Below are 71,752 nucleotides of genomic sequence, written 5' to 3' on the forward strand. Positions count from 1 at the left end.
TACAGCATGCCATCAGGTGATAAGCTCTTTTCTGGTCATTTAACTGTGAAAATCTTGCTCTCAGAGATTCTAGTTTAATTGGTCTAAGGAGGAAGTAGGGTCCTAATTATATTTAAAGCTCAAAGAGTGATTGTAATACACATCCAGGTTTAAGAGCTACTAGCCTAAATGATGTCAAGCTTCCACCTTTAAACTCTTCAGGTGACTTGCTGTTCATTTAAATTCAGCACACATTTCTGTACAGCAGCCGAGTTCCAGGCACTGTGTGAAGCTTCAGATATACGAGTAAATCAGTCCTAGTTCCTACTTTCAAGGCACCCACAGTCTAGCAAGGGAGATAAAGCATACAGAATTAGTTTTATCTGGAGGCCCCACAAACAGAGAAACAGGGAATTGTTGTCTGTAATATACAAATAAAAGATGAAGAAGAAACAGGCGAGCCTGTATGTTTCTCTCCCATCGTTGTTACTCTGCCTCTCCCTTCCCCCCAGAAGGAACAGAAGATGGATTAAGTAGGAACACAATGAGCTACAGGGCAGACGCTTGGCAATCATATCTGAGTTCTGGGGTGAGTGCTCAGGGCTCTGGGAGGCTGAGGTGTGTAGTCGTCCAAACTGGATGATTTCTTAATGCAGGAATGCAAAACCTGCCCACAAGTGGCAAAGAGTGTGAGATGCGTATCAGCAGAAACTATCAAGAAATTCAAGCTGCTTTCGCTACCTCTTTTTCTGAATAGTGCCCAACCTCCAGGTTTGAGTGCCCTTCTTCCCAGATGGCCTCCCCTGATCCCCTCGCTGCTTTGTGTTCCTCACCCCATCCAGGCTTACCTGTCCCCAAATAACCTTGCACCAATGGTGGTTCTGACTCCTATGCTGCAGGTGTCAATGAACTGGGCTGGCTTCTGTATGGTGCTATGAATGGCCAAAAAACCCACTCAAAAACTCTGGTGGTGTAAAATAGGGAGTCTATTCCTCCAAAAGTCACTCCAAGATGGAGGAATTCAAGAATGGGATATTCTAATAAATGCAAAACCAGGTAACCCCTAGCTTAAATTAATCCACTGAAGAGTAAAGCAAATGGGTTTTGGCAGAAAGTAGCATATGCCGCAAGCATTCCCCTTTACTTCACTTCTGGGCCTTCGCAAGTATGGTCAGTATGGTCTCGTGAGGTCCTCTCCCATAAGCGAAAGAGAGCTTGCTTCCAGGCAGAGTTGGACAAAGAGGAAAGGGGCTGCTTGTTAAGATGCTGAATTTCCGCATTGGAAAACTTTTCTGAGGATATGCGGTGAGGTTTGGGGGCAGGACTATTTGAACAATGAATAGGGTGTTGGCTACTTTTAATGAGCCTTTCAGGCAGCCTCTAAAAAGCACTTCGTGACCTGTGTTTAGCTTCCTTCCAGCTCTGTGCAAGCAGAGGAGCAGGGACAGCTTGCACGGCAATGAGCACGAACAAACATGAGCTGGGATTTGCCTTGAATCTCATTCTGTGACGTCAAGTATTTCCTATATCTCAGCCCTCACAGTCTCTCCGGGGGGCAAATGTTATACCCGTTTTTTGTTGTTCTTGTCCAGCTCTTTGCCACCCCATGGACTGCAGCACGCCAGGCTTCCCTGTCCTTTACTATCTCCCAAGAGTTTGCTCAAACTCACGTCCATTGAGTCGATGATGCCATCCAACCATCTCATCCTCTGTCATCCCCTTTTCCTCCTGCTCTCAATCTTTCCCAGCATCAGGGTCTTTTCCAATGAGTCAGCTCTTTGCATCAGGTGGCCAAAGTATTGGAGTTTCAGCTTCAGCATCAATTCTTCCAGTGAATATTCAGGACTGGTTTCCTTTAGGATTGACCCGTTTGATCTCCTTGCTGACCAAGGGACTCTCAAGAGTCTTTTGCAGCACTCAGAGTTTACAAATAAGGAAACTGAGGCTTAAAACAACTGAAAGATTTGCCCAATATCCCACAAAAGACAAGCAGTTCAAACCCAGGTTTCCTAACTTTTAGTCTGATGTTCATAGTATAATATCATGATCTCTATTCCATTCAGACACAGTAAGAGCTGGTAAAATCCCCAAGTATTTATTCAAGAAAGAAAATGATCTCAAAGAAACAGATTTGGTGGAATGGAATGGTGGCTAGCTCAAGGCAATGTCATGAGTCGCCAGCAGAGGGCAGAAGCCTGCCATTCTAGATGCTTACATCCTTGAAAGCCCATGGGCACCTGGGAATGAGTGAAGTAAGAATTTTTCACTGAGAGGGCACCCAAAGAAAGAGCAGAAAAGTGCCAGTGTGGACTGCTGTAATTTCAGATGGCATCTGGGAGCCAGGGACACTGAAAGAAAATCCCTCCCCACTCTGGTCCCCTGCACCCAGAAGGAAAGAGGCCTGCAGCAGCAAAAGACACTGGAACACGAGCAGGATTCTAACGAGAACAATCCAAGGTTTGGGTCTGAGTCTCGCTAGGGTCACTTTGCTTCTGGATGCCTGCCTATGCACCCATGAAAAGAAGATGACAACTGCCTCGTAGGAGTCTTAGGACAATCAGCTAAAGCGTTAAGAAAACTGTTAAATGTGCCGACAGGTTAGTGGAGGTGGGTTTGAAGGAAGGTTGCTCCCTCTAGTCTCTGACTAGCACGTGAGCTGTTGACAAGGAGGCCAGGTTGACACCTGTGGTGGGAGGTGGGTGAGGGACGCGGGGCTGGCATGAGGTGGTAGGCAGAGGAGGGGATGCCACTGCCCCCATTTTCTGGTTTACGTCACTCTGACCTCAGGACACTGCTCTCCAGTTGGCATGCTTCACATGGGCTGCCTGTCCCTGGGGTCCTGTGTCCTCAGAGGAGAGCCCCGAACCTCCCAGGTAGCAGCTGGGTTCAATGACGTGGCCCAACTCCCTCAGCCCCACGGGTGCTGGGCAGAGTCCCCTTCCAGCCAGACATCTCAGAACTGAAATGCCACTGGTAAGGCTGAGTACAGCAGACCAAGGGCCCCATAGCTGCTCACCCCCAACCCAGCACTTGTCACAGTAACAGCACTTTACAGTTCTTCCCAGGAGCACAACCTCCTGTCTCATTCGTGATTTTGTTCATCAGCCCAACAGTCCTGAGAAGACAATAGGACAGATACGGTTTAATTTCCATTTTTCAAGATAAAAGAGATTCTCAGCCAGCTTAATGATTTGCCCAAAGTAATGCAGTGGTTAAACAAAACCCAGAAAATCCCAAACTCAGAATCTGGTCTTATGGCCCTAAAGATACCACCTTGTGCCAATGATTCAAACCAGAGATCTTCCATCTCTCTCCGTCTGCTCTCCCTCTTTTAAACTCCTGGGATTCCCAGATGGCTCGGTGGTAAAGAATCCGCCTGCCAATGCAGGAGACACAGTACGATCCCTGAGTCGGGAGTATCCTCTAGAGAAGGAAACTGGCAACCCCTCCAGCATTTTTGCCTGGGAAATCCCACAAACAGAGGAGCCTGGAAGGCTACGGTCCATGGAGTTGCAAAGGAGTCTGACACAACTTAGTAACTGAGCAACAAAAACAACATAGACATAAAGATTGTCATTCTCAACTTGTCAAGCTAGGCAAAGACCTCTTGTTTTATTTGATTTAATTTTCTCATCATCCCCAATTTGTGTTCCTATTCAACACCTCTAAACCCATTTGATTGATTGGTTCTTTCATTGATTGATTGAGTCATTCATTCTTTCATTTGTAGGCTTGAGTCAGAAACATTCCTAATACTGTATTTATGATGTTATTAAAACAAGCATTTTTTGTTAGTATTGTTCACAACTCATGGACTCTAACTTTTTTTTTTTTACATTCCTAGACATTTCCCATTTTTATGTATATGCTTTACTCATTCCCTGCTTCTGCCATCCCTAATTGTATTACCTGCTACTTGTGCCTACTTAATTTGCTTTATTTTTACTGGCTTCTAATTTTTTTTGTACTATTCTCAACTTTATCACCTCGGAGGTATTTCTCTGCTCGTTTTATATTATTTGCTTATTTGCTATACATGCTTATGAGTCCTGCATCCACACTGGTGATGGTGATGTCCACAGTCAGCCACGTTAGTCAGTCCTCACCATCACCTAAAGTCCGCGTGAACTCCTTACAAGGCTGACAGTAAATCACTTAACTCTTGCTCTGATCTTGATCCTTTTATAAGTTTCACGTACCCCGTAATAGTTGAATGCTGGAACAGCGGTGTTCAGTAGATCTTTCCACGATAATGGAAATGTTTTATACTGCTGTGCTGTCCAATACGGTAGCCACTAGCAATGTGTGGCTATTTAAGCAGCTGCAATGTGGCTTCTGTGATTGAGGAGCTAAAAGTTAATTTTAATTAATTTAAATTAAAATGTAAATAGCCTCATGTGACTACCTAGTGGAATACACAGACCTATCGCATTACTACTCAAAATGTGGTCCCCAGACCAGAAGCATTGCCATCTGGAAGCTGGGAGCTTGTTAGAAATGCGGAATCTCAGGCGTACCGAGGTCTGCTGAATTAGCTCTGCATTTTAACAAGATTCCCCATATGATTTCTAGGCACATGCAATTTTCTGCCCTTCCTCCAGAACTATTGAGATATAATTGACATATAATTGTCTAAGTTTTTAAGATATACAATGGTGTTGATTTGATATACTTGTATATTGAGAATGACCACCAGAGTGCTAACACCTGCATCATGTCACATAATTACCATCTCTTTTTTGTGGTGAGAACATTCGAGTTCTACCCTCTTGGCAACTTTCAAGTGTATAATACAGTATTCTTAACCATAATCACCATACTATATATTAGATTCGCAGAACCATTTCATATTATTACCAGAAGTTTGTATTCTTCAAGCAACATTTCCCTGTTTCCCTCACCCCCAGCCCTGGGAACCACCACTGTAGTCTATTTCCATGAGTTCAGCTTTTTAGATTCCACATATAAGTGATAAACAGTATTTGTCTTTCTCCGTCTGACTTGTTAGTCACTTAGCATAATGCCCCCAAGTCCTATCCATATTGTCACAAATGACAGGATGTCCCTCTTTCTCATGGCCAAGTAGCATTCATAGATATGTATTTCACATACAAATGATTAGAGGAGATGTGAGATTATATCTGTATCACGTCTTCTCTATCCATTCATCTGTTGATAGACACTTAGATGGTTTTCAGTTTGGGCTATTTCGAATAAAATACTGAAAGGAACATGAGAATGCAGATTTCTTTTTGAAAGCCTATTTCCATTTCCTTTGGATATATACCTAGAAGTGGGGTTGTTGGGACCATATGGTAGTTCAATTTTTAATTTTTTTGAGGAACTTCTATAGTGGCTGCACCAATTAACAAGCTTACCAATAGTACAAAATGATATCTCTTTCTTTACATCTTTGCCAATACTTGCTATCTTTTGCCTTTTGGAGGATAGTCATTCTAACAAGAGTGAGGTAATGTCTTACTGTTGTTTTGATATGAATTTCCTTGATGATTGGGGCTTCCCTCATAGCTCAGTCAGTAAAGAGTCTGCCTGCAATGCAGGAGACCCAGGTTCAATCCCTGGGTTGGGAAGATCCCCTGGAGAAGGAAATGGCAACCCACTCCAGTATTCTTACCTGGGGAAATCCCATGGACAAATGAACCTGGCAGGCTACCATGGGGTTGCAAAAGTCGGACATGACTTGGTGTCTAAACTAACCTTTCCTTGATGACTAGTGATGTTGAATGCCTTTTCACCTGTTGGCCATTTATGTGTCTTCTCTAGAAAGACGTCTTTTTTAAAAAAAGAAAAAAAAAAAGAGTGGCTCTTCTGTTTGTTTTTGCCATTGAGTTGTATGAACTCTTTACACTTTGGGATTCTGCTGCTGCTGCTGCTGCTAAGTCACATCAGTCATGTCCAGCCCCTTATCAAATATATGATTTGCAAATATTTTCTCCCATTCTATAGGTTTAAATTTTTTTAATTTTTTTCTTCTCTTTAAAGGTGTGATGCTTTTTTGTAAGACTGATACTCAAATACCCCATCGTTTGTTTTGGCTATTCTGAAGAAAACAGTATGCTTTTCATATATTTTCTATTTTAATATAATTTTTGGTGATGTAGAAGAAAGATATTTGTGATAGCTTTATCGAGCAAACTTGCTGAGCTGTCTAATTAGTTCTAATAATATAGTGGATTTTCAATGTGATTGGTCATCATTCTCTCTCTTTCCTTCCTATAGCTCTTTTTTATTCTTCTGATAAATGCTTTGGCTAAGTCTCTAGTACTCAGCTGAACCATAATAGTTATAATAACCACCCTTGGTTGTGGGGATGAATCTAACTTTCTTCATGTAACATCTATAACCTGGGTCTCCTGCATTGCAGGTAGATTCTTTACCATCTGACCCACCAGGGAAGCCCCAGATACTTAATATACAGTCTTCATCAAGTTGAGAAAATATACATTTATTCTAACTTAGTGAGAGACTTAAAAAAATTCAGAAGTGTTTATTTGATATAAATGCTTTTCAAATTAAAAGTTCAAATATTTTAAAAAACATTTATTGAGATAATCATGGGAATTTTCTTCTTCAGCACATTAATGGTAAAAATTACATTAATAGTTTTTTCTCACACCATACTTTCCCATGTTCTAAAAATAAACCTTACTTTGGAAATAACTTTATAAATATATTGTGGATAAAGTTAGCTAATATTTTATTTAGAATTTTGTATCCATATTCCAACATGAAATAGCTGTATATAGTTTTTTGTTTGTTTTTAACATCTTTATCTCACTTTGCTATGAAGGTTAGACCTATGTTATAGCAAAGGAGAAACTGACTTCTATTTTCTGGAACAATTTGTATATATCAGTATTATCTCATTCTTACAAGTGGATAGAGCTTATCTATAAAATCACTGGAGCCTAGGGCTTTTCAGGAATAGGGGACATCTTTGATTATATTGTAATTCTTAACTAACCCTTGACAATTCAGTTTGCTATTTAATGTTGCAATTTTAGAATTTCATATTTTTCCAAAATTGTATCAATTTTACTGTCTCCAAATTATAATTCTTCATGACATTGTTAATCCAAAATTTTTCATGTTCATGCTTCTTTCGATATTAATTGCATACTTACATCTTCTCTTCCTTTCCTTCACTAATTTTGTTACATATTATTGTATATTTTATAACCTTTTAAAGAAACCAGCTTGTTTTATGTCTTGTTGTTTCTTCACTCTTTGCTTATCATATTTCTGACATTATATGTATGTTTTCTTTCCCTCTCCTCCTCCTTCTTCTAGGTTTATTTTGGAGCTTTTTTCTAGTTTCCTGCATTGAAAAATTAGCTCTAAGAATGTTTCAAAAAGGGTTTGGATATAAACTATCTTAATAATTATATACTTGATATGATTTTAATTGCATCTTTTAAACTTGCATTTGAATGATATATTCATTGGATATAAAGCTCTAGGTTTGAAGTCTTTTTCCATCAACATTTAAAATATTACTTCATTGTTTTCTTATATCCATTTTCGTTATTGTGGCTTCATGTTATTCTGATTCTTTTTCCTTTTTACTTCATCTATTTTCTGTTTATAAATACTTTGAGAATTTTCCTTGTTGTTAATATTCTTAAATTTCATTATAATATTTCTAGGTGTGACTTCCTTTTTCATCTATCTTGTTTAGATACACTGAATCCTTTCAACAGAAGCTTTTTATTTATACAAAATCCTCAGTTATTATACTTTCAAATTTATCCTCTCCCCTTAATTCATTTTCCCATTCTGACTTCAAAGCCTGTGATACTAACCACTACAGTGTCCTCCCTCTCTGAAAATTAAGCCAACATTTTGTTGCTCCTGTCTGTTTAGGCACGGCTTCCCTCCCCGACACCATGAAAGGCAGTGGTAGGGGCTTGTTTTGCCTCAGTATTCTTATTGCATCTGTGCTCACTGTGTGTTGAACGAATGAATGAATTTAGAGAATAGAGGAGTGGCAGTGGCCGCAGGATTGGAGTAGGAGCTGCTGTGGGGCCAGGGCAGCAACCAAGCTTCGTGACACTGTGCCCACACCCGGCTGTATCACCTCTACAGGGTGGCAGCCCCTTTAGCAGACCCCTCCCTCTGGGAGGAAATACCTGCAGCACCCAGCACAGCCCAGTCACTCTCTAAGATGACCTGGGATAAGAGTCAGCATATCTTCAAGCAGCTCTCCACTCGGCCCAAAGCTCCTTTCTGACAGCCATGGGGATGCCGATGGGTTGCTGGTCTGAGTCCTTCCTGTCCAGCTGTGGGATCTATGGCAAACTGCCCTCCTCTTTGATCCTCAGTTTTCTGTTTCATAATTTGGGGATAATGTCACTATCCTATCCAGCTTCCAGGGGAATAAAGAGCAGCAAAATAGATGTTTAAGTGTCTGTGAACAGGGTGCTGCTGTCCTCAAGGACATGGCATAGTGCACGTAAAAATCTCTGACTCTGGAGCCTGTGTTTTGAAGGGAGCGCCCACATGGTGCTACATAGTGCTTGATATAATCTTGCTTCCTTGGAGAGGAGCAAGACTCCCCACAGTTCTGTGGCTTTCCAGATCATTTGAAACTTCTGAGAGCTAGAGCCAACTCCAGGTGGATGATTCCAATCACTCTTCACCCTTCCCTTCCACACCTTCACTCATACCCCTAACCCTAACTCCATCCCCTCACCATCCTGCTCTGGTTTCATTGAGTTTCCATTCTGGCCTTCCCTGCTTGTAAGAGGGTCCCACGTTCTGAGCATTTTCTTTCCCCTCTGCCCAGAAGAACTGCCTTTGCTATGTATATACCTTACGACCTGCTCTCAGGTAGGCCTAAGCTGAGGAATTCAATCTAAGAGTTCCTTGGATGACATGGGTTTACTCCTCATAAATTATATATATTTTATTTCCATAGGAGACCCAAAGTCTTAACACAAAAGGTAGAAATACCAGGTCTCTCGGCAGCCTGGTAGCAGGAAGAGAGGAGAGGGTTGTCAGCCCTTCAACTAACCCAGTTAGGCAATAATGTGGACTCTTGAGAATATGCCCTTGGTTTCCCAGGCACAGACATCTTTCTGAATGAGATTCTTTCTTTTGGACCAAGGCTATCAGCTCTCTAGAACCATGCCCTTACTTTCAACTTCTCTTAGTGGCCAACGTCAGAAAATTTTTTCCTTTTTTTTGGCTACACTGGGTCTTCACTGCTGCACGCAGGCTTTCTGTAGTTGTGAAATTCAGGCTTCTCATTACAGAGGTTTCTCTTGGTGCAGAACACTGGCCGTAGGTGTGGACTTCAGTAGTTGTGGCACATGGATTCAGTTGCTCCAAGGCATGTAGGATCTTCCCGGACCAGGGATAGAATCCATGTCCCCTGCATTGGCAGGAGGATTCTTAACCATTGGACCACCAGGAAAGTCCTCTTCAGTTTTAGTTTTTAAGTAGATCTGATGCCCTTTTAGTATTCCTGCTTTTCTAATCTTTTTTCATAAATGTCTTCCTCTTCTATAGCTTTAAGAGGTTTCAAGCATGAGATAAGAAATTGGGTTTGATTTTCTTGGGCACCATCCAACCCTGAATTCAATGATTCTTTGAAATTTGCAACATGGTTAACACTAAATCGGCACCACTGAGGACCACTAGTGATTAAACCACAGTGATGTGGATGGTAACCATCTACTTGATGAGAAGAAACAAGCCTCACCAGTAAGTTATTTATCTGGTGTTAAGAGATGGGAATACCAGACCACCTGACCTGCCTCTTGAGAAACCTATATGCAGGTCAAGAAGCAACAGTTAGAACTGGACATGGAACAACAGACTGGTTCCAAATAGGAAAAGGAGTACGTCAAGGCTGTATACTGTCACCCTGCTTGTTTAACTTATATGCAGAGTACATCATGAGAAATGTTGGGTTGGAAGAAGCACAAGCTGGAATCAAGATTGCCAGAAGAAATATCAATAACCTCAGATATGCAGATGACACCACCCTATGGCAGAAAGTGAAGAGAAACTAAAAAGCCTCTTGATGAAAGTGAAAGAGGAGAGTGAAAAAGTTGGAGTTAAATGTTAAAGCTCAACATTCAGAAAACGAAGATCATGGCATCTGGTCCCATCACTTCATAGGAAATAGATGGGGAAACAGTGGAAACAGTGTCAGACTTTATTTTTTGGGCTCCAAAATCACTGCAGATGGTGACTGTAGCCATGAAATTAAAAGATGCTTACTCCTTGGAAGGAAAGTTATGACCAACCTAGATAGTATATTCAAAAGCAAAGACATTACTTTGCCAACAAAGGTCTGTCTAGTCAAGGCTATGATTTTTCTAGTAGTCATGTATGGATGTGAGAGTTGGACTGTGAAGAAGGCTGAGCGCTGAAGAATTGATGCTTTTGAACTGTGGTGTTGGAGAAGACTCTTGAGAGTCCCTTGGATTGCAAGGAGATCCAACCAGTCCATTCTAAAGGAGATCGGTCCTGGGTGTTCTTTGGAAGGAATGATGCTAAAGCTGAAACTCCAGTACTTTGGCCAACTCATGCGAAGACCAGACTCATTGAAAAAGACCCTGATGCTGGGAGAGATTGGGGGCAGGAGGATAAGGGGACGACAGAGGATGAGATGGCTGCATGGCATCACCGACTAGATGGACATGAGTTTGAATGGACTCCGGGAGTTGGTAATGGACAGGGAGGCCTGGCGTGCTGCAATTCATGGGGTCGCAAAGAGTCGGACATGACTGAGTGACTGAACTGAACTGAACTGAAGATTATTGAGTTTCTCTGACATTATCTAGGTTGAATATTCAAACTGACTACATTCCTAGTGTGCCATGGAAATTCTTAGTAATGATAACCATAGATAACACACAATAAACCAGGCAATGTCCCAAGTACATTACATTCATTAACTTATTTATTTCTCGTAATAATACTTTGAGATAATTAATACTTTCATCCCTACATGACAGAAGGGAAAACAGGCCAAGTAAGGTTAAGTCATTTGCCCAAAATTGAAGTTGGTAAATGATAGACTTGGGATTCAAACTCAGCTTAGCAGAATGGCTTCTTTCCCACTATGCATAGTTCCTCCTGAAGCTCAGAAGAGGTTATTGTGCACCCCCTGTATATAATTATGCTCTTATATTTCCTCATATGAGACTACTGGAACCCTTTTCTTTGCCTCTTGTCATTTTGTGTATGGGTTTTAGCTTTTGCACACCAGGAAAAGTTGGAAGAATTAGGAGGCCTTCGAAGGAGGTAAGAACTGCAAGTGCAAATTATGAAGCTGCAATAAGAAGTAAGCAATGTTTGAATCAAAGTGAGAAAGGTTAGAGAGGGGAGCGAAGGAGGAAATGAGGGGTCTTATGGAGAGTCTGGAATCATAATCACATGTCATACAAAATGAAATGAATAAATAGGAACATTCAAAATCATAAGGATGTCAAATTCATCTGTGGAATTTTAATCAAAGTCCAACAGGGTGTTTTGTTTCATTTGGAACTAGACAATCTGATCCCAAAAGTGATTTGGAAGAGGAAAGAGCCAAGAATAATGGAGAAGCAATTTTGAAAAAGTACAGGGTAAAACTTGCCCTACCAGATATCAAGACTTATTATCAAAATATTTAGTAATGAAGACACTATTGTTTGGGCAAAAAGATACACCAGTGGAGCAGAAGAGAGAGCCCCGCCACTGGCTTACCCATACTTGGAGACAATACAAGGCAGAAATGTCACAAATCAGTGTACATCTATTTAATCAATGAGTCTAAGGAGCAACTGTTACCCATATGGAAAATACAGAATTAGATTTCCACCCTAGATCAACTCCAGGTAGATTAAGGAACTAAAAACAAAAAGCACAAGTTTAAAATACAAGATGAAAGTATAGAAAAATTCTTCATGACTTTAAGATAAAGATTTCTTTCAGAAACATACACATACAAATAGAAACCATAAAAAAAAAAAAGGATAATCTTGGCTGCTACAGTAAAATTAACTTCTATATAACAAAAGGCCACTATAACAAAGGGAAAAACAAACCATAGTCTGGGAGAAGATATTAACGGTGACTATAACATGTAGAGAAATCTCGAAGATTAATTAGAAAAAGATAAACAACACATGGAGGGAAATGGGCAAAGAATATAAACTATCGATTTGCAGACAGGAACTCTGGAAGGTTAATAAAAATACAGAAAGATGCTTGCTCTCACTATTAATCAAAGAAATACCAATTAAAATAGTAATGTAATACCATACACACCCACCAGATCAGCAAAAATTTATGTTAGCCAATGCCAGGTGCTGGCAAAGATGCTAAGTTATGGAGCCTCATTCACTGCCAGTGGGATTGTAAACTGATACAAGTACGCTGGAAAGCAATTTGGCAGTGACTAGTAAAGTTGTATGTGGTCACGTCCAGAAATTCCACTTCTAGGCGTATTGTCTTGTATGTGTGCACAAGGAGATATGCATTAAGATGTTCGCTGCAGCATGCCCATCAAGAGGATGGATGACAAAATTGTATTATAGTTATACAATGGAATACAATACAGTGTGTGTCAGCATAGATAAAAATCTCATAATTGCAGTGCTAGGGGAGACATACACATTGCAGAAGATTATGATAATATATATGTTCACACACATACATATATTAAAAGCTGGCTCAGCATAATAACAGTTTATAATGTTTATGTATACATAAAAATGCAATAAATATAGTAAAAAATATAAAAACATGCAGGAAGATGATTTAACACTGAATTCAAAATGGTGCTTCAGCCTGGGAAATGTGGGAGGAGAATGGGGTGGGGAAGAGTACGGAGGGAAACTCAGTTGTGTTTCTAATATTTACTTTCTTTGAAGTAAAAAGACCTGAAGCAAATAAGACAATATGCTAATATTTGCTAAAGCTGATGTGGCCATCATTAATGCTGTCTACCAAATATTTCTGGCTCTCTGCCTTCCAGGCCCACAGTCAGATTGCATTTTCCATTCACTTTGAAGTTAGGGGTGGCCTGGAGCCTTTGGCCAATGAACTGGAGTGGAAGTGACTTGCATTTCTGGTCTCATGAGCCTGCACACGAAAGTGTTGCCCAACATGGTAGGCTAGGGGAGAAGCCTCAGGCCCTAAGCAGACATGATATCTCCAGGTAACCTGTGAAGGACAGGTAGATGAGTGAGAAATGAACTTTTGTTCCTTTCAGTCACTGAGATTTGGGGATGTTTGCTATCACAGCACAACAAACTCTGTCCTGACTGATATAGCTGGGAAGTATGTCCACAGGGGTTCACTGTATTAGTCTCTGATTTTATCTACATGTTGAAATATTACAAAGACATTTTAAAAACAGCTTTAAAATTGGACTGGATTAATCACATTTCTCAGTTCATGATGTTATCTTTATTGGTCTGCATAGGTCTCCTCTCTTATTTTATCGATGCTTGTTTTCTTAGTGTCTCAGACTGTGGATGGAAGCAATGCTGAATGACAGGAGATCTAGATCCCTTGATAGGGGGAATGAATGATGGGCTTGCCTCCGTAGCCTGAGTCCAGAGTTCCTGCAGCTCTGTTTGGTAGCCTAGAGCATCTCTCATCAGCTTGTGGGAGTCAGAAATTCAATTAGAAAGTCTCAGCTCTTCTCCAGCGAAATGTAAATAAGAATTATGCTGAATGCAATGGTCCCAACTGTTGCTGACTCTTTGTCTGGTTTTAGAAAAATCATTTCACCCTTTGTTCCTAATTCTCTGATGTGTCAGAAAACGCTAACCTTGCCCCCAGGGAGTCCTTCCCCTACCCGCTCAGAGCCCAACGCCTGCCCTCCATCCCCACCAATCAGCAACTTTTTCCCCAGACGCAGGTCATCTCTGCAAGAAAGGCTAAGAGAACTTTCCCACACTTTGTGGCTCCCAGGTTGCTTTTCAGGGCTGCCTCCAAAACCCTCAGGGAGTGACAACCCCAGGCAGAGGTGGGGGCAGGGGACAGAATGCTGGCAGAAGGAAGAGAAACTTGTGCCTCTGGACAATTCTGCCCTGTACCATGCAGCGAAACCCAAGTGGTGCCTGGAAGTCACCGTGAAATGCGATGCCTTTGAGAAGTTCCGTGGAAAGAATGACATCATGACCAACCACTCCCCCCACCCCACCTTTTTTCCAGTGGGAGTGAGAAATAAATAGACTGACACATTTTCCAGTCAGGGAGCGATTCTGGAGAGCAAGTTTACCTTGGCACAGGAGCTCAGGTGGGGCTGTGAGAAACCTTATCTGTGCTTGCCCTGTAAACAAGGAGCCTTCCAGCTCCCCGGAGCCTTGGCCACTGGGCAGGTGACTGCGGCAGGCAGGTGAGCAAGGTGAGCCATGGGCTGGCTGGAGTCAGTGCAGAGTCAGCTTGGCCCCGAGCAGGCCATGTTAAGTAAATATTGCCTAGATTTGACTGACGGACTCATTTACTGACTGTCGGTTGGTTGCCAAGAGAAATGCCATCAACTCCACCAGATTCAAAGGTAAAACTGATGTCCTTTAATTTGATGTTTTTCCACCTGTAATGTGCATATGGTTCCCCAGGGGGATCTCATTAAAATGCAGCTCCTGATGCAGCAGGTAAGGGCAGGGCTCAGAAATTGCATGTCTAACAAGCTGCTAGGTGATGCTGATAGTGCTGGCCTGTGGACCACATGGTGAGCTAGCAATGCCTGAATGTTTCAATGACTGTACATTTTACAGTTGAAATAGTTACCATTTAAGGAGCTCTGTCTGACTCTGTGACAAGTGTTTGCTAGGTGTTTTCTGTCCTCAGGCTTTTTTAATCTTCTTACCAGTTCTACAAGGTGGGCATTGTTATCCCTACTCCTTCCTTGGCAGGCAAGGAAGTTGAGGTCTAAGAGAGGTTAATTCCTGCTATGTAAGTGTCATTTCCAAGAGCTTTCATTGCTGCCTTCCCTCCCCTTTGCAGCCATCTGAAATAACCCAAAGACAAAGGATAACAAACACCCCATGGAAGGGCCGGGCGTTGTCTGCTTGTGGTGATCGGCCCTCTTGACAACCAGAGAATGAGTAATACCTTTTGTTCAGAGTCAACAGGGCCAAGTACGGGAATTCAGGAATCCTGGAATGAATGTTTGGCCCATAATCCCTGGTCTCAGTAGACAGTTGCTCAGAAAGGTGGACCTGTCTGGATTTCAGATCCCTCTGGTATTGATGTGTTCGCCCCTAGGACATGCGGTTGGAGATTCTTAATACCAGGAGGAGACGCTTTGATGTGTCAGCTTGGAAAGAATGCCTCTTAAGGGCCATTCAGGACTGCAGGAGGGGAAAAAAAAAATGCCCCAGCTTGTGGAAACACCAGAGTGAAGGCAATTATAACTGATTGACCCACCTGGAGATATTTAAATACCTCGAAGAACTGTGATGTGCCCTTGTAAAACCTAGACAGCTTCCTGGTAGGCACTTGCATCACGTCTGCATCTCAAGAAGCACGGCAGTCTGACTCGTCCCCACCACACACAGGCAAAGTAGGAAAAACATGAAACTCTCTCCCAGACCCTTGGAAGACCTATATTCTGTGACCATTCAGGAAACCGGACTGCTGTAGGACTCCATTAGTATCTGAACCTCACCCACGGTAGTTCTAAGAGGCAACCGCGATTTGTAGTGCAGGGTGGAGAAGGCCAGGTTCAGGCCCTCTGGGAGGCTATTATAACTCCATCACAGAAGAAAATACTCCAAGAAACAAGTCCCAAGACAAACTGAAGCCCTCCAAACTATGAGCAAAGCTAGTGGAGGTGATGGAATTCCAGTTGAGCTGTTTCAAATCCTGAAAGATGATGCTGTGAAAGTGCTATACAATCTGCCAGCAAATTTGGAAAACTTAGCAGTGGCCACAGGACTGGAAAAGGTCAGTTTTCATTCCAATCCCAAAGAAAGGCAATGCCAAAGAATGCTCAAACTACCGCACAGTTGCACTCATCTCACCACCTACCAAAGTAATGCTCAAAATTCTCCAAAGCCAGGCTTCAACAATACATGAACCATGAGCTTCCAGATGTTCAAGCTGGATTTAGAAAAGGCAGAGGAACCAGAGATCAAATTGCCAACATCTGCTGGATCATGGAGAAAGCAAGAGAGTTCTAGAAAAACATCTACTTCTGCTTTATTGACTAAGCCAAAGCCTTTGACTGTGTGGATCACAACAAACTGAGGAAAATTCTTAAAGAGATGGGAATACCAGACCACCTGACCTGCCTCCTGAGAAATCTGTATGCAGGTCAAGAAGCAACAGTTAGAATTGGACATGGAACAACAGACTGGCTTCAAATTGGGAAAGGAATATGTCAAGGCTGTATATTGTTACCCTGCTTATTTAACTTCTATGCAGAGTACATCATGAGAAACGCTGGGCTGGAAGAAGCACAAGCTGGAATCAAGATTGCCGAGAGAAATATCAATAACCTCAGATATGCAGATGACACCACCCTTATGGCAGAAAGCAAAGAAGAACTAAAAAGCCTCTTGATAAAAGTGAAAGAGGAGAGTGAAAAAGTTAGCTTAAAACTCAACATTCAAAAAACTAAGATCATGACATCTAGTTCCATCACTTCATGGCAAATAGATGGGAAACAATGGAAACAGTGAGAAACATAATCTTTTTGGGCTCCAAAATCACTGCAGATGGTGACTGCAGCCATGAAATTAAAAGATGCTTACTCCTTGGAAGAAGTTATGACCAACCTAGACAGCATATTAAAAAGCAGAGACATTACTTGGCTGACAAAGGTCCATCTAGTCAAAGCTACGACTTTTCCAGTAGTCATGTATGGATGTGAGAGTTGGACTATAAAAAATGCTGAGTGTCAAAGAATTGATGCTTTTGAATTGTGGTGTTGGAGAAGACTCTTGAGAGTCCCTTGGACTCCAAGGAGATCAAACCAGTCCATCATAAAGGAAATAAGTCCTGAATATTCATTGGAAGGACTGATGCTGAAGCTGAAGCTCCAATACATTGGCCATCTGATGTAAAGAACTGACTCATTGGAAAAGACCCTGATGTTGGGAAAGACTGAAGGCAGGAGGAGAAAGGGACAACAGAGGATGAGATGGTTGGATGGCATCACGGACTTGATGGACATGAGTTTGAGCAAGCTCTGGGAGTTGGTGATGGACAGGGAAGATGGCATGCTGCAGTTCATGGGGTCTCAAGGAGTCGGACATGACTGGGAGACTGAACTGAAAAATTCATACTTAATTTGGCTATTTACATATTACATCATCCCAGAAAGAAATATTTGAAGGAGTTTTCAGAAACCATATAAAATAGAACAAAATAGGGAAAAAAAAAGCAGTGGAACTATGAGAGGAAGGGAAAATAAAAGATGAAAGAGGATTAAGTCTAATGTGGTCAATAACTTAACAGATGTTTTAAGGTCCCATGCACAGGACTTAAGTATCTTAAATCCAGCTGTGACATCCTAACCTACAAAGCAAAAAAGAAAAATACCAACAGTATTTACTATACCTACGCTGTAAAAATGAAGCAGTGACTGCTCCTGGTGTTGAGGCTCCCCCATGGGGCTTCAGGATGGAGAATCAAGACACAGCAGAATGTCATAGACAGTGTCCTCAACACCAGCTCTATGGGGAATCCCACAGGCTGTTTCCTGGGGATGTTTCCTCTACTGCGGCCAGTGTGGGCTGATGGCTGTGCCAGTGCTTAATCCATTGAGAGCAACTGTGAAAGATTCCAGAGTGACCCCTTCAGAGCTGGCTTAGGCTTAGTCCCAGGATAAAAATCAGAGGCAAAGAACTGCTCTGGGAATCTGACAGTGTGCTTTCTAAGCACTCCCCAGGCCTGACTCTCTGGGAAAATGAATTCTGTCTCTCCTCCAGGTCTCCTGCCCACCTCACTCAATGCATGTGAGTCCTTAGCACTCCCGGCATATCTGCAGACAATGAAGGCGATGGAGCCCTTCCCTGAACTGGGAGTGGTCTGCCCCCATGGCTCGCTGGGCACGGAGCAGTCTCTTTTCCTAGCAAGCGCAGGCCGAGGAGCCGAGGGCCAGGGCTGGTCCTGAGTTCATGCTGTCAGGACTGAGGAAAGTCAGCTCCTTTCTCTGGGCCTTAGCTCTGCTGCCAGCAAAACGGAGAAGGTGGGCTGGCATCTAATCTGTCCCTTCCCAGAGGATTCCCCCAGCCGCTGTTCTATGTTATGCACAGCAGATTGAAGAGCAGTCAGAAAGCAGGGCTGCTAGCTTTGGGGTCTGTGGTGGAAATGGAAACGTGCCACCTGGATCGCCTTCAGGAAAGGACCTGCTGCCAGCTGCTGCAAGTGGGGTGAGCAGACTCTCGCCAGCTGCTGACTCCTTCAAGGTCAGCCCCAAGCCTCCTCTCCCAAGATCAGGCCCTCCTCAGGACAACTCACACTGCAGATGCAGGAGGAAAAAGGCCCAGGTAAGTTTTGTCCCAGTGTAGGACACTCTAAGGGCTTCCCTGATGTCTCAGCAGGTAAAGAATCCGCCTGCAATGCACAAGAAGCAAGAGATGCTGATTCGATCCCTGGGTAAAAAAGATCCTCTGGAGGACGGCATGGCAACCCGCTCCAGATTTCTTGTCTGGAGAATCCCATGGACAGAGGAGCCTGGAAGACTGCAGTCCATGAGGTCACAAAGAGTCGGACGGGACTGAAGTGACTAAGCGCAGCACAGCACAGGATACTCTAACAGGTAATATTTGCCCCAAAGCTCCCCATAGGCTTGGCTGAGATTTGTTGAGGCTGCATCAATGTTAGACTTCTTTCTCAGCCCAAGTCGACTTCTTCCCCCTCCTTTCATCAGTGTTGGTCCCAAGCCCTCTCTCCACAGCTGTCTCTGAAGAACCTAATCAGAAACACGTTCAAAGCACTCACAGCATAGAGACTTGCCAGGCACTTGACCTTCAGAACAGAAGCCTTAGTCACCAAGGACCAGAGGGAGAGAAATAGCTAGCGTTGATGGTATGACAGCACTTGCAGCCACAGCTGCATCTCAACAGACAGTTATCACATGGACACCCCACCCATCTAAAAACCAACATGACTCTCTTCCCCCCAAGACCAGCCCCTTCTGGGCTTTGTTTTTCCAGCAGATGGTAACAGTTTTCCAGTCATGCAACTCAAGGACTCCAAGACTCTTCCAATTCCCTCTGCCTTCTGCTCCTACCTCCAAACAATCACTGAGTTCTAAAGCCTTCATCTTTGCATGGCCTCTCACCTTGTCATCTGCATCTCCCATGGACACAACCTCCCTCTTAGGCCATCACACCAGATCTCCTTCTGACCTCCCTTCCTCCAACTTGCCCCTCCTTTCTTACTGTTGGATGGTTATCCCCATGTGGGCTCCTGTCAAGAAGACAGCCCCGGCTGCTCCCCATCATCGCTCTACAGAAGGGAGAGAACATTAGAGAGAGCGGAGTCACACCGATCCTTCACACCTGTTTCCCCTGAAGTCACTGGGAGGTATTTGTTGCTGCTTGTGACAAAGACTCAGACACAAACAAAGGTGGTTAAACAACATGAATTGGATAAGAAGTTTCTGTTTCTATCTGGACTGAGGTCAGCGTTATTTCCCTACCTTAGACCCAGAAAACAGAGCACTTGTTCAACAGCCGAGGCACCCCTGGCACGTAAGTGTATGTGCCTGTGTGGACATGTGGAGGTCCCAAGAACAAAAGAAGAGCTGGGTGACTTGCTGGCATTCAATACCAGGGTATTTCTTAATGTTCTTTGTTGAATAAATAGCTTTCATCTGCCCATGTCCCTGTGTGCCAAAGGGCAGGCTGGCTGTGAAGGTGGGAAGCCATTTGCCTGCCAATGAAGGCCAGTGGAACCTCCCTGGGCTTTGATGGAAATACAGCAGTTCATATACCATGCGCTTCTAGCTAAGGCACTGGCAAGTGTGAGACCAGCGAAAATATTCCATGAAATGTGCTGGGAAGAAGGAGAAATGGGTTATCAACAATTATATTTGGCATCATTCTCTTCTAAGACAACTGCCTTGGCCTTTCTGGCTCAGGAAATAAGAAAAGGGTTGCTGCCTTTACTATGTTTTCCTGTTAACAAGCAACAGAATGAAATAATTGATGCAGGTTTTACTTTCCCTTCTTTTTCCTGTTCATCTTTAAGCAGATCCAGTAGAGGCTGATTTACACCACACCACCAAGGAAGCTGAGTGTCAGCCCCTGCATGCATGCTCAGTTGCTTCAGTCGTGTCCGATGCTTTGCAACCCCATGGACCTGTCAGGCTCCTCTATCCACTGGATTCTCCAGGCAAGAACACTGGAGTGGGTTGCCATGCCCTCTTCCAGGGGGTCTTTCTGACCCAGGGATTGAACCCACATCTCCTGTTTCCCCTGCACACCAGGTGGATTCTTTATCACTGAGCCATCAGGGAAGTCCATGTCTGCCATTACTGTACCCTTATGTGTGAGGAGCTGATGACGGCGAATATCAGGCCTATTTTACAGAGGGGCAAACTGAGGCCAGACTAGTGAAGAGACCTATTTGTTCTCTTATTAAGAATGTCAGACAACATCATATCTGGTGTGTAATTCATTAGTCTTTATGTTTTCTGCTTTTTAAATGAGGAAATTGGTAATTACTGTGGGAGATTAGGGTCCCGCAGATGGAGGCAATAATGTGAGAAAAACCCTGGGGAGTAGGTGTGGAGGGGACCCCTCTAGTGAGGAAAGGGATGTGAAGTGGATCAGGGCTTTCACGGCTGGGCTCTCCACCTACTCCTAAATAAAAAAAGCACACGTGGCTAGGGGTAGGGAACCCCACTCCCACACCCTCCCCCACCCTCCAGAAGGACTCAAACACACCTCATGCTCCAGCTGCCCTCAATAGTAACATCAAGGGCATTAAATTTAGAAAATAGCCTCCGAAGGATCTCTTTCCCCCTTTCTGGTTTTCCTTTCCTCAGAGAAGGCCAGGGTAACAAGCAACAAGACGGCCAGGTGCTTATTCAGAGGGCAAACGGAGATGCAAGGCAAGACTCCTGCAGGAGTTCAGGCGTCACACCTCAGGACTGGGGTCATGGAGGCCAGCTGCCCACTGTACCCAGTAGCTGGTGAGCAGCGCTGTTCCCTGCTTTGCCTGAGCTCACGTGCCACACTGTCTGCTGGCTAGGCTTAGAAACCTTCACAGAAGCCTCTGCCCCCACCACCCCCCCTACCCCGGGGTCTCAGCAAGCAGGTGAAAGGGCACTTGTTTTTCTCATCATCCCGATCTGTCATCGGCTTTGCTCAGGCTGGTGCAGGATTTCAGCAGTGACGTCAGGGCCACCTCTATCCTGGTGCACACCTGAGCTGCTTGGCCTGGCCTGGGCCTGACCAGAGGCACTGGGTGCCTGGGGTCCACTTGGAGAAATTCCCTTCGGTCTGAAGTTCCATCCCTTCCTAGTAAAAAGGAAGGAGGAAAATGATCTGCCCAGACATTTTGTTGACCCCTCCTCGCTGGTGTTAATCTGCTACTATGCTGTCGGCAGGTTAGAGCTGGGGACTAGGATTCGCATCAGATCCTTCCAGAAGGGCTGTGGCCGACTATGGAAATCATTTTCCATATGTGCCTGTGGTTGCACCCGCCCAGACTTTCTGAGGGGTGCACTTCCTTCTCTGTTCCCAGCCTTCAACCAGCAACCATCATCCAGCATTCGAGCCCACAGAGATCTTCCTTCTCCCTCACTCAGCCTGCCTGAAATGACACTATTAGATGGAGACCCTGGAGGTACTTCGAGCATGTCATTCTCACAATAGTGTGAATTTGTTTGGCAGATCAAGTTTGCTTGCCTGGAAGCTGCCTGAGATTAGGAGGTGAAGGGCAGACATTTCAATGGAAAATAAAAAGATGGTTTTGGAGTTTGGAGGCTGTTATGAAGGAGGGAGCATGGGTTTCTTAAGATCAGTGGGTGTCCGAGGTGGGTCATAAAAAGGTGAGAAACAGGAGGAGATGTAAGGGGAAGTCTCAGAAGACCCAATTTCACATAAACTCAATCTGACCTACTTAACACTTCTACATAGGCCCCACCCAGCTGGAGGAGAAATGCTGATATTAACTCAAATAACAGAGAGGCGAGGAAAACAGGACTGGTTTGGCTAGTAGAAGTGACAGACTGTTTTTCCGCCAGAAATTCCGGGCACAGTCCACTCTGCAGAGCACACGGCCCTTTCCTAACAAATAAGCATCCGATTAGCATGCAGACTTGGGGTCCCAGGGGCCTCCAATGCCCCTTCCCAAGATCTCAATTCTTTGGCTCATTCCTGGTTCCCAGCACATGCTGCCACTTTCTCACCCCTCGTCTTTGCTTATGCCACTCTTTTGCTAGGATTTCCCTTCTCTGACTTTTCCCCATCCTGGAAATGGCAATCCACTCCAGTACTCTTGCCTGGAAAATCCCATGGACAGAGGAGCCTGGTAGGCTACAGTCTATGGGGTCGCAAAGAGTCGGACACAACTGAGCGACTTCACTTCTGAGGCCAGCTCAGTTCAGTTCAGTTCAGTCGCTCAGTCGTGTCTGACTCAGTAGCATCCTTTCCCTTTAGCTTCTCCAGATAACATTCAGTCGATCATTCAACCACTATTTCTTGAGTGCCTACTATGTGCCAGGTACCTTTCCAGGTGGTGAAGGTACAGCAGGAAATGAAACAGACTCAGTCCTTACCCTTATAGAGCTTATGTTCTGGTGGTCAGCACCCATCTTCCCAAGACAAGAGCAATCACAACAACCCCCCATGCTCACATCTCTATCACCCTGTCAGATGGTTCTAGAAGGTGCTGGCCTCGCCCCATCTCCCCAGGGACAGACACCATGCCAAGCACCAGAGGCAGCCCCTGATTTCTTTATATAAGGAACTCAGGGACAGAAAATCTGGTAGGAAGGGTAGAGGCTAGGGATCTTATATGCAAACTGTACTTGCGTAGCTCATGTGCTGTTTTTATTCAGTTGTATCATTGTTTAGAGGATCACTAAAGCAATTTAGAATTGATGCTTTTGAAATGTGCTGGAGAAGACTCTTGAGAGTCCCTTGGACTGCAAGGAAACCAATCCTGAATATTCATTGGAAAGACTGAAGCTGAATCTGAAGCCCCAATACTTTGGCCACTTGATGCAAAGAACTGACTCATTGGAAAAGACCCTGATGCTGGGAAAGATTGAAGGCAGGAAGAGAAGGGGGTGACAGAGGATGAGATGGTTGGATGACATCACCAATTCAATGGACACAAGTTTGAGCAAGCTGCAGGAGTTGGTGATGGACAGGGAAGCCTGGTGTGCTGCAGTCCATGCGGTTGCAAAGAGTCAGACACGACTGAGTGACTGAACTGAACTGAAAGCAATTTAGTGATTTGTCTTAGAGCTGTGTTGGCCTGTCAGATCCCTTGTTATCACGTAGTTTGTGTGTCTATTTGGGATGGTTTTCAAGGGTGATGGAGGTGGGAGAGAACTGAAGATCTCCGGAAGTAATTCCTTAGAACTCCACCATCTGGCACATAAGTAAGTGCTCATTCCCTCCTAATTCTACCTGTTGGTAGAGTTGTTGAAAGGTCAGGAAGGTGTAATATGGACCCAGCTATCTGATCCCGAGACTGGGCACCATGTGGGTGTGAAGCACAGCAGGGACTCCAGCGTTCTGGTGTTAGCTCGGATTACTGAGTTGGCAGGGGCCTTCCGAAGGAGCTGCTCCTTGTGCATAATTCACTGCTTGTTCCTCCAAGGAGGAGCAGTGGGTGTGAAATCAACAGGGACGCCGCTGCCCCTGGAGGAAGCTAGCTGACATCCTGTATATTCGAAAAGAAAACTGAAAGCGCTTTTCTTCACAAGAAACCATTGTAAGTGTTTTCCTCTTTTTTTCCTAACCCCTCAGGTACCGCGGAGTTTCTGGGGTCCAGAGTTGTGGGTGAAACAGTGAGGGGGGGGGTGGAGTGTAGGGTGGTATGAAGGGAATCTGGGTTGTTCTGTGGTGCGTGCTCTTTGTCTGATTTGAGGGAGGTATCAGCCTACCGGAGCCCACCCCGAGGAGCCCTCAGCTATATGATCTGTGATCTGCGTCCTGGTGATAGTAACCTCTTTTCTGGCTGTTAAAATGCATTCCTGTGTAGATGGGGAAAGAGAGAAAGCAAGCTAGGGCCAGAGCCGGGACAGGAATGTGACTATTTCCTTAATTGGACATAAGAGCCATGAACTGGTTCCAATTTCAGTGTTTTCTTTTAAGAGCCTGGACCCTAAAGATTCCATAGAGTTTTCTTTCTCTGAAAAATCCCTTTGGTTCGTTCAAAGGCCCCTTGATAGAAATAAAGAATAAGCCAGGGTTGAATGTCTTTGATATTTAGGAAGGCAAGAGTTCACGGGCTGCCAGACCCCAGGCTTCTCTGGTTGGAGGGTGGGGGCGGTGAGAGCAATCTGGGCAGAACAATGAAGGCTCCTCTCACAATGGCACACGGCAAGAGCATCCACGGGCTTTATACTGGGCTGCAGAGCTCTGAGGGGAGGATGCAAAGCACTTCCCTCTTGAGCATTTATAGAAGCAGTTTCTCTCGGCCTTATTAGCACCCTGAGAGCCAAAAAGAGACACTATTGCCTGCTTTATTGCTTTAAGAGCCTGAGACCGAGAGTTCACACAACGTGCTGAGGACTTACAGCAAAGTCAGAGGAAGGCTAGAGGGTGCTGTCTGCTGGGTTAGGGGTTGCTCTGCATGGTGGGCTGCTAAGTCCCTAGTGGGTGAGGTGGGAAAGTGTGTCCGCACTCTCAGGCCTGCTCATTCATCGTGTGCCCAGAACCCAGCTGAATGCTTGCTGGGAGGCACTAAAAACTCCAGGGGATGTTGAGGCGAGCTGCTGTGCTGCTGGGGCCGCAGCAATGCCCACCAGGCAGAGCTTCTCCGCTTGCCTCTGATGTCTGCCCTCCCCCACCGCCCCCAAAGCTGGAAATTTCAGTCAAGGGGCTCCAGGGGAAAATGGGGCAGTCTGTGGTTGAACTAAGTGAGAAAATGAAGCGTATGCAATCATGTCTGCTGAACACCCCTTTCCTCCGCCCGCCCCACACCTTAAAAACAAGCTGCGCGTCTGCTCAGGGCTTTCCAACTCACCAAGTGTTTTCATAACATTATCTCATTTCATCCTCACATCAACCCACACACATTCTTGCCTTTCAGATTTCTTATACACTCAAATGAGTTTCACTGAAAAAGGCTAGAAACTCCCCATCTCCCACTCACTTTTTTTTTTAAGCCCTAAGCCTTTGATGGATACCTTGAGAAGTTCCTGGATCCCCAGGGTAGGAAATTTGTTTATTCTGCCAGCTGTAGCCCACTGGATGGACACAAAGTAGTCCTGATCTTTGCTATTAGAATCAACACTTTTGTATTCAGTTTATAGACTAGTAGTTAAAACAAATAAAACCACAGAGGCCAGAATAAACGTCGTATTGTGGGGAAAACATAGGCTTTAGAACCAACAAGCCCCAAAGTCAAATTTTAGTTGAGCCATTTGAGAGTCATGTTACTTAACCTTTCAGACCCTCTCTTTTTTAGCTATAAAATGAAGCAATAGTGCCACTGTCTTCAAGCTATTTATGAAGAATAAGGGTTTTAACAGATGAGTGTACCTCAGCATTCGAAGTGACTTAGCAGCAGCAGCAGCATGCTTACATTGTGAAGTCCCTTCTAACGCCACCAGTAAGGACCAGCTCCACCATTTCTAGCAAATGACAAGCAATACTGCCTTTTGGCAAAGCTAGAGGGAGATAATGTGTAGAAGTATTTTGCTAAATGAATGTGGATGGAGACTTTTTCTCCTCAATGAATAATCAGCTACGTGTCCTGCATACATGGCACAGTGCTGCCTGAGATAGCTCTAATGAGAAATAAAGCTAAGTACTTCTATTCTTTTTTTTTCAATTCTTATTTTAGGCAAGAGGAGAAAGAGCTGGGAAACTGGATTTATGTAATGTTGGAAAGCAAGGCAGTTCTGATTATGCTTTATCGAAGCATAATTGCAATTCACCTCTCTAGTTCCTAGGGATAAAGACAGGAGAAGGGGAATACGGAAGAGTATTTAGTTCCCTGTTCTGCACATAGTAAATGCTTGGTAAATGTTGGTGGTGGACGGAGAGGGTTTTGAGAGACCAGATTATGTGTTTGATTTCTGCTGCTGACTTCCTGGCAAGTGCAATGCAAGGTGTGGGGTTGTAGTGGAAAGAACATTTGACCAGTAGTCTGAAGGCCTGCGTTCAGTTTCCATCTATACCCCCTTAACAGCTGGCAACCTAGGACATGCCACTTAATCTTCGATGTCTTCTTACCTGTAAAATGAGGAGACTGGACTCGGTGATTTGGAAAGTCTGTTTCAGCTTTAAAGTTTTGGGCCTCTACGCAACTTCATGCATTTGTGTTCCTGTTTCTTCATTTATTCAAAGGCGATAGAAACCTATCACATGGGATATTGGGAAGAAATGGTCAGCCTGCAGGTTAAAATAACCTATGTCTCTACCCACAGCAGTGTAGCTGAGTGGCTGTGTAATCCTTGGAAAACCCCTTCATTTGTTTCAGATTCAGTTGGAATATTTGTAAAGTTGTGCTGTGGTAATCTTTCTATTGATATGTTCTTTTGAGAGTTGAGATCATGGAAATGCTTTGAAAACCTGCAAGGTACTATATAGAGTATTCTAATTGAGAAACAGTATAGCTGTTATGGGCTTCCCAGTTAGCGCTAGTGGTAAAGAACTCAACTGCCAATGCAGGAGACAGAGATGCTGGTTTGATCCCTGGGTCAGAAAGATGCCCTGCAGGAGGACATGGCAACCCACTGCAGTATTCTTGCCTGGAGAATCCTATGGACAGAGAAGCCTGACGGGCTACAGTCTATAAGGTTGCAAAGAGTCAGATACTGACTGAAGCGACTTAGCATGCACATGCATGCACGCATGGCTGTTATACTTGTATCAACGTTTAGCCCCCTGCTTCCCATATTTTCAAATGAATGAATATGTCACAAGGATCCAGAGGAGAAACGGAAAGTCTAGATTTGGGGTCCCAACCCAAAGATTACTTTCAACTCCATCCTAAGAAATGGATGAAATTTAGCTAAAACTGGTATTAATACAAAGTTTCCCCAAGAGGAGCATAAGATAATTACCTCAATGTTCTCCAATGTAGGAAAATTTTCCAGAGACCAGATAGGCCAGATATCTGCTGGTGGGGGCCTTACTTCCCATCCTTTTCTCCAAATGAAGCCATTTTGACACTAAGGAGTGTATAAGTGTGTGGGGGGGGGGGGAGGGGGTAGCTTTCTGAGTTTTGAGAGTTTCATAAAGCAATAATGACAAAGATTCAACACAGGGCTGTTGGCTGTATAAGTGGTAAGACAGCCCTTCATGCCAGGCCTTGCCACGGATTGTTACTGAGGAGAGATGGCAGAGAGCACCCAGGCCCTGGCTCAGGAACTCTTGTTTAGGTGCCCAGAAAGTCCAGGCTGGAAACCAGGTCTCCAGTCACCGGCTTCTACTTGGGCGGAGTAGATGACATGTCACCCTCACAGGCATCCTTTGAGAAGCTTCGCTACCTTGCAGACAAGGCACAAACAGCGCCCCCTGTCGGCAGTAAGCGCACACTTGGAATCTGACCCCCACCCACCCCCATGACACCTGCCCAGAGAAGCATCACCCTCAGCAGGATACTACCGTCAAAGGAGCAGAATGAAGGTGGTACTTGGCAGCTGAAATCAATTTCTGATAGATCTTGTGGGGTAGGAGTGGAGGACAAGTTGGTGAGAAGCTCCTGAATTTCTCTGGTTGGGAAGAGCAACTAGGGATCTGGCCTGGAGGCACATTTTCACAGGAAGTCCTTTGTTTTTATTCAGATTATATATATGAATGACTAAAAAGAGCAAAAGTGGTTTTCATGTAGTTATTCTTGTACATTCTTATCGATTATTTTTATTTGGGTCGGCTTGAGAGAGTTGATCAAATTACGAGGGCCCCCTCATGACACTGCCACTGTCAAAACCTCACCATTAATCCTATCCTCCTTTACCCGAGATAAACCTGATGTTTCTACTTTTAAGCACAAACATATGGACCCAATACATTCACTATCTTTCAAAGAGCTGAGTACAACATACACTTCATTTTACCTAGTTTGGGATACCTTCCTCCCCCACCTCCCCCTACCGCCCCACAGACATCCTCTGTACACTTGTCAGGGTTATGAAGCTATTTTACAGGAGTCTTTGAGGCAGAGGTGTGAAGCAACGCACTCCAGCCACAGAGGGGCAGACTCCACCCCTGCTATGGGGGCTGCTCTGCAGCCTGAGAGCCCTAGAGCCTCCCGGCGGCGGCACCGCAATTCCTGGGCAGGGTGGGAGGGTTCGGCTGAAGCTCTTTTGTTTCTTCTCCTTGGAGCAGATCTGCGAGCCCAGGCTGGTGGGTGGTGTGTTCTTGTGCGGCGCGTTCCCCAGCACCCCCGGTCCCCCGCCCGCCGGCCGAGTGTGTATGTGTCCAATGGAAAAAAACCCTACGACGACACCACATCTTTTCTCACCCAGATCAAACCCTCCACGGCTCCCAGCGCTGCAGACCAGCCCCTTGCAAGCTAACGTGACCCGCCGCGGTCGCCCCAGCTCCGCGCACCCTCCCACCTTCCCACCGCCTCTTTTGGAGTTGTGCTCTCATTTCCACGCAGCTTCCCGGGGGACAAAAGAGACGCGCCTCCCCTCGGGCGCAGCGATCCAGGTGCTGCGGGCGAGGATGCCAGGGAAAGGCCTAATCTGGGGGAGCGGGGGTGAACCCCAGGTGTGGGCTGGGGACGGCGCGTGGGTGCAAAAGAGGGCGCTGGTTGAGGAATGGCGCCCTCCCCCAGGGCCGGGCGGCCGCGGAGCGGTAGTGTCCAGAGCGGGCCCCGGCGCCCTCCTCACGCCACAGTCCTCAGCCCAGAAGACCCTAGGGTGTGTGCAGCGAGAGGGGCGCGGACGCCTGCGGGATTGTTAAGCGGGTAGCGGCGTTGACATTGAACTCAGGTCCTAGTGCGTGAGTGCGGGTGTGCGCGTGCCCATGTCCACGCGCGTGTTTGCGTGTGTGAGTGGTGGGGTGGGGGCCGGGCTAGAAAGCTGCAGCAAACCACGGCCCTCGGGGAGCGGAGCCGAGCGCGCCCCCCAGCCGCCGCCAGCCGGAGCTGCGAGCGCTGAAGCCATTCATGATTTTGGTGACGTTATTCCAGGAGTGGGAGAGGGAGGGCGTGGCCTCCTAGAGCCGAGCCCCGCCCCCGCCCCTATAAATACCGCTTCCCGGGCTCTTTGTGGGGCCGCGAGCTCGTCTGCGCTGCCGACATCGCTGGTAGTGGGGCTGTCTCCCGGAGGCGGACCAGCGAACGCCCAGTGCCGGCGCCCGGCAGCCTGGCGCCCCTCTCTGCGCCCCTGACATCCTTACCCGGGACGCAGTGACCGTGTTTAAATCACAAGGGCGTGGGTCAGGCTACCCTAGGACTTCATGTCTGTTTATTTCCCCATTCACTGGTGAGTATCTTCTGCACTCTCGGCGGGCATCCGTCTCGCGGCCGTGGCTGCTGGGCCCCGGGGCCTCTGCTCGTACCGGCTGGGTTGGGAGGGCAGCGGGCGGCATGTGGGCACCGGGCACTAACCAGCCGCCCAAGCCCGTGCAGGAGTCAACGTCAAGGTTGTCTAGGTGGGGGTGGTGGTGGTGCTGCTGAGAGCATCCAGACAAAGGAAGTGAACTCGCAGCCTTCACTTAAGTGACGGCTGGGAGGGTGTGTGTACGGTCGCGGTGGGGTGGAAGAAGAACCAGAGGCCAGGGCTGAACCCGACTAATAAAACCCCCTCTCTGCGGAGGGCTGCGCCCGGCCTGGCGCAGGGGGCTCCAGCTCTTCCCGGCCCCTCCCCTTCTCCTTTTTGTTTGCATGCAAGTCTTGGCGTCGAGGCCCGCGGCCGCCAGGCTGAGCTGGTGCAGCGGCCGTGTTTGCAGAGCTCCGAGGGGTGGGGAAAACGCCCTCTCCACACAGAACTCGACTGAAGCCACAAGCAGCCGCACAATCACTTGCTACATCTCTCGATCCCTTTCCTCTCCACAGCCCCTTAACCCGACGCGCCTTTCTGGGGGCCGAGGCTGGGGAGGAGCCGCCCTCCCCGCTCCCCCGGGCTCGCCTGGAGGAGCCCGGGCCGGGCAGCGGAAGGCGGAGGTTTGCACCAAACCTGAGATCGGGGCTGGGAGGGATGCGTCCCAGGCGCCCGGCTGGTTGAAGAGCTAGCCCCTGGCCGCTGGGACTTGCGTGCCGGCTGCTGCTTCCTTCCTGCGCTGAGAAGAGGAAGAGCGGTCAGCGGGCGAGCGCTGGCGGCCCCGAGCGCGCTCTCAGGTGCGGGCGCAGAGAGCCCGGCCCCGCAGGCTCCAGCTCCGCGCAGTCCTGCTCAGCTCAGAAACCGGAAAGTTCATGCTTCTTGCTTCAACTTTTCGGCCCGGCGCCGAGAGAGGAGTGAACGCTGGGACATCAGGCTGAGAGCCCGGCGCGAGTCGGGTGGGCACTAGCCTTTCCCGAACCTAGGAGGAAACTGACTTTGGAGTCCTAGTCCCTGACCTCAGACTTGCCCGGAAGCCTAGCATCCTCTCTTAGTCTCCCCTCCCTCAACCCAGCCTGCTTGTTTAGAAAAGAGACTGCATTCTCAAAAGAGAGTGAAAATCCCCTCACCCCTGAGGCTTGCTGTGCCCTCCTGCGGAGGACCCCTTCCCTCCTACCTCCAGGTACCATATGGGTGAGGCTCTCAAGGCCGTTGGAGGCTGTGTTCCCCTGACCACTCAAAACTCACCGAGATGTGTGTCAAGGCCCATCAGGGTTATTGTCCCCTGAGAGATTAAGGTTGGGCCTCACTTTACAGTTGATTAGCATTTCATGGTTGTAGTGCTCCACCCCCACCCTGTGAAGCCCTGTGAGCATAACTGTGAAACTGTGAGCTCTGCATTAGTGTCATGGTAACTAACAGGGCACCTGTGGCTCAGAGAGGGTGTATGACTTGTTCAGAATCACACAGCACTTGAGTGGCTTACCTTGGACCAGAACCTATTGCTTTTGTTTCCAAATCCAGTGCCATTTCTACGCTATGTAGAAACTGTAAAATGAAAACGAGTTTGGTACCCCTGTTTCCTTAGCTGTGGTCTTTCTAAAGCCTACCCTACTTTTTATTTTTAACCATGTATAAAGGCACGATGGTGAAAATGTTGAGTGTTGTGTAGCGAGTACGTTGGCATTACACATTCGGGACCCTGTACGTGCCCATGGCTTGTGTGAGGATAATGGAACGCTTGTATCCTGCTTACAGAGTACAAAGCACTTTCACATGTCAGCCATTGGTGGGCCAACTTGGCCCCTCTGGAAATTTCCTTTGCAATCAGAGTCCGGGCATCCTTAAGGCTTTTAATCCAGGGGATGTTTTTCAAGCTGTGAGCTTTCAGCTGCTGTGGCAAAGGCTAGAGAAAGGGCTTGGATGGCAGATGTGAAGCTTGGGGAAAGCTAACCCCTTGGGGCTTTATGTGGGACATTTTGCAAAAAGGAACACTAGAGAGACATAGAAATTTAGGAAGGCAGCAGTACTGGACTTGGTTTCCCTGAGGTTGGCCTATTATCATTATGTAATAGCAATATTCGTTTTCAATAGAGATGGGTTGAATTGGTTTTAATGTAGACAGACGGCCTCCGCTACTTACTGTTTTGGGGTTTTTTCTAGTTCTGTCACTTAAAAGAAAATTCAGAGTCATTTTGTGCCAGTGGGGACTAGTACAGGAGAGGAGGAAAGAGGAGGTTTGCCAGAGTGGTTTTCAGACAATGGGCTTTTTTGAGAGCCCTGATGCTCTGGGCTTGTAAGGCGCTTCCTCAGGGTATGAGCTTGTTTTTCTGTGAGATCTGTTTTGAACACCTCTCATCCTCCTTCCAGACAGTTTCCTGATTTAACAGCAGAAGGCACGAGAGGAGGAATGTGAAAGTGTGTATGTTTGTTGACTTTTGTTCTGGGTTTCTTGGCAGCCCTGACTATCTGAGATCGGCCGAGATGACTGAAGTGATGATGAACACCCCATCCATGGAAGAAATTGGCCTCAACCCCCGAAAAGATGGCCTTTCCTACCAGGTGAGTTCAGTACAGGTTCCCTTCTGGCTTCTTAGAGCCTAGTGGCTTTTGCTGGGGCTGGTGGTAGACTTAGTTCTGTATCCCACTGCTGTTTGTAAGATCTATGTGCCCTTGAGAAAGTTCCCGAATGCCAATAAGCCTCAATTTCTTCATCTGTAAAATGGGACAACAGTCGTTTTACCTCATAGAATTGTGAAGATTCAACATGATGAAATAACATGGGTAAGGCAGTCACAGTACCTGGGACGCAGTAAGTGTTCAGAAAGCGTGAGCCAGTTCTTAATTAGTCATCCTGGCTGCTGTGAACTCTTCCCTTTATGGTGGCAAAGGGGGAGGTGATTTGTGCAGTCAGTTCAGACCAGAACTTCCCTCCCCAGGGAAGCCTTGGGCAGTAGTAACATTGCTGTGAGGGGCATCGTGTGAAGGATGGTCTGGTGGAGGAACTGCTGTGTCAAATGCTGCTCTCTTCCTCTGGCTGATGGTTGATCAACTGATTCCAACACGGTTAGTGTTCAAACTACTTAGAGTTGAAGAGACCTTTCCCCAAAGGGTAGCTCTCTCAAGGATGTGATTGCCAGCATCCAGCACAGCGATTATCCTGTGTGGTGGATCCAGAATATATAAGGACCGAAAGGGTGGTCTGAGTAATGCCTTCAGATTCTCAGGCCCGTGCTCTTTCTGGCCTACCATATGCTTTCCACTGCGCCTGGCCCACTGCAGAGACCTTCAGATACCTTCAGGGCAGTGAACTGTTTTCAGATTTCTGAGGAGAGTGCCTAGGTCATTACATGGGGAAGGAAAGAGTCTGTTTTTAAGGGAAGATCTTGGAAACTGTGGCATGCCTGAATGGGGAAAATGAATGGGGTGCAGTGGGCTCATTCAGCAGATACTAGCTGAACGCTGCTATGGGCCACGCACTTTACAAACAGTGCTTGTTCAGTCTTGACTATAACTCTGAGGTGGGAATTATTGTTCTGTTTCACAGATGAGGAAACAGGCTCAGACTGAGTGGATGACTTGGGTCTCGAATTCCAAAGCCTTACTCTTCTGATGCGTCATATGTCTGTGCCTTAGGGTTGGTTCTTGGCTAGAGTTGAGCCTTTGCTCTGGCTAGTCACTCCTTAGAACCATTCTAGGTTTGTTTTTTGTGAAGAAAGAGAAAACAGAAAGCTGGGTGGGTGTGATGGAGGGAGGGTGATCAAAGAGAGCTGAAATGAAAGCTGAGGTTGGCTTAAGTAATTTGGCAGGTGACAGCAGGAGTGACACACTTGGGAGGTTCAAGAAGGCCCCCTTTGTTGTGTGTCGATATGGGCAAGCCTCTTCTGTTGGCTGGAAAGAAGTCTTCAGGTAGCTTGAGGGGGTTCGGGGTTGGGGGGTGGAAGTACCCTTTCCTGGTTGGTTTTCTGTCTTCCACCCTCAGAGGGTCTGTAAGAGACAACTGCAGGCCCCGCAGCCTGTGGGAGGGCAGAAGTTTCCTGACCCACTGGCTGGGGTGTTTTTGGATACCAGTTTCCAAGTCACTGAATCAGACTGAATCTCTTTGTGGTTACAGGTGAGGGGTTTTTTTTGTTTGTTTGTTTCGTTCTGGGTTTCAGATTTCCATCACAGAACCTTTCCAGACACAGTCGTCGGTATGTCTTATGTGTGCTTTCTATATTCTCCTTTTGAATACATCCCAGGATAAAGGGCCAGGTCCTAGAGGGCAGTTTTCTTGACCTTCAGGTTACTCTGTTGAATCTGAGGGAGAGTAGGTAATGACGGAGGAAGGTGCTGTGGTGCTGGCTGAGGACAGCTCAACTGGGGCTGCTGCGGGCTGGAGGAGAAAAAAATTGCCTCTGGGCTCCTGAGATAACGCGACGCTGCCTAAGCAAAGGGCCCTCAGATCTTCGCTTGTGGTGCTAGACTAAGGGCCCAGTTTTTACAGCCTTTCAGGGGATCTGTTCCTGCTACCTTGAAGCAGACTACTGCCTAGTTCCAAAATATCTTACCTTGAACTCCAGTGCAGTCCATCACAAGATTTCAGAAAGGTCTTCCTGGGAAGAGAGAGGGGAGTGGTGGTTCTCTTCAACCAATCAGCATTTAGTGGACACTTGCTGTATGTAACATGCTATGCTGGGCATTGTGAGGAGGGTCCAAGGCTTATGGGGGAGACCAATATGCACATAACTGGAATACAGGCCATCTGGTGGAGCAGTTGGAAAGCTATGGTCAGTCTGGGGATGTGTGGCAGTGGGAAGGCTTGGGAGGAGAAAGTCAGACTGGGGCCTTGAAAGAAAATTAAGACTTTGAGAGGACACTTCCATCTCTAATTTTGTAGGCAAACCTTTGGCTTGCCCTTGTTTGGGCCAGGCTCAGGGCTCTGCAGCTAGTTGGTCTGACAATTGTCACCTAACCAGTATTCTCTGGGTCCACTCAAAGCCACTGCCATCCAATTAAACACATTCCCACCAGAGCTCTGGGGACTGGCCGAGGTCTGTCCATTGTACATGCTCAGGCTGGGCTTGGATCTGGGGGCAGCAGAGCTTTGAGCTCTGTTCTTGGCATTCTTCCCGAGGGTAATAATAGTACATGGCTTTTACTGCGACCTGCTTTTCCCAGGAACTAAAAGTGGGATGGAGACATCAATCTTGACTTAGCAGTTGAAACAGAATCTCAGACTTGTGGTTTGACCTTGAAATAAGGTCGTAAAATAAATAGGCACACTGGAATTTGTCAGTTGTTCCCCCTACCTTCCAGACCTCCCCAGAACGAAGCTTTGCTGATTTCTCTGCCCCAGATGTGGCATCTTTCTTCTCCAGTGCCTGTGGCATTTGAGCTTAAATGATGCTGCCGTGGTCCTGCCTAACCTTCTCCCTGCCCAGGTCTCCAAGGCCAGAGGATGCCTTATTCCCTCTTTGTGCCTATCACCCATCACCCTTCCAGTAGCCCTCCCCAAACTGAGGTGCCTGCTGGCTTGGGGCCTTGACAAAGCAGGTGCTAAGTGAATGGTGGTAGTTTCAGTAAAATTGAGTCTCTTGATTCTAAAGCTGCTCACCTGCACTTTTGCTTTAGAATTTTTAAAGGGCCTCCTCAGCCTCAAATCTCTCTCTGCTCAGTCATATCTGACACTTTGCGACCCCATGGACTGCAGCCCACCAGGCTCTTCTGGGCATGTGGATTCTCCAGGCAAAAATACTGAAGTGGGTTTGTTGTTTCTTCCTCCAGGGGACCCTCCCCATCCAGGGTTCAAACCTGCATCCCCTACACAGGCTCAGACAGATGTCTTTTTATCCCCTAAGAAATCTGGGGAAGCCCTATCTCTTGTGCTTGGGGAGTTAGTGCTGTTTTATGAGCATGTATAAAAATTGACAGAGCCAGTACCCTGTTTTATCTTAACATTTACTTAGAGAGTCAATTCAATATGTGCAGTCCATATCTGCTTTCTCACTTGGCATGAATTATCTCACCCTCCCAGGTGGGTGAATGAACAGTTAATAGAAAGTAGAGTACATTTTGGGCAGGGCTGTAAGTGGTGGCCAGCACACAGGGGGCTGAGTGGGAGGGTCTTCAGAAGGAGGATGGGGTTCTGTCCCTGCTGGGCTGCAGCTCCCTCCCCACCCTGCATCTGTCAGCTTTTTGTTCTCTGGCTCGATGGATAGATGGATAGGGATGTTTGCCTAATGCCTTCCTACTTTCTCTAATTCAGGGAAGCAGGTCAGTGGCTGCCTTGCAGGCTCCCTGCAACCCCACTGATTGTGACATTTTGGAATGCCTCTCTGACCGGATCTTCTTCTGTGCTGTGCCTGAGTTGGTCTGGGCCCTGAATAGGGCAGGGTCCTGGGCGTTCACCTCTGGTCATGGATGTTGCTGCAACCCAAAGGTTGTGCATTTCAGCCTGGCCACCCAGCTTCCCCAGCACAGCTTGCTGAGGCTTCTGCAGTTTTTAATCCCCTTTGCTGAGTTCTAGACAGAGATTTGGCTCTTCGATCTTCATTTAAATCTGCCCCCTCTCAAGCAACTGGACCAAGATCTGATAACTTTTACCCTTCCTAGGCTCTTGAAATTCCCCTCTGATCATCACCCTGTCCTTCCCTGGCCGCCCGTGTTCCTCCTGCTGTTCTTGGCTTCATGCTCCTACCGTTTGACGTCCACCCACCAGGCAGAGGAGCAGCGGACTCCCCTCCTCCTCAGGGAAGCCAGGGAGGGTGCGCCGTGAACGGGAGCACTGATTCTGTATGCACCACAGTGCCTCGTGTGCTGGGCTTTCCCTTTGATCCTCAGCGCTGAGAGCTTTCCTGCATCTTCCCTTGCATTTCCCGAGACAGGAGGGAGGGATGTCCTGGCTTTTGTAGGACAGGGAGGGGGGACAGTGGTGGGTGACCTTTTCCTGCCACAGTCCTGTCATTTGCTTCTTGCAGTCTGAGCCTCTCTTTCAGCTCTGCATTAGGACAGGTCTGAAGTACCGGGCTGGCTGAGACCTGGCCCCTCCTGGGTCAGACTTTCTCTGTCTCTTCCACCTCCAAGGCCAGCATTTTGCCAACTCCCTTTCCTCCCCCTCCTCACTCTTCATCAGAAGCAGCAACTCCTGTCTCAAAGAGCAGGCTCAGCTGAACCTCTACAATCAGACAGCGGCTCAGAAACGCTTGCTCGTCACTCACCTGTCTACTGAGCCTTTCTTGATGGGACCCTCGCGCCTGGCTCTCCTGTTCCCTCCTGTGTAAGTGCAGGTGTGGAAATCCGTGACAGGCTGGGGTTCCTGCATGTGTCTCTGCTCTCTTTCCCTCAAGCCCCTGCTTACAAAGCCGCTCCAGGCGTGTCATCAGCCCCCTTTGTCTCCTCCTCCTGGCGCCACTGTCTCATTGGTTACCCCCAGCTGCAGTACCCTCCACGTGGTTCTCAGGAGTTTGGGAGCCCTGGCTGAGCAGGCACACAGAAGTCCCCTGGTCACCAGGAAATCATCTTTCACATCAGACTTAAAAAGCCTGAGTTGTCCCTGGAGGGACATAAAGCTAAAATTCCAAAGCACTTGGCAAAAGACGTCCAGCCATGAACATGACATATTCCTGGAATCCCAGCATGTTTTCTCTCTCCTGTCCCTACCCCGTCCACTCCACTCCCTGCTTGGCACAATTCATAAGAATATGAGGCAGAACAAGGCAGCTAGAGCCACAAGGTTCAGAAGCAGAGGGAGTCTGTTTCTTTGAGCAGCACTGGGGCTGCGTCTGCACGTGCTGCCTCTTTCTGAGCCAGCACCCAGGTCACGTCAGTGTTCAGGTTATGTCTACTTTGTGTGGGGGATCCAGCACCTTCCTTCCATGCCCAGGGCCTTGACGCCTTGACACACAGACACACGCACGCGCGCACGCTCACACACACACACACACACACACACACGGCATTCACTGTTTTGGAATGCCCCTGGGTGAGAGCCTGCAGAGGGCTGGACTTATTCCCACGGGGGCTCCCCCCACAACGCACACACCGTGGTCACAGCAGTGAGTCTGTAGCACCGCCAAGGAGAGAACAAGCTTGCTTCACTTCCCCAGCCAACGTGACGCACACTGGAGCCATACAACCCGGCCTTCTCTCAAAGGGCCTGTGTTGGGCCTGAGGCCTCTCAAGCGGTGGTGTGTGCATCGCTCTCCAGGCCCAGGGTCTGTGTCTTAGACGGCTCTTTGTTCCCACAGAGCCGGGCGCAGAGTCCGGCCAATCGTTGTTTACTGGATGCTGTGTGATTGATTGGCCCCTTCTTCTCTCCCTTTCCTGAGCTGAGAATTCTCTCTCCACCTTGGCCACCCCATGGCGTGGGTTCTCACAGGATCAGCATTTTTCTCTATGCTGACCTAGTCTCCCAGGTGGGATAGAGAGGAGGATTGTACCATGAGGAAAAGGGATGAGTTTGGGTGGCAAATCTTGTGACTAGAGCCAAGAGCTATTCCTGGGTGTCTAGTGAATGTCCTGAAATGATCTCTCAGGCCCAAGTCCTGAAATAATCCTCTCAGGATGAAGACAGGCCCTCATTCACACAGGGATCAGAGCTTCCTGTGCTTCACTCCTTTGCAGTCTCATAGCCATGGAGTCCCCTCAGCCATCTCTCATCTCGCCACTTGCCTTCCCTTGTCCCTGAGCCCAGCTCAGGAGGATCTTTATCAGTCAGTCAAAATCTGGTGTCTACCCCTCACTCCTTGACTGAAGGAGAGCCCTTTGTTGCACAGACCTGTCTTAGAAAAAGAATTAAAATTTCCCCAAAGTTGCAAATTGACTTGACTTTTTTGATCTCAAGGGAAGTTTGGGAGCTCCCTCAGCCCCCTCTCTGCTAGAATTAACTGCCTTGCACTGTGAGAAGCTCCTTTTACATAAACTGTATAGAAGAAACACTCAAACATTTAGCTGAAGTGACACTGACTGTCTATAACTCAGCCAGGGATTGTATTGGAGCCAATAGGAAGGAAGGTTCCAGATCTCTCACCATCAGGAGAATTGCCCTGAGCAAGGAGAGCAGTCACAAACCTCAGTCCAGTGTGTGTGTTGGGGAGTGTCTCTAGGTCTGACTTTCTCCTAACTTGAACCTGAAGGTGGTTCCCAGGCAGAATTAATTAGTGTGCCTTGAATTCATCTTCTGTGTAGAGCTTGAGACATCTCTGGATTTGAGAGGAATCCTTGATTTTCCCAAATTGCTAAACATTTTCTCCAGACACAGCCCTATGTGTCAGCTCTAATTTTTCAGCAGGCGAGTGTGTGTGGGTAGCCCCAGGCTTAGCCGCTGATTCCCGGGGACTGAGCCTGAGATGCCTACATGACTGCACGCGCACGCACACAACACATTCGCCTCCGCTTACATGAACTCTCACACACATGAGCACACTTACACACTCACTTATGACCAAAATGGCAGATGGCAGGATGTTAATAGCAGTTATTTTAGATCAGAATTCTATAACTGTAGGAAAACTTTCTTTTCCTTCCCCCCTTTTTGAGTAATTTCACATTTTCACTGGGTATATATTTTATTATTCTTATGCTTACTTTTCAAATTTTTAAAGTAACACATACCCCCTGTGGAATTTTTATTTTCTTCTTTAAAGTTTTCTTTTCCAAGTCACCATAATCTGACCATGCATAAATTGCAACTGTTAACATTTTAGCATCTTTTCCTTTCTTTTCCAAGGCACTTGTATTTTTATGTGCTCAAGATACTGAATTGTGTTCTGCTTTTTCACTTAATGGTGTGTAAGTCATCAGCATCACATTATCATAACTTATCATAAAAATGCCTCAAAGCCAGCATTTTAATAACTGTGTGATATTTTATCATAAAGTTACAATATGATTTTTTTACCATTCTCTAATTGTTTAGTTTTTTAGATTGTATACATTTTTATTTTATAAATAATATGATAATTTATATATAATTTTAGATATAAATCTATATTTGGAGTTTATATTATTTCTTAGAATAGGGTCTTAGAAGTAGAATTTCTGAGTCAAAAGGTGTAACAGTGTCTGTGTGTGTGTTATAATTTATAAAGGTGATACTAATTCCTTCTAGAAATTTAGAGAAATATAGAGAAGTACAAAGGAAATTTTAAATGCCCACATTCCTATCACTGAAACATTTTGATATATTTACTTCTAGTTTTATATTTATTTTTGTTAAAAAATAAAATTGAGGAAATACTGTGTGTGCTAGAGTGAATCTAGTGTCTTTTTTCATTTCATACGATATTGTGACTATGTTCCTGTCATTTGGTTCTCTTTGTAAACTGGCATTTCATTGTGTTATGTACCACCTACTACTGAATGTTTAGGTTGTGGCATATTTTGTTCTTACAGAGAACACTGCTTTGAACATCATTTTACACAAAGCTCTGCACAAGTCTGATTCGTTTCCAGAAATTCCTGGAAATAGAATTACTGAATCAAAGAGATTCAACATCATTAAGTTTCTTGATTATATATTACCTAAAAAACAGAAAACAAAAGAGTTTATCATAATATCCCAGCTCCCAGCATTGAAAGCTTTAGCACATAGAATCTCTGGGGGTATAAAATCTATACAGGTAGGATGATGGAGGGGCTTTGTGGAGAGAGTCAGAAAGGTGTTCGATTATTTTAAAGTGTTTGAGAGATGCTGTACATCTTCCTTGGAGAAGGCAATGGCACCCCACTCCAGTACTCTTCCCTGGCAAATCCCATGGACTGAGGAGCCTGGTAGGCTGCAGTCCATGGGGTCGCTAGGATTCGGACACACGACTGAGCGACTTCACTTTCACTTTTCACTGTCATGCACTGGAGAAGGAAATGGCAACCCACTCTAGTGTTCTTGCCTGGAGACTCCCAGGGATGGGGGAGCCTGGTGGGCTGCCGTCTGTGGGGTCGCACAGAGTCGGACACGACTGCAGCGGCTTAGCAGCAGCGGCAGCAGTGTATCTTCCTCTAGTTTATTAATTGCTTATTTTGAGCAGAGATGATAGCAGTTAATGACGTTTGGACACCATTTAGCCAGCATTCTAAAATAGCCAGTGACATTCTTGTCCTATAGTAGATATGTTGACACACTTTATGGATTATGAATGTATGTGAGTTGGCGATTCCCCTATTTATCTCCTTTGTTAAGGATGTTGGAGCACTGTGTGACCTTGAGGAAGATGGGGGAAGTTGCCTTGGCCTGGAGACCAGCGAAGGTTGAACAGATCCACGTTAGTCCCCTGAACCCTCTGGGTTTTCCTGGGGTTTCAGGTCTGGCTCATGGAATGGTCATGGTTTAGGAATATTGCTTCCCCTACTCTGCTCAACATTGTGTGGCAGCCTGGATGGGAGAGGAGTTTAGGGGAGAATGAATACATGTATATGTGTGGCTGAGTCCATTTGCTGTCGACCTGAAACTGTCTGTCACAACATTGTTAAGCAGCTATGTTTCAATATAAAAGTAAAAACAAAAAGAAATATAGCTTCTCTGGAATCAAGGATACACTGGGCTCTTAGAAGTCGATCTGAACATCATAGAAGTCTTGGGCCAGCGTTCAAGGGCCTTCCATCCAACAGCACTGCATGACCTCTGGTTCTTTGCAACAGGTAAATAGCCTAGCATTCCAGTAGGGCCCCCGTATGCCTGGTGGTTTGCAAAGTTAATGTGTTATACAGACAAACTTTGAAAGTGTATTTTATGGTTACCATCTATGATAAGTAATACTAGTTTTCTTTTTTTTTTTAATATGTTTTAGACAAGCAAGTAAAGAAAAAATATAATTGAGCCACAGTGTGTGTGTGGACAGGAAAGAGTAACAGAGGTGGTGCCTGGCTTCTGTGGTGGGTGTCACTGTTGTCACCATGAGGAACTGCTTTCTTCCAGAGTGGAAGATACACTCTTAGATGCAAGCATTCTTAAAGATCAGTTAATACTAAATTATGATTTCTCTGTTTGTGTGTGTGTGTGTGTGTGTGTGTGTTTCATTTGGTCCCCTGGATACAGCAGTTAAAGCCATATCAGAAATATTTTTGGCTGTTTTCCTTGGCACCCTAATATTGGAGGTTTTAATGCCAAGTTACTTATTAATAAATGTTCTGTGTATACACCACGTCTTGTTTCAGCAAAGTGTTAAAACCAGAGGACAGCTGGCCCTGGGGTTCACAGAAACTTTCCAAGGGATGTGACAGCAGAGAGCATTTGGGGAAAAATCAGTTTCCACATCTTTGGCTTCCCTCTGTTGCTTTCTAAAACTGTGTTTCCTGAAGGCAGATCTCACCAGTTCTCTTTTCCTACCCTTCTGGTCAAGATTGCCCTCCATCCTCTTTGTAAGAGGACCTGCTTCTCACCAACTTGAATCTTTTAAGGTGCTTCCCCAGCATGTAGAAACTTTCAGGGCATCAACAAATGGACCATTTAAAAATGTTACTGTCTAAAAAGCTTCATAAGTCCCACTTGTCTATAGGAAACCAATGAAAAATTGCCTTTGTCTTTAATAATTATTTGTGATATGTTTATTGATCACTTATATACTATTAGCTGCAATAAGACAATCCAGAATTTTGTTTTTTTTAAACCTTAAGGTCACAGGACATAAAAACATTAAAAGTCACTTTATATGCAATAAAGACATACTATTCCTGAGAAGTATGAAAAAGCTAATGACTAAAAACTTTCAAACAGGAAAATATATTAAGATAAACTTCTATGGAGCAGTAGAATGGACATACATTTTCAAGTAGGGAAAGGAATATGATTTGACTGAAGAGCTTGTTCATGAGGTTTTTTTAAATAGGTGATGGTTGCTATCAAATTGCTATGGTGTTTATAAGCCATTGAGTACACATTTAAAAGAGTAGCATAAAAGTTTTATTTTAAAATGCTGATGTTTATCATATAGCAAAAGTTTTAGGTGTCAGTTTTAAAAGGTGTGAAAGGAGACAATTTTTCAAAATTCTTTCAAAGTATATACCATATTTGGAGATCGTGAATATAGATATTCTCCTTGGGATCAAAACTGTGGTACTGTAGCATCTCTGATGGGGTGGGGGAGACTGGATCACCTTTGAGACTTGGACCAGTCTCTGTCAGATGTGGGGATGCACTCCAATGCCAGTAGCATGACACTGGGTCACCTATGTGTTCTTTGGACACTGTTAGTGATATAGAGCTCAGAACCTCTCAGCACAGCAGGGTTTTAGACTATTAATCTGGACAACTGGTTTCTAAGCTTGGCTTTGCTCCTGTCTATGTCATCTCAGGTGACTCCCAGCATCTCTTTGGGCCTTGCCTTCCCCCATGTGTCATGGAGAGAGTTGATTCTATCATTTTTTGTTAAAATGTTATATAATGAGGTGAACTCCTCCATCCTAATCTTAGTTGGCCCCTGGAGTTAAAGAAAATCTTCTCTCTCTTAGACTTCATGTCAGCCTTTCAATTATTTGAAGGTACCTTTTATGTTCCCCTCAAGTCTTTTCCAGTTTTAAAACTTATTATCCTTCAACCTTGACTTATACAGTCATCTCTATGAAGGTATTCTTTTCTCTAGGCCATTGGCTTTCAAACTTTTTAATCCTAGTCTCTTTTACATTCCTAAAATTATTTAGGACCCCCAGAGATACATTTGTTTATGTAGGTTATATCTTTTGACATTAAGAGAGTGTTTAAAATTTTTATTATTTATTAACTCCTTTAAAATAACAATTAAAACCATTACTTAATATAACTAATGATTTTAATAAAAGTAAATATATTTTCTAAAACAAAGAAAAGTGTTCACTTTTTTTTTGCAAATCTGTTTGATATCTGTCTTAACAGAAAACAGCTAGAGCCTTCACTTTATTGTGATTTGATATGTGTTGATTGAAGTCAATGAAAGAAATCTGGCCTATGCAGATATGTACTTAGAATATTTTGGCAAAACTGAATAAGTGGTAGTTTCTTGAAGGTTAGTGGTAATGTGGAATCTGAAACCTTATCAGTGAACTTTCTGTACTTTTATATAAAATTCATTAGCCTATCTTGCACTTTGAAAGACTCTTTTACCCATGCTTGGTTTCACAACCTGATGTACTGATCATTTGGAAAATATAGGTTCACCAAGTTATGCAGATCTTCCAAATGTTAATACATTTTGTTACATAGTATTAAAAAAAAAATCACATTAGTTAGTATCTCCACTGGTCTCATCAGAAATTCTTCAAGTGATAGGAAACTGTCAAGCTTATGATGGCTGATACAAGTTTTCCAAAATTCTAATTTTTGCTTGAGACCTCAGTTTTTACCATTGGTAACAAACATCATCAGACATTTTTTTTGAAATACCATTCTTATGTCTGCCAAATATCCAAGTCTGAATAACCATGGTTTGTTGGTCAATAATTCTTTCAACTGAAATGGTGTTCCATGGAAAAAAGTAGCTAGTTCAGCTTGCAACTCAATCCCATAAGTGTTTTTCTGTGAGACAACTGTTGTGCTCTGACATGCACCAGAAATATTGTATTCCAATTTTGCAATGGCACCTGACTCTGGTGCTCTTGCCTGGAGGATCCCACGGACGGAGGAGCCTGGTAGGCTGCAGTCCATGGGGTCACGAAGAGTCAGACACGACTGAGTGACTTCACTTTCATGCATTGGAGAAGGAAATGGCAACCCACTCCAGTGTTCTTGCCTGGAGAATCCCAGGGACCGGGGAGCCTGGTGGGCGGCCATCTATGGGGTCGCACAGAGTCGGCGACACTGAAGTGACTTAGCAGCAGCAGCAGCAACTTTGCATAGTGTATTAAAAAACATGTACTTAAAGAATCAGTGTTTAATAAAAGTTAATCTTTACTGCTTCATCAAGGACATGGAGAATTTTGTTTTCATTGTGAGTGGGGGGTGGTGAAGAATACATTGACTACCAGTTTGCTGCTACTGCCATCAATAATTCTTGCATCGTATTATTAGTCACTCAGTTGTGTCCAACTCTTTGCAACTCCATGGATTTATAGCCTGCCAGACTCCTCTGTCCAAGGAATTCTACAGGCTTAGAATACTGGAGTGAATAACCATTTCCTTCTCCAAGGGATCTTCCTGACCCAGGGATCGAACCCGGGTCTCCACATTGCAGGCAGATTATTTAACATTGGAGCCACCCGTACCAGGAATTTCACCCACTATTGTTTTTCATACCATTAGTGCAGGTATCAACATGAGCAAAACAGCAAATAACATCTTAGTATTATGAAGAAAGTATTTTAACTGCATGGACACTCTCCCTAAAAGGACCTGAGAACTGAGCTTTGAGAACCACTGCTCTAGGCTGAACAGACATCAGAGGGCCGCAGCAGGGCATCTCAGTGCAGAAGGTGTAGATGAGCTCCATGAGAGGAGCAGACCTCTAGGAACATAGCCCTGTTTCTTTCAATGTTTTTTCATCAACACTGTAGTTATGATCAACTCAAATCTCCAGATCTCTTTTATTGGACCTACTATCAAGCTTCCTGTTTGGGAGGGGGCAGAAAACTCTTAAAGACATACATTAGCTGATGACCTCACTTTGCGAAAAGGTGAGTGGGAGGTGATGGATGTCGTCCAAGTGGACACTTTTCACAGATGGTGGAAAGACATGGATAGCCATGGATTGGGGAATCCTCAGTCTAAGACAGGCAGTTGAAGCCAGAAAGCTGCCTTGAGTCCAGAGAAAAACCTAAGGGGATACTGAGTCCAGAGAGGGCACAGGGAAGGTGACGTTAGACAGGTCAGGCAAACCCGAGCAAGATCATGAGAATAAGGAGAGAGTATGAGTCCTGAAGCAGGCCAGCCTCATAGTGTGCTGCAAAGGTGGTGATGACTGAAGGCCAAGCAGAGGCCCTGGAGCGGGGCTGTAAGCAAGTCCTTGGAGACCTGAAAGTTGTTTCCATCCAGTGATGAGTTTGGAAGCCATGTAGTAGCAGAGCCCCAGACAAGAATGGGAAGGCTATGGGACCAGGCCAAATATTCAAGATTTTTGTCTCTAAAACAAAGAGTGAGGAAATGGTTGGAGACAGCAGCCCTGTCAGTCTGGGCTTTCTGAGAAAGGGAGTGTGTGGCTCTGGGACACTTGGGTAGAACAAATGGGAGAGAGAGAGAAGCCATTCCCCAAACCCTGAGATGACTGAGAAGCTTGTCTTCTTTTCAAAGGGCAATAATGATATACACAATAGGATGTGGGTATATGAAATTATCCTATGCCAGATAGCTGCAGTGTTTTCTTACCACCCTGGAGAACTTTGAGAGACATTCTTTAATATTCCAAAAGCCCCATCAGCTCACTGGACCCAGAATTATCAGCAGTAATTAGTGCTAATTAGTTGGAATTTGGAACTCTTGACTTGCAGGATGGGTGTGTGTTGGAGAGATGTTTATGAAAGATGGTGTTTATCCAGAGGATTTCCTTTTCTTTTAAGTTTCAAGCCTAGAGGCTTAAGCATCTTTAATTCAAAGGAAGGAGATCCAATAGTTGTTACGAAGCCCCAAATCTCTACTCAAGTCTCCTTCAGGATTAGAGACACCAGGGAAGGGTAGGAGAGGGTGAGGTGGATATTCCATAACCCTGTCCAGGGGAGATTCGAGCGAGGTGAGTCTCAAGGATGGAGAATGAGGTCACTAGCATCCCAGTGGAGATGGGAGATTGTTCTTCCTTGTCCGCTGCATCCATCAGTGGCCACTGTGCCCCTAAGCTCTAATTCTTTCTGTTCTTAACCGGCCACATTTCACTTTGAAAAGTCAGTAAACTGCAAGTGGTGATAAAGCAAGTTGTACTTTTTTTTTTTTTTTAATTAGCTGCCTCTCATTCACTTAGCCTTTGGCAGAGCAGGATGCTGGTAGAGATCTGCCCATTGTTATAAACCAGCCCCTCCTAGGGAGGAATAAACACACAAGGCCAATCCATTGTTGTTCTCCAGGAAAAATAGGCAGCAGGACCTGGGAGTAGGCTGGGGGAGGGAGAGAAGGATGCATAAACGGGAGACTTCTAGCTGCAGGAGCTTCCACTGAAAGGTCAGGATCTGGACCAGGCAGTGGCTTTCATTCCAGCTGGCCTAACTCACGCCCCGGTAGAAGAGAGGCCCTGGAGAGGAAGTGATGAAGTCACAACCATTTCTCCAAAGAACCTGGCCTAGAATTTGTGAGCACAAGCCCAGGAGTGCTGCTGATTTCCTTCTGTCCCAAGCCACAGCCACAGACTTTCCAGCCCCTCAATCTAAATGTTCCCTGGGGACCCCAGCTTTACCTAATAAGAACCATCATTAGGAATTTTAAATTTACAGAACATGTTCGCACATACCTGTATTTAGTTCTCTCCAAAGCCCTGTAAGATGGGAATGAGCATTAATCCCAATTTATAAATGAGGAAAGGAGGGGGGTGGGCCTCCACATCTTTGAGCCTGTTGGGTACCACGCTGGCACTCAATCTGAAGCATCATGTAATCCTTCCAACAATACAGTAAGAGTGGGAACTCCTTCCTCATTTTACTTGGGAGGCAGCTGAGGCTCAGGGAAATTAAAATGACTTGACCTCAGTCATAGAGATAATAAGATCCAGGGACTAGGGAAAAGCCAGATCTTTCAGACTCCTGGTCTACCTGCGAGAGTGGAAATTTTCCATCGCAGGTTTGAGGTTGATTTTTTTTTTTCCCCCTTCAGGGAGGGAAGAGGCTCACTGTGTGGTTTTGGATGCTCAGGGCCTTGGAGAGCCACCTGGTTATTCATTTCAGACTCTATCCCACCTCCCCTCCTCCCCTTCCCACCCCAACATGCCTCTTCCTTCTATTCCTCTCCAGCAAAGAGGAACCGGATGGCCAAGCTCCCTGGATCTCAGCTTGCAGAACTGGTAATTACCCCTTTGTGTCTAGTTAACCACCTTTCATCTCCTCTACTTGCTGGTGTCCACTTTCCCTTATTAGCATCTTTCAACTCTTTGCCAAGCCCTCCGCCCTGTTTGTGGCCAGCTCGGGTTGTGGTTGTTTGTCGGGGTGATGGCTGAGGGATGAGTGTACATGGTGGGGTGGCAGAGGGGAGGGGGAGCTGCTCCAACCAGAATCACTCACATTTTCCATCCTAGGTGCCAGGCATCTCTCCTCTCCCACCCCAGAGGCAGCCAGGTTTAGGTCACCTGGCTTAGAGGCAGACAGTTGATAGCTAGGCCTCCAAATTTCAGGCCTTTGGAACTTGGATATTACCTTTCAGTTCCCTTGTGTGGGTGAAATGGGAGCTGTCTGACCGGCAACTTTTATACTTTCAACAAAAGCCTGCTGACTAATTCCTCATCTCCAGGAGCTCACCTTCAACCCCAGATTTCCCTGCTCCGAGGCAGCCCATGTCGGCCCATCAGCCAAACATCCTGAGCTTTCCCGGACAGTCCTACTTCTGCTGTCCTCATATTTAACCATTTACTTGTGTAGCAATTTATATTTACTTGACTTTACATGTTTCATATGTTTATATTAATAAAAATTAAAGGAAAAATTTTAAACTTAGCCTCAATTCAAGTGCTTAAGAGCCACACGTGGCTTGGTGCCATCGGACAGTGCTAGTAGAAGACATTTCCATTATTGTGGGAAACATATTCCAAATACTGTTCTATTGGACAGCTCCGATATACACAGGCAGAAATTCCAGCATCCAAACTACAGCTCGCAGATCGTTTGTTCCTTGAAGGTCCTAAAGCTTCTCTGACCTTTCGAGTGAACTCATTGGAGTTCCCAAAATGTCAGAGCCTGTTGGGATTGGAGGCGACCCGGCAAAGGATGCCTTTGAAGAAATGTCCCTTATGAAATTCACCATTATCAAGTTTGGAATACCTGCTGTTCCTCCACAGTGAGACAGGTGGGGCCTGGGATGTTCTTGGTGCACGTGATCACCAAGACTTCGTGTGCAAAGAAGGGAACTTGGTGTCTCTTAGTTTCATCCAAGCCATTGGCCTTGGCAGCCAAGGGGACAGCTGGTTGTAGAGTGCAGTCTTGGTGGACAGAGCAAGGGGCAGGGTTGAGAGAATTCCAGCTGTGAGGGATGCGTCTTGACCTGTCCTGCCTGGAGGGTGAGGGTGGGAAGTACCTCTCAGAGCCTCCCCATAGTCCTTTCCGGACTTCTTGGAGGGCAGCCTTTGCTGCAGAGAGAAGAGAAAAGGAGTTTTCCCCCTTCCCCAGTCCAGGAAGAAGGGGCGCTTTGGGGTAAGAGGTTTAGCCAGAAGCCTTTTCTTTCTGGAACAGGGGCAATTGGTTTATCCCTTGCCAGTTCCTGCAGGCAAACAGCATGCTGGCCTGGCCTGCCGCCCCAGCCCTACCTGTCATGTGCTTGGCAAGTCTCACTTGAGTCCTTTTTTCCACTGCCTTCCCCACCCCATCAAATTGCCGTTGCAACCTCTCATTTTTCTGCTGCCTAGATGATTAAAAAGCATGACTTAGTGGAAAAATCTTGACCTCCTTGGGGTCAGCCTCTTAGGCAGCTGTCAGAGATAAGATTGTACTGGCAAAATACTCAGCTATGCTTTGCAAGGCTTTCTGTCTGGATGTAAGGAAATGAGAAGCTGTTTGGTTCTGGGTGCGTCCTGTTTGTCTTTGGAGAGAGCTACAATTTTCAGAGACATAAATTGGTATTATCTGATAATAAAATATAATCTCTGATGGGAAGGTTAGATTATTATAGTGATTTTTTAAAAGTAATTAACAGGGTTTGTTATAAAAAAATTTTTTTTTTTTTATGGTGCCTGCTCTGAGCAATTCAGGGAGCAAAGTTCTCTGGCAACTAAGCAGTATCAGAAGTTCAATGCTCAGACTTCCCCCAGGGACTTAAAAGACTTAATTGTGTGGCTCCTGGTATGAAATTGTTTGGAGTTATTTTAATTATTGTGTTAGTATTGCTACCTCTTGCTTGGAGGTTGAATACTTACCATAGTCCTGTTGAAACTGCTCCAAAGAGGACATTCCTATTTGAATTTAACATATGTCCTCAAAGCATTTTATCATCTTTGTATTTGCCCAGGATTTGATTCCATTTAGTAAGACCAGAGGCCACTTCACTTCTTAAATGGAGAAACTCAGGCCCAGGTGGTTGACAGGTCTTGGTTAGGTAGGGTTGGACAAGTGATGTCAAGGACATAGTGAGAACCTGGGGTCTGTGGCGTGACCCTTTGTGTTATCAAATGGGCGCCTCTTTTGAAGTCCTGTGGGTCTGAGTTTGGGTCCCCGTTCAGCCACTTCCTAGCTCTGCGGCCTTGAGTGAGTCAGTTGCCCTCTGTGTGCTTCAGTTTTCCCATCTATAAAGAGTGATCACACCACTGCGTACTTCAGAGGATTATTGTGATCTGCGATTCTGCCCAGCAAATGTGCCTGCCATATCTTCCATCAGCAGCAGCATCATCCTTATCTTCACATTTTCCCTACTTTTAATGAGAGACCCCCTCCCAGCTCAGAACGAAGTCACCTGCTCTCCACCACATGCCCTTTCCTTGTTGTCCTCCTCTTCCTTTTGCTAGCCTTGCTGCTACGTGTCCCTTCGGCTTTTCCTCAGCATGGGCGACTGTAATTAGAAGCCAGTCACCACCTCTCTCAGCCGGGGAGTCGCAGCATAGGTACAGCCCCAGGCTTGAGGTCAGAGGGTAGAGGCAGGGGTCCAGGGCTGTCCTGGGCCTGGTGTCCATCCCCTCCTGATATTTCGCAGCTCTGTCCTTGAAGATGTAGAACAACTGTCCAGACTCGACAGTTCATCTTTTGGACCTGTCTGCCCAAGATGGTCATCTTGGGGCCTGAACTGCCAGATGGGCCATTAAAGCCCAGGGTCTTACCCACCATCCCTGCTCAGCTTTCCAGGAAATGGGCATGTTGGCTCAGTGGCATCCATTCATTGTTCAGAAGATGTAGGTGCTGAAAACAGCAGATCTGGTTTGAATCCTGGCTCTTCCTTGTAGCCCTCAGAGTCCCAGGGTCTCTCTGCTCCTGGTGGTGGGGCATGGTATGTGGTGTGGTGGCTATAAGGCCTAAGGCAGGTGATGTCTGAAAGAGCTTTGTAAACCGTAGCATACTTTCCACTTGTGGGGTTCCCCTCACTCACGCCCAAGGCTTGTGCTTGGAAGGGCATCTGGTTCCCCTTCGCAGGGAGGGGCTCCAGCTTCACATGAGAGAAGTGAGGAGGGGCCCAAGTAAGCCCCGTGACCTTCTCCCTGCTCGGCCCTGGAGTCTAGTGCACAGCCCAGTCCAGGGGCAGACCTGCGGGCTGTTTGCCTCGGGAGGAGGACGCCTGTGGTGGTGGGGTCATCTTTCCCCACGCCTCCCTCCACCACCACCCCCAGCCGAGCCCCTCCCTTCCTTGTTTTCCTCCTGGCTGCCATTAGGATACTTTTTATAAGCCTCGTTAAATCTTTAATGATGCCTGGTTGTGCAGCTGGCTTAAGACTTAATCCCCAGCAATAGGGCTTTATTGGATAAATGGTTAATAATCACTCGTCTGCAGGGACTGGGGAGGTTGTGTTGAGGCCCATGATTCCCAGAAGCCCCACATGGCCCCTTGACATGGTCAGGGGACCACACTTCATGAGGTCAGGTACAGTAAGACTGGGCACCCTCATCACATCCCAGAAGTTGGGCAGGCCTGAGGTTCTAGGAGAGCCCTTTTAGTACCTCCAAGGAACAGAGCAAGGCACGGGGAGCCCCCAGGTTCTCTTCAAATGTGTCTCTACCCCCTCCTTGTTTCACTTTCCTTTCTTTTGCCATGAACAAGCTGTGTGACCCTAAGCAAGTCTCCTGATCCCTCTGCCTCAGTTTCTGTATCTATTATAAGGACAGGTTGGGAAGAGATGAACTTATAGGTGCTGTGTGATTCTGTAAGCCCCAGGAGCCCAGACAGTCTCTTCTCTCCAGCTCTCTGGTGTGTGCCCGAGGGCTGTGTGTGGCAGGGGACCAGCAGCCCTTGGGATTAAGCACTTAAGCTGCTGGGCAAAGAATTGGGTCATCTGTAGTCACAGGGCAGCGCGCGCAAAGGGAAGCCACAGAGCCTGGATTTTATAGCCTAGTTTAGGGTTTCCCCTGGCTCTGGGCAAGACACACAGTAGGCTTAGAAAAAGGAACCTTGTGGACAGGACTTTGGAAAGAGAAGTAGACTATTTCAGGTATAGAATTGTCAAGGTGGGTGTTGTTCAGTTGCTCAGCCTTGTCCGACTCCTTGGAACCCCATGGACTGCAGCATGCCAGGCTTCCCTGTCCTTCACTATCTTCTGGAGTTTGCTCAAACTCAAGTCCATTGAGTCAGCGATGCCATCCAACCATCTCATCCACTGTCACTCCTCCTCCTCCTGCCTTCAATCCTTCCCAGCATCAGGGTCTTTTCCAATGAGTCAGTTCTTTACATCACGTGGCCAAAGTATTGGAGCTTCAGCTTTAGCGTCAGTCCTTCCAATGAATATTCAGGGTTGATTTCCTTTAGGACTGACTGGTTTGATCTCCTTGCTGTCAAGGAGCCAGGGGTTGTTCACAGGTGGAAAAGGAGCCTGGGATTGTGTTCCCACGTGCCCGTGTCTGGGACCATGCATTCAACTCTGATTTGACTTCAACTTCACAGCTGTAGTGAGAGTAGAACCTGTCTTCTTAGGGGGCAGGTGGTATTGGGCATGGACTTGGGAGTCAAACAGGCTTGGGTTTGAATCCCATTCTACCACTGCACATTTCTAGGCTGAATGGTTTGGGCACCCTCCTTCTCCAGGTATCTCCTGAGTGGCATTAGCAGCACCTGTGTTTCAACATGACTGTGTTGGGTGCAAATAACCTACATAAAATACCTGGTATCTGGCTCACATCAAGTGTTGATAATTATCCTGGGAGGAGTTTGCTGTTGTGGCACCTGTTGTATGCATTGTACTTGTAGTTAAAATGCTTGCCACAATTGGAGATGTGACTCACTGTGGAGGACATGATCTTGAGTTCTTTTATCTGAAAACAAAACCAAAAAGGACAAACACCAATTTGGTAGCACTGCCACGAAAGCCTTCAGCCTCAGGATTATTCGGCTGAGGGCTGATTTCCTCTGTCGCCCTGGAGTTTGCTCCCTGCCCCCTGCCTGATGCCCCCCAGGGCATAGCATGGTCCCTGGTGTACAGTGGGGGCCCAGTCCTGCACGTGAACGTGACTGGGTTCTCTGCTTTTATTTCAGATCTTCCCTGACCCGTCAGACTTTGACCGCTGCTGCAAACTGAAGGACCGTCTGCCGTCCATCGTGGTGGAGCCCACAGAGGGGGAGGTGGAGAGTGGGGAGCTCCGGTGGCCCCCCGAGGAGTTCTTGGTCCAGGAGGATGCGCAGGACAACTGTGAAGAGACAGCGAGTGAAAACAAGGAGCAGTAGAGTCCACGCCGGCTCCCTCGGGGTCACACCAGACAGCCTCTGTACCTGAACTGTGTTCTTTCCCACTACCACGGACGGAGAGCGTGTGTGAGCCACTGCAGTTCTGCACACGTCAGATGATGGCTTCCGTTCTGCACCTGCAAATCACTGAGTTGGTTTTCTTTTCTTTTCTTTTCCTTTTTTGAGATGTTGGGCAGCGGAGCCCTCTGCGACTATGTGCCAGGCCTTTGAGAAAGGAAGCTTCTTAGAGCAGGGGTGGGGTGCGGGGAGGCGGGCGTCTTGGAGATCGTTATCTGAACTCAGGCGGGCTGGGGGCAGCCCTGGGACTCCAGTGGGCTCCGGGGGAGGGCGTCTGGGGCAAGAAAAACAAACAGGAGATGAAAGAGAAAATACACATTTGAGAGAAAACATTGAGCAGAGAAGTGCGGCCAGGAAGGATGGACCCAGCAGCACACACTGGCTACCGAGACATCACCCCATAAAGTCTTCATCTCTCTCTCTAGTTTTGCCCACTGCCCGCCTTTGTTTTTATTTCTGGTGTGTTGGTCTGTAATGGGAGGCAGGTGAAGGAGAGCCGTGGAGCCTGGCTTCCTGCAGAGCCAGCCAGAGGTAATGCCGGGAAAGAGAAAATCTCCTGGTTCCTTCTCCAGACCCTCCCCTCGGGCCCTGGCAGGTGCACCTGCCTGCTGTGATCTGGAGGTTTTTTAAGAGGCTGCACTTTTGAGCGTTACCCTGATTTATCCTCTTTGCCCCCGACCCTAGACCTTTTGGAAATAGCGAGGGCCTTTCCTGCCCTTGTTGGAGGGCCAAGATAGATGCTTGGACACCGAGGTCCGTCCCCCGCTGCTCTCCCCAGACTCGCTCTCCCTCTGGGTGGAGGCATAGCGTGGCGGGGCCTCCCCCCAGGGCTGGCCCTTCCTCCTCCTGACTCCCACCCTCCCAGCCCCAGCACAGCCATTTGGGTGGCTGCTAGCCCTGCGTGGGTTCGAGCCAGCCTGACCAGCCGCAGTACCCACTCCCACGTGGGATTTTGGCTTCTTTTTCCGGTGGGGGCTGAGTGGCCAGCAGGGGAGACTTTTTCTCTGTTTCTCACTGGGAAGTGAGCATTAAGGCAGGTCCTGAGAGCTGGCAGAGCCTGGGAGCTGTGAATGGCGGTGACAGGCAGCCCGGGGATGGAATTTGAAACTCAAGGGTATCATGAGATCCTGGGCTTCGTCCCTGGTGTTCCTGGATGCAAAGGGTGGGTGGCGTGGGGAGGGAGCTGCATCCCTTCCCACTTGACCCCTGCGAGGGCTGCAGTTGCAGAGAAAGCTACCCTGGACTTAGAGCTTCTTATCATAGTTAAGAACCGTCTGGAGCTGCAGAGATTGCAGGACGAAACCCTTCACACATCTCTATCTCAGAGCAGGACTGTGCAGCCAAGAAGCGAGCTCAAGTCCCTCCCTGGGGTGAACACAGCCGACTGAGGCACCCACCTCGTCCCCTCAGGGCCCCAGGCCGTCCAGGCTGAGCCCCTTTGGTTGGGACACGCGTGTAGACTTGTACTTATTACCTCAAGGTTAGTGTGGCTCTGGGGAACGCTGGGGCGGGAGGACCAGCGTGGCTAACTAGTATCAGCAGGACTTGGTTCTGGGCAGCCGATGCTCATCCCCTCGCCCCTCCGCCCCCACCCTCTGTGTTGTCTGTTCATGTTGCATACACCGATGGCAATAACTTCTTCCAGCTCCTCGGGCAAGTGGGAGAGGCCTGCAGCCGGCCCTGCGAGGGAGCGTGTCTCTCTCTTTTTCTCTCTCTCTCTCTTGTTCTCCCTCTTCTCCTGTTTCAGCCGCAGGGAGCCTTTCCCCATTCCTCTCCCCCCTCACAGCTGCAGTTCTCATCCCATGCCTCCCTCCGTGGATGGGGTCTTGCCTTTGAAAATCCCGTGTTTCTGTGTCCCTGTCTCATGCTCCCCTGTATCATCTGTCCCAGTCTTGCCGTGTGATGGGAACGTGCTTGTAAACTGCATAACAAATCTGCTTCGTGTATATGTGTGTTTATGGGGGTGGTTTATTATTTTTTGCTGGTCGCTAGATCCCTTTGTATGACCACATGGAGTCCGAGCAGGCCAGGGGCTGAGAGCTTAAGTCAGGACCCTCAGCGGTGAGCCTGCTGTGGGGACCCAGCTGCTCTTGAACAAGTGGCTGAGCTCCTGTCTGGCCTCCTCTTTTTTTTTTTTTTTTTTAAGTAACTTGTGTGTATTTCTAACTGATCCTATTGGGGAAAAAAAAAAACCAACCCTAGTATTTCAGTAAAAATGCCTGTTGTAAGATGAACCTCCTGTAACTTCTATCTGTTCTTTTTTGAGGCTCAGGGAGAAACTAGCATTTTTTTTTTTCAAACTACTTTTTGTCACTGTGACAGTTGTAAATAAAGTTTGAAAATGCTTTCCACTCTGGTCTGGTTTCTTTTTTTCTTGCTGCTCTGTTGGAACCGACAAAGTGTAGGAGCTACTCTCGCAGGAGGCTGAGTTCAGCATAGCCGCCCCGTGTGAGGGTCCTTATGTACCTCACCTGTTGGCCCTTCTGGGATGAACCCATTCGTGGTTTTTGCTGGTTGAATGAAAACAGCTTTTTTCTTCTACACTAGTGGTTCTAACTCTAGATGCACGTCAGAGTCACCAGCAGAGCTCTAAAAAGTTATAAATACCTGCATCCTACCCCCCACAGACTTGGATTTGAATGGTCTGGGGTGAGGTTCAGGCATTAGGATATTTTAGAATCACCTGGAGGAGATTTTAACACACAGCTGTGGTTTTAAACCATCTTTCTAAGAGAAGAGAAAGTGTTAAGTCACTCAGTCATTTCCGACTCTTTGTGACCCCATGGACTGTAGCTCACCAGGCTCCTTTGTCCATGGGATTCTCCAGGCAAGAATACTGGAGTGGGTTGCCATTCCCTTCTCCAGGGGATCTTCCCGACCCAGGAAAAGAAACACCCCCAATATATTCATTGCAAAGTTTTCCACAAAGACTGAGAGTGGATGAATGAGTGTGTATGTAGCTCAAGAAAACTCCAGGAATCATTCAAACCATTGACTGAGTGCCTAGGACTTATCAGGCATTGTTAAGAGGCTGGGTAAACAAAATAGCAGCGTCCCAGCCCTCTCTGCACTGCTTTGGTATGAAATTAAAGGACAAATGTGGTGAGTGCAAGGCAGGAAAAACATAGCAAGTGTCTGTTGGAAGGGTCAGGAGAGGCGTCTGAAGAAGTGACAAGGAACAGGTGAGGCGCTTGGAGAGAGTGCTTCCAGAAGAGAAGGTTTGAGATGAGCTTGACTGGAGGGATAGGGGAGGAGGAAATAGTGCAAGAAGGGCTTCTCAGACCTGGGTGAGGAGTTTGGGCTTTTATTTTAAGAGCAGGGCCTAGGATAGTAGCATTTACATTTTTACACAATCTGGCTCAGTGGAGATGGAATTGGAGGGGGCAAGATGGAAGGCCCAGAGACCAGGAAGGGGGCTACGTGGAGATCAGAGTGAGAGATGGTGGTGCTTTGTGGAAAAGGGTTTTGGACACTTTGAACCTGGGGCTGGATATTTATGCCTTTACTCAGCCCATATCTGGGCCCTTAATCATGGAGAGTATAGATAATCAAGTGATCTGTGCTGAGAATTGATATTAATGGAAGATTGATCCATTTTAACATTAGCCTGTCGGACCATTTGCTCTATGGATCTGCTGCCCTGATGATAAAGTTCAAGTCTTGACCATCTTCATCTTGGATTGTCCCTCTGTGTCTCCCCAACAGTTGAGGATGGCGTTTATTAGGACACAGCCTCCTAAATGTAGCCCCACAGAAAACTCTCTCTGTTCACAGATGACATCATTTGTGTAGAAAAATCCTATGAAGTCTACCCAAAAGGCCTACTAGAGCTGACCTGTGGGTTCAGCATGGTTGCAGGGCCTAAGGTCAATGTACAAAAATTGGGTGTATTTCTATACACCAGCAATGAATAACTGGAAATAAAATTTAAAATACCACTTATATTAGCATGAAAAACTACTTAGGGAGAAATCCGACCAAAGGGGTACAAAACCCGTTCAATAACAACTATGAGACACTAGTGAGAAAAGTAAAATAATACAATAATACAAAAATAATGAAAACCTACATAATCAGAGGAACCTGGTAGGCTACAGTTCATGGGATCACAAAGAGTCAGACACGACTGAGCAACTGTCACTCACACTTAATCAGACAGATCTATCATATTCATGGGCCTAAACAAACACACAATGTTGTTAAGATGTCAGTTCTCTCCAAATTGACCTGTAGATTCAACACAAAATAACAACAAGCTTTTTTTTTTTTTCCAGAAATTGACAATCTGATGTGAAAATGCAAAGGATCTAGAATAGCCGAAACAACAAGGAGCAAACTTAGAGAACCCAAATCTCAACTTTAAACTCTATTACAAAGTTAAAGTATTCAAAACATTTAGTACTGGCATCAATAGACAAATAGATCCATGGAACAGAATAGAGTCTATAAATGGACCCAAACATAAATGGTCGATTGATTTTTTTAAGTAGTTGTAACATTTTAAAAATTTATTTTTAATTGAAGGATAATTGCTTTAGAGTATTGCATTGGTTTCTACCAAACATCAAGAATCAACCATAGGTTTACCCATGTTCAATTGATTTTTGACAAAGGGGCCAAGGCAACCCAGTGAAAAAAGGATGATCTTTTCAACAGTTGGTGCTAGAAAAATTGTATATCCTCATGCAAATATCCCCTGGGGATGGAAACATGAGTCTTTACTTCTGCCTCCTATTGTCTCCATGTGACTTTCTAAATAGAATAATTACTCATTAAGGAAAAAAAAATTGTTTTTCATGGTTGGTCAGTGGCTTCAATGCTGCCCCACTCCACCGCAGGTCACCTCCTCTCTCCCTAAAGGAGGAACATTGGTGGCAACTGGTGAACTCTGCTGTGTTATTTGGGATGACTTATATTCCCATCCTGCTCAGTCCGTATGTTATCTGGGGCCAGATTCTTAATGTCCAAGATCTTCAGGTTTCTTTTCTAGTACCTCTTGTGCAGGGATGTGAAGGTTGAACACTCAGTAGGCACTCCACAAGTCGAGGTTTTACCTCTCTTCCCCTTGAAAGATGGGGTACCTAAGGAACTAGCCTCTGCCTTTCCCCTGCTTTCACACTGAGTCCTGTGTGCACACCAAGAGTCAAGAAGAGCTTCAAGGTGAAGACAACTCTCTATCCACAAATGCTGAAATTAATTGATTGGTGATGAGATTAACTGATCTTCCGTTCAGTTCAGTTCAGTCGTTCAGTCGTGTCCGACTCTTTGCAACCCCATGAATTGCAGCACGCCAGGCCTCCATGTCCATCACCAACTCCTGGAGTTCACTCAGACTTGCCTTCGAGTCCGTGATGCCATCCAGCCATCTCATCCTGGGTATCCTCTTCTTCTCCTGCCCCCAATCCCTCCCAGCATCAGAGTCTTTTCCAATGAGTCAACTCCTCGCATGAGGTGGCCAAAGTACTGGAGTTTCAGCTTTAGCATCATTCCTTCCAAAGAAATCCCAGGGCTGATCTCCTTCACAATGGACTGGTTGGATCTCCTTGCAGTCCAAGGGACTCTCAAGAGTCTTCTCCAACACCACAGTTCAAAAGCATCAATTCTTCAGCACTCAGCCTTCTTTACAGTCCAACTCTCACATCCATACATGACTACTGGAAAAACCATAGCCTTGACTAGATGGACCTTAGTCGGCAAAGTAATGTCTCTGCTTTTGAATATGCTATCTAGGTTGGTCATAACTTTTCTTCCAAGGAGTAAGCGTCTTTTAATTTCATGGCTGCAATCACCATCTGCAGTGATTTTGGAGCCCCCAAAAATAAAGTCTGACATTGTTTCCACTGTTTCTCCATCTGTTTCCCATGGAGTGATGGGACTGGATGCCATAATCTTCGTTTTCTGAATGTTGAGCTTTAAGCCAACTTTTTCACTCTCCTCTTTCACTTTCATCAAGAGGCTCTTTAGTTCTTCTTCATTTTCTGCCATAAGGGTGGTGTCATCTGCATATCTGAGGTTATTGATATTTCTTCCAGCAATCTTGATTCCAGCTTGTGCTTCTTCCAGCCCAGCGTTTCTCATGATGTACTCTGCATAGAAGTTAAATAAGCAGGGTGACAATATACAGCCTTGATGTACGAAGATAAATATATATTTTTTTTTTATAATTCAGAGTTGCTCTCTTTTTCAAAGCAAATTTAAACAGAAAAAAATTTCCTCCCTTAGTTTGCCCCTTCTATCTATCACTATGAGGGGGTAGAAAGCAGGGAGATGAAGGGAACATTAAAGCCTCTGTCCACCAAAATATTGGAGAGGGGAGAGAGAGACATCTCTCATCAAGCTAGGCCTGATGTCTGGCTCCTTTTTAAATAAGAGGAGATCCTTGGGCAGAGACCTGTTGGAAGTGATGGTTTTGTGTGAAATGGAGAGAGATTCAATATGTGGGTGACAGCAAGTGCAAAGACCCTGCGGTAGAGGCATTGACTTGACTTTTTTGGAGAAATGTCTGTGAAGCCAGCAGGGCTAGAGCAGAGGAAAAGAGAAGTTGCTGAGGTCAGATACCACAGAGTGGAGTTTAGAATCACTATTGCCCACTGTGAGAAGCCCACTGGGGAAGGGAGCAGGCTCATCAGGCATCCCAGCCCCTAGAAATCCACTGCTCAGCCCATTCAAAGATGTCTCACCGGTGCAAATGGCGGTCAGGATTGATGGACCTGAGGCAGTGTCATAGCCTGAAGGGGTTTCTGGATCATCAAAGGAGGATTAAACTAGGCAGAAGTCTGTTTGTACATCTGTCCTCCAGTTACTGATAAGTGGTTATGGCTAAGAGAATGGGCACTGAGCTCAGGCCCCTGGATCTGTATGTAGCTCAGCCCTGCCTTTTACTATTTGTGTGACCTTAGGCAAGTTACTTTCCTTCTCTGGGCCTCACTTTCCTCCTCTGTAAAGTGGGTACCTACCTCACAGAGTTGAGGTGAGGCTTAAATGCACCGTTACAAGTAGTAACAAGCTTAGAACTGTACCAGGCACAAAGTAAGTTCTCAAATGTTAACCATTGCAGAAGGCAGAATAATACCCTCCCCCGACTCCCCAAAGTTGTCCAATCTTAATCTCAGGAACCTGTGACTCTGTGATGTGACACTGCAGGTGGGAATTAAAGTTGCAGGTGAAATTAATGTTGCTAATCAGCTGACTGACTTTCTAGAGCCTGGATTATCCCGGTGAGCCCAATCTAATCACACGGGTCTTTATAAGGGGTGGGGGAAAGCAGATGAGCTAGTGTGGGAGTTAAAGAGAGGTTTGAGGATGGCAGAAGGCGCCTCAAGGAGTAAAGGCACCTCTCTGTAGAAGTTGGAAAAGGCAAGGAAACAATTCCTGAAGCCCCCAGAAGGCTGACAGCCCTACCAAAGGGTGATTGTAGCCCAGTGATACCTACTTTGGACTTTTGACTACCAAAACGGCAAGATAATCAATTCGGGTTAAGCCACTAAACTTGTCGTAATTTGTTTTGAGCCACAGTAAGAAACCAAAACAGCCATTGTTATAATATGGTGGTGGTGATGATGATATAGACCTGTGGTCCCCAACCTCTGGGCCACAGGCTGGTACCACAGGAGCCAGATCAGCAGCCACGTTAGATTAGAAATAAAGTGCACAATAAAAGTAAAGCACTTGTATCATCCTGAAACCATCCCTCCCCCCCATAACCCTGGTCCATGGGAAAATTTTCTTCCATGAAGTCGGTCCCCAGTGCCGAAAAGGTTGGGGACTGCTGAGACAGACTTTTCTTGCATGGCCTTGGAGAACAGGGTGGCAGGAGGACAGGAGGGGGTTCTAAGCAGGCCAAGTCCACTGTCCAGCACTAGAGCCCATGCTGTCTTAAGGCGGGATGTTCTCTTGGTGTCTCCAGGCAGAGGTGTCTGTCAGCTGGAGGGGGCACCACTGCTCTGGACTGGGTAAATCTGAGGCTGTAAAATGCTTATTCTAGAAATTTGAAAATTGGTGATTGAAATGTTTCCACTAATTTTCAAATTTCTAGAAAGAATAAGAATTAATGATTGATGTGTGGATGCTTCCCTGCTGGCTCAGATGGTAAAGAATCCGCCTGCAATGTGGGAGACCTGGGTTCGATCCCTGGGTTGGGGAGATCCCCTGGAGAAGGGAAAGGCTACCCACTCCAGTATTCAGGCCTGCAGAATTCCATGGACAGAGGAGCCTTGCGGGTTACAGTTCATGGGGTCGCAAAGAGTCGGGCACGACTGAGCGACTTTCACTTTTCATGTTGGTCATTATAGCCTGCATATCAGAATATTCATTACAACACTCCCCTTTCCCCATTTATCTGCAAAGAAGGTCCTGCTTGAAATGCAGTTTGTTTGCACTACTTCCTTTGCCATTTCCAATCAGGAAAACATGAATTCACTCTTTTCTAATATTGGCTACCGTTTGTAGAGCACTGGGCTCTAGGTTTACCATCACTTCTAATTCTCACAACAGTTTTTTAAAATGTGGGTTTTTATATAGAGATTTTTTTTTCTGTATCAACTACAATTAGCAATGTAGAAGACAGCAGAGGTTGAGGACTTCATCTTTCAAATCCCATCCAGTGGCAAGTGACGGGATGATTTGCATCTTTGTTTCCTTCCAGTCACTGTCCCTCATACTTACCAGAAGGTACTCGATATATTTTTCCCATGAAGTAGACATTTTTAATGTTATTTTACAGATGAGGAAGCTGAGGTCAGAAGCTGAGGTCTGAAAGAGCGGGGTTAGAATCAGTGATGTGCTGGTAAATGTGTAAGAGCTGGCTCTCAAGAGAAGAAACACAAAAACAAACCTGATTTAAAACTTTTGGCAATTTCCATGGGATAAATGATCCCACTTGGGCTGATTCTGTGCACAAGCTACTCAGCCTGTCAGAGTCTCAGCTTTCTTTTCTAGAAAATGAATTTAATTTCAACACCGAGCAGTGCCTAGTTCAGAAGCCCTCTATAAACTCGAGTGCATGCCCTTCCTTCAATCAGAAAAGAGAAATAGCTCCAGAAGATGTATTTGGCACAGTATTTTCACAACGGAATCATGAATCATTATTGGGTTGTGAAATCGATTTATCTGTGAGTTGCAACAAGAAATTTTTAAAAGAAAGACAACAAATAAAAAAGACTAAAATAAAACAGGAAAGAAAAAAAATCAGAGTGCGGCAGACATGGGAAGATTGTGTTATTTCCTGAAGCTTTTGTTTCATTCCTACATGTGTGTGGATGTGTGTACTGGATCATGAGAAATTTTTCTTCGTGCTGTAGGTTGCCATTAAAATAGAGTCACTGAGTGAATCTGGCTTTCTAGAAAGCAGTGCTTTTACCTTTTAGAGTTGTGGGGTAGAAGAGAGGCAGCTAGAAACAGTGCCTTTTATACCCTTCTCTGCAGAGGAAATGGGGCTGAGGCACCCAAGGGCAGGGCCGGGGTGGCCCAGTGTTGCTGGGAGAAGCCAGAGAAGGCCATGATGCCCTTGGCCTCCTCCAAGGCCAGGGTTAGGCTCCAGGCAGCCCTCAGATTGTCTCCTGAGCCCTGGAAGGAGGGCCCCTTGCATGAGGGAGGAGGAGAAGGAAGCTGCACAGGAAATCCTGGCTGCAAGCTCACCGCTGCTGGGACCCACCACAGCAGCTACCACACAACCAACAATAGCGCCCTTAGATAAAAATAACCCACAGAGTCTGCAGCCCTGCGGTGCGGGGGCAGGGGCATGCCGTCTCAAGGGCTGGAATGTCACCAGGCTACAGCCGGGGTCGTGCTCCTTGGCGCTGTGCTGTGCCTTCATTTCCTGATTGCTAATTAGAGGGCAGTTTTCCAGCTGGAGGTCATTTGGGCTGGTGCCAGGAATGGGGCCCCTTGCCCCCAGGGTCTCTGCTCCCCTGCACTCTTACACAGGGTGATATAAAAAATCACTCATGCTGAGGTCTTGATGACAATGCCCCACCTCTCCCAGGGAGACTTTCATCTTACAAGAGGGCCCCAGCCCAGGAGGGCTTACCTGAAGTTTTTCTCTCTGGATGCAGGTGGGGTGAGGACAGAGACCTTCCCTGCAGCTCTCTCCCTTGGCTATAGGCGGGCCTGACCCCGGCGCACCTCCTCCTATGCCCCAAAAGTCCTCTCCAGGCTGAAGAGACAGGCTTCCTGTTCCCCTCAGTGCTTGAGCTTGGCCAGTGGTTAGTTTCCTACACATTGGGGAATGGAGGGAGGGGGGTGAGGGTCAGGCCAAATGCTGTTTTACTGCAACAAAACCTGGTGAGGATCAGCAGCCAGCTCTGAAACACGGAGACTGGGCACCCCTGTTGGCTTCTGGCCTCACTGTTTGCTGGCTAATCATCTGCTTTTAGTCTGTTTCTCATCCTCTCCTGCCCATCCCAGAAGAACCCACATCCCCCAAGGATAACAATATTATGCGGGCACTGCACTCTGCAGTAAGTTTACCATACTTACTTCAGATCTTTCATTCGCTTACACAGCACTTTTGGAACCTGGGCACATGGATAGAATTCAGGGGGCCTCTGAATTTGGAGGGGACAAAAAGAACATCTATATTTTCATTGACTACTAAGTGAAGGGCTTCCCTGATGGTTCAATGGGAAAGAATCTGCCTGCTAATGCAGGAGATGTGAGTTTGATACCTGGTCCAGGAAGATCCCCTGGGGGAGGAAATGGCAACCCACTCTAGTGTTCTTGCCTGGAAAATTCCATGGACAGAGGAACCTGGAGGGGTACAGTCTACTGGGTTGCAAAGGAGTCGGACACTGTTTACGACTGAACAGCAACAATTAAGTAAAAATTTAGCATGTCCTGCTATTAGAGATGTTGGCAACAAACCACAGGAGTGTCAGCAGCACCGTTGACTGTCACCGACAGAAATCACCGGTATTTTCATTTTCACGGTACACTTGTTGCAGGGATCAGGATTTGCCATTTGTAGTCATGGCTACCTCAAAGTCAAACCTGCTGCTGCGTTTTGGTAGGTAAAGCATTAATAAAGGACATTTATGACTTCGTCACAAGTGCGTAGCTGTATGTCAGCACAATTGATTTTGTGTGCTACTCTGCATTTTATGCATTTATAGCATTATTCTGAAAAGATAAAATTTTCTTTGGGGAGCCAGCGAGGAACCCCCTTAGGGGCTGGTACTAGGGCCCTGAGCAGAGAGAGAGTTGAACCTGCATAGGCAAGGGAGCCTCATCCATAACCCACAGGGGTGCAAAGCCAAGAGAAAGACTCACAGCAAATAAGTCACTGCAGACCAGCCTGATGGGTACCATGACAGCAGCGATCGGACAGAAGCCATGTGTAGGGCAGCCATGAAGTAAGTGGCCACTACCTCACATCAGACTCTGGAGTAATAGCCACCTCTGGCCCAAGAGGAGAGAACCCATCTACCTAACCCTCCTGGTGCCCTTGACATGCTCCATTTCCCTGCCAGCTCAGCCCAGGGCCCGGAAGCAGGGTGATGCAGCGTCCCCACTGCCCTGGTCTGAGATGTTTCCTGGAATACAGAACTTTCAGGGCCAAAACCAGGAGTTCTGGGCAAACCAGTACTGTTGTTCACCCTACTTGGAAGCCAAACCCCACCCTTCTTACCTAGAACAAATTCAACTGCCTGAAATTTGGGTTAGCTTATTCTCCTAAGCATCTCCTCTGTCCATACTCACCCTCACCCCATCTACCCAATCTCTGCTTTAGCTCCCAAGCCAGTCTTCCCAGCCTCTAGCCATCAAGTGATTTGAACTTTTTATTTCCCTGCAAGCCTGCTGAGCACTACTGGCTCTTTGTTTTCAACTGAGATGTAATTTACATAAAGGCTTCAGTTCCCAGGTGAGTAGCTCAGTGAAGGTTTATGCACCCATAAAACCACCACCCAGATCTAGATATAGAATACCATCCCTCCCCAGAAGTCTTCCGAGTGCCGATTTGTTGTCAGTTACTCCTCCAAAGGGTAACCACTCTTCTGACCCCCACAACCTTCCTGTAAATGAAATCACGTTCTCTGTACTCCTCAGAAGCACACCTGCTCTGCCTGAAGCTGCTTCAGGTCCCCGTGTTGCCAGACCAGCTGGGAGAAGCCTTCTTCAGCAGGACCATAAAGCAGGAAGGACAGAAAATATAGGGGGAAACTACACCATATGGCTGGAGGGAATAAATAGCCTCCTTTTCCAGATATGACACCAGGACTCAGAGGGACAGGTCACTTACTTGGCCTTCTTTTGGCCAGCAGTGACTGGACTCGGGGATACAGCCTACTGGGGAGGCAGCATTTAAATTAGTACCCAAATCTCCTTCCTTTAAACCCTGCATCCTCCTCTGGGCAAAAGCCAGGGCAACTCCTTCTGTGGCAAGGAGATTTTGTCTGAGAAAGCTGAGCAGGCAACCTGTTTCCTCCATTTCAGCCCCTGCCCAGATGCACCAAGCACCCGAAACCCCAGGGATGCAGAGTGCTGGTTCCTAACGCTGGCTGCCTGTTAGAAAAGACTCAGGGCCCAGACCAACGAAATCAGTGTCTCTGGGAGTGAGACCTGGGTGCCAGTAGTTTATAATTTCGACACTCAGGCAAGTTTGTAAAGCAACTGAGCTTCTCAAAATTTACAATGCATGTGAGTCTTCTGGGGCTTTTGTTAGGGGTAAGGCCTGAGATTCTGCCTTTCTAACAAGATGCAGGGTATGGTTGATGTTACAGTCCAGGAACTATGCCTGAGTAGCAAAGATTTAGAGGACCATTCTGTGTCCCATTTTATCTTCATACAAATACACTTTGCAGTCATGCATTTTTCAGTTTGCCTTTTAAATATAAGGCTCACCTACTGCCCACACCCTAATAATTACATGTTTATCCACCTTGACCAGGAAAGAGTACAATGATTTATCATGTGCTTTCCATGTGTCAAACACTGTCCCCCAGTAAATTTGAGGATAGAGAAATAAAGAGGCTAATAACATGAAAACATGGAGTAGAAGCCTAGAGAACAGAGATATAATATCTTATGTACATCCAGTTGGAGCTTATGAAGGTGATGAGAAGGAAAACAAAGGGGACACAATATTCAACAAGAAAATGGATAAGGGAGTAGCCAAGATGGTAGGGTACAAAGACCCTGAGCTCACCTCCTCCTCTTCCCAAAATTACAACTACTTACAGAGTAACTATAGATGAGCACTAGCAGAAAATATGTTCTAAAATTAAAGATATGAAGAAGGAACCGCAACAAGATGAGCAGGAGGATGGAGATGTGGTGTGGTCAGGACCCACACTCCTGGATAGATGACTCACAAATGGGAGGAGAAGTACAATTGCCTTGAACTTATCTCCAAGGAGCAAGGGGTCCAAGTCCCATACTGGGATCCCCAGCCCAGGCCTCCTACACAAGGAAGACAAGACTTCAGAATATTTGTTTTGAAAGCCAGGGGAGCTTACTTTCAGGAGACTCAGAGGGCTGTGGGAAATATACATTCCGTTCTAGAGCACACACAAAATCTCACGTGCTCTGGCTCCCAGGCAAGAGGCAGTAATTTGAAAGGAGCATGCATCAGACCCACTGGTAGATTTCAGAGAGCCTCCTAGAGAGGCATGGGGCACCTGGAACTTACCCTGAGGACAGAGACACTGGTGGTAGCCATTTGGGGGACATCATTTTACTGTGGGCACCATTGTGGAATCCTCCTTCTAGATTATTAGCACTGGGATGTGGCCCTGGCCACGAGTTGGTCATCCCCAGTCCTGGGAAACTCTAGGCCAAACAGATGTGCAGAAGCATAGCGCCACCCACCAGCAGACCCGCTGTCATAGGACCACCCACCAGAGGGCTAAGGACTCAGCCTCACCCACCAGTGGGCCAGGACTAGCCTTAGGACTGCCAGGGCCTCGCAGCCAGCTAACCCAGGACCTGGTCACCCACTGGTGACTCCACAGGCTGTGCAGCCAGCTATGCCAGGACCTGCCATCATTGGCTAGCAGCCTCCACACCAGGCAGGGCCTGGCAACCAACCAGACCAGAGGTCAGCCACGCCTAACAGCATGCCCACAGTAGTCAGCCCAATACAACAGAAGGGCCCATGAGGCCCACACAGAGGGCCTTGCCAGAGTGTGTGGGTCTGGTGACCAGAGGAGAGTGTGTTGCTGGGTCCCAGAGGATGTCTCCTTCATAAGATCACTTCTCCAAGATTGGAAAACATGACTGGCCTACCTAATATATAGAGATAGAAACAGCAAATTAAGCAACATGAGATGACAAAGAAATATGTTCCAAACATCTTTGAGAAACATGATAAAAACCCAGAAGAAGCAAAGTGGAGAAAAGCAATCTACCCAGTAAAGAGTTCAAGGTAATGACCATAAAGATGCTCAAAAAACTCAGCAGAAGAATGAATGAACACAGTGAAAAGTTTAACAAAGCATCAGAAAATATAAAGAAGAGCCAAAGATGAAGAATATAACAACTGAAATAAACACACCCAAAAGAATCTACAGTAAATTAGATGTAACAGAGGAATAAATCAACAAACTGGATGACAGAATATTGGAAATTACCCAAACTGAACAGAAAAAATTTTTTTTAATGAGGATAGTTTAAGAGACCTCTGGGACAATATTAAGCATGCTAACATTCACATGGTAGTTGTTTCAGAAGGAGAAGAGAGAGAAAAGGGAACAGAGAACTTATTTGAAGATGCAATAGCTGAAAACTTACCTAACCTAGAAAAGGAAACAGACATCCAGGTTCAGGAAGTAGAGAGTTACAAACAAGATCAACCCAAGGAGGACCACGGTAAAACACTGTATGCAAAAACAAACTCAAAATGGATTAAAGATTTAAATGTAAGACCTGAAACCTTAAAACTCCTAGAAGAAGACATAGGCAGTACACTCTTTGATACTGGTTTTAGCAATATTTTTTTTTGCATCTGTCTCCTCAGAAAATAGAAACAAAAGCAAAATAAACTAATGGGACCTCATCAAACTAAAAAGTGAAGGAAAGTATCAACAAAAGAAAAGGGCAGCCTACTGAACGGGAGAAGATATTTGCAAGTGATATGTCTGAAAAGGGGCTAATATCCAAGATGTACAAATAACTCATACAACCCACATTAAAAAAAAGATTTTAAAAAATGGGCACAGAACCTGAATAAGCATCTCTCCAAAGAAGACGACAGAAGGCCAAGTGGCACATGAAAAGATGTCCAGCATCGCTCATCATCAGGGAAATGCAGATCAAAACCACAACGAGGCATCATTTCAGAACTGTCAGAATGGCTAGTATCCAAAAGACAACAAATAGGGAGTCCTGGCAAGGATGTAGAGGAAAGGGAACCCTCATTCATTGCTGGTGGATTGTAGACTGGTGCATCCACTATGAAAAACAGTATGGAGATTCTTCACAAAATTAAAAATAGAACTACCATATATGATCCAGCAATATATACAATGGAATATTAATCAGTAATAGGAAAGAATGAGATCCTGGCATTTGCAACAACATGGATGAACCTAGCAGATATTTTACCAAATGAAATAAGTCAAACAGAGAAAGACGAATAAGTTCACTTATATCTGCAACCTAAAAAACAAGCATAAAAACAAGCAGAGTCGTAGATACAGAGGACGACCAGGTGATTGCCAGAGGGGTGGGGCCTGGGGGAGGAGAGAAACAGGTGAGGGAGATTAAGAGGCACAAACTTCCAGTTACAAAGTAAGTGAGTCACAGGTATGGAAGATAGAGTGGGGAATATACTCAACAATAACGTCAGATCTTTGTGGGGACAGATGGTGACTAGGCTACCTGTAGTCATCATTTTGAAATGTATAGAAATATCAAATCACTAAGCTGTGCACCAGGAACTATCGTAGTGTTGTAGATCAGGTATACTTCAAAACAAACTCAGGAAAGAAGAGATAAGATTTGTGATTACCAGAAGCACAGGGTAAGGGGAGGGGAAATTGGGTGAAGATGTCAGATAAACTTCCATTTATAAATACAAATGATGTAATGCACACCAGGATAAATATAACTAATGCTGCTCTAGGTTATATGCGAAAGTCGCTGAGAGTAAAACCTAAGAGCTCTCATGACGAGGAAAAAATTTTTCTGTTTCTAATTATTTATATGAAATGATGCTTTCTAAGTTTATTGTGGTAATCATTTCATGAGCATATAAGTTGAATCATTATGCTTCCTACCTAAAACTTATACAGTGCTATATTTATCAACTATTTCAATAAAACTTGAAGAAAAAAATTTTAATTAAATTTTAAATAAACAAAGGAGAACAATGAGAATTTTTCATAAGTCATCAAATACAATAATCTACACATTTGAAAAGGCTGTTGAAACCCCCTAGAAAAGATGAAGAGGAATACACACCTAGACACCACAAATTAAAATTTAGAATACCTAATACATAAAGGAAATCTTAAAAGCAGCCAGGATAAAAAGATGATTAACTTCAGTGGAATTAGTAGCAAAGTGACTCCTCAACTCTCCCCAGCACCCTTGCCACCTCCAACATACTAACTTTGAAAAATGATAGCCTCAATTTTAATGATGAGAGACTACAACTCAGAAGCCATATTAATGGCAGTTTAAATGCAAAGGCATCAATAGGCTCTTTTTGAGTAAACAACCTGCTCCTTCCTATCTGCCCCTTTTAAAAATTGTGAGTATTAAACTTTCATATCTAAATAAAAATCTACCTTGGGAGTCCAAACCATACCCAGTCTTTAATGCCAACAATTAGAAAAAGGTCCTGTCATTTTTCTAATCTCTGTCTCAGATCTCTTGTTTACTTTTGATTCCCTGGCCAGCCAAGCCTTCACCAAACTTCCTTTCCAAATGCCCTTTACATCTCTCATCAGTGTTTCTGCTCCACCCTAGCCTGGCCCCACTGCCACATCCCAGGGCTTCTCATCAAGAGAGGTGGCCAGAGCAGTCCAACTAGAATAACCTTATGAAATGTGAAGCGTGCATGATCAGCTGTGCCTGACTCTTTGTAACCCATGGACTGTAAGCCAGGCTCCTCTGTTCATGGAATTTCCCAGGCAAGAATGCTGGAGTGGGTTGCCATTTCCTCCTCTTGCACGAAGGAGGATGAATGATAGCTCACATCAGTGGCAGTCACAAGGACTCCCTAGCAAGTTGTGTCCATGGTCACTGCCTGGCAGGCTGGTAACCAATGACTGGTTAGGGAATAAAATGGGTCTTCCTTGGAAGCCTGTGTCTCTGTGGTTGGTGGGGAGAAAACCATGATCTGCTACTCTTCCTGAATTGTCAGAGAGGCTCTACTACACTGCCATAGCTGGACACTGTCTTAGGGGTTACTGTGGTCCATCAAGCCCAGCTCTCTGATGGGAGGCAACCTGTGTGTTGGTGAGAGATGGATTTTCCTAATAGTTAGATCTGGGTTCAAACCCCAAATTCTGCTCCCTAACTGGCCATGTTGCTTCATCCTCCATGCCTCAGTTTCTACATCTATAAATTGAACGGAGAGAATATCAATGAGTAATGATCGTAAAGATCAGGTAACTACAGCATGTGGTGTTTAGCACACATTAGGTTTGAACAATCCTCTACTGTTTGGAAGATTACTTGAAGTGATCCCTGTGGAAGGAGTTGGTTAGTTCAGCTCCTGCCACAGAAGGGGCTCCCCAAATATTATGTCACTTCTGCCTTTCTTGATGACGGTCTCTCTGATGCAGAATAAGCCATTTCTCTGTTTTGGCTTCATCTTAAGTACAAAGGAGGGGTGGGTGGGGCCGAGGATCAGGCCTGAGCTCACAGGCTTCTAGCCTACAGCTGTGGCCACCCTTCCCAGACAGCCTCTGACCATTTGCAGCCTACAGCTTTGCTAAAATTCCTGGGACCAAGAAACCTCTGACCTTAGGCTTGGAGGGTGCTTACCTTAGGGGTTGGGGGTAGGAGAGAGAAAAATGTTGGCAGGGGAACTGGTTCACAATGGCTCAACTCAAAAGCTGCCATGGATAATCACTGTTTATCAACTCATTGGAAAAAATGACTACAATTACATTTCACACATCAACCAAAAGGAAAAATAAAAGCCCCATTGGAATGTCTGAGTCACTCTTCAGAGCCTTTAAATTACCCAGTCATTATGACCCTTCTCCTCGCCGCCTCCGCTCCCAATGCAGGGAGGTGCAGGGCCCTGCAAGCTGGCATTTGCCTGACGTGCCAGTCTGGCCAGAAGTCCTCGCAGGACACCTAAGACTCTGGGGGCTTAAACTAGACTATTGAAGGGATCAGTGGGGCTTGAAGGGTCATTCTTTTATGAGCTCGGGGCTCTGGGTTGACTGGTCACGTGGGCGTGTTACACACACACACACACACACATATAACACGGGCATGTTACTTACACATACATGCACACGCATACCAGGAGGAATGAGGAGGAATCACGGTCAACAGGAGCTGGGCCACCACTTGGCACCGGTGTTTGTGCATGGATGCAAAGCTTGTTTACAAACAAATGGCTGCACTCGGGAGGAGAGGGTGGGAAGGACTGAGCAGTGACCCCACTGGGGCGTTGCCCTCTTCTGTCGCCAGGAATGTGCAGGCCCACACATCATCTGAAGACATCTGCCTGCACCCTTCTGAAAAGTGGGTGTCAGTTCAGTACTGATCCTTAAGATCACATTTTAAATTAATAGGAACAGTGGCTCTAAAAACATTTTGGAGGGTCATGA

At 46.1% G+C, this 71,752-nt stretch overlaps 1 protein-coding gene across 1 annotated transcript; it reads left to right on the top strand.

Annotated features, from left to right (window-relative positions):
- The first annotated feature begins 29,344 nt into the window (after nt 1-29,344).
- Nucleotides 29,345-55,283, top strand: LBH (LBH regulator of WNT signaling pathway). The gene is made up of 3 exons (XM_068971882.1): nt 29,345-29,533; nt 32,047-32,149; nt 52,758-55,283. Exons 1-3 carry the CDS (start codon nt 29,508-29,510, stop codon nt 52,944-52,946), a joined length of 318 nt encoding a protein of 105 aa, XP_068827983.1. The 5' UTR covers nt 29,345-29,507; the 3' UTR covers nt 52,947-55,283.
- Nucleotides 55,284-71,752: the final 16,469 nt, after the last annotated feature.

This window comes from Capricornis sumatraensis, chromosome 1 (assembly GCF_032405125.1).
Source record: "Capricornis sumatraensis isolate serow.1 chromosome 1, serow.2, whole genome shotgun sequence".
Lineage (NCBI taxonomy): Eukaryota > Metazoa > Chordata > Mammalia > Artiodactyla > Bovidae > Capricornis > Capricornis sumatraensis.

Bases quoted from the DNA above. Each gene is read 5' to 3' on its own strand.
- LBH (XM_068971882.1), top strand. From the start codon at position 29,508: ATGTCTGTTTATTTCCCCATTCACTG. The intron at 29,534-32,046 runs GTGAGTATCTTC...GTTTCTTGGCAG, and splicing joins GTTTATTTCCCCATTCACTG to CCCTGACTATCTGAGATCGG. The intron at 32,150-52,757 runs GTGAGTTCAGTA...CTTTTATTTCAG, and splicing joins AAGATGGCCTTTCCTACCAG to ATCTTCCCTGACCCGTCAGA.